The sequence below is a fragment of the Primulina eburnea genome, chromosome 16, assembly GCF_022965805.1.
Source record: "Primulina eburnea isolate SZY01 chromosome 16, ASM2296580v1, whole genome shotgun sequence".
NCBI lineage: Eukaryota > Viridiplantae > Streptophyta > Magnoliopsida > Lamiales > Gesneriaceae > Primulina > Primulina eburnea.
In genome coordinates, this window is record NC_133116.1 from 26,919,521 (window position 1) to 26,991,609 (window position 72,089).

Consider the following 72,089-nt stretch of genomic DNA (forward strand, 5'->3'; position numbering starts at 1 on the left):
AATTCTACCCTTATTACCTTGATTCCAAAAATTATAGGAGCCGTCTAGAAAATTTTAGCCCTCTTGTGCGGACCACTAAAAAATCATAAATAATTGGTCTTAAAAATATTTAATGTAAATAATAAACATAAATCGTAAGTGCGAAAAAGTAGAAGCGCTGGTCCTCGAGTTATGTGCACCTTCAGTCTAGTTAGGTCAACCATCAAGACCTCCTGTAACATTAACATCATAATCACCTAGATCGATCACACCTAGTGAGTCTAAAGACTGAACACACCATAATCTTGATAACAAATAATACATATATAGATCATATACAACAGTGAAAATACTTGTACTTAAAATATCGTTTTCATGAAAATGCATAAACTTAAAAAAAAAACCATTTTCGTAAACATTTCATGAGGCATAAACTTTAAATAAAACATTTTCATAAACTTTTCATAAACATTTTCATAAACATTTTCGTAAACATTTTCATATCCTCATAAACATATTCATATGAACATGCCAAACTTAAACCTCAACATTTTTCTTTTCCTCATTTCATAACATATATCTTTCATCATGAGCATATACATTTTTCCTTTTTATTGAATTCAGATCGTTAATTGTGAATTTCCTCATTCTCAAAAATTCGATGGATCCATCTACATGTAACCACAGTACTGGGCGGCGGGGACACTAGCAACACTCTCACCGGTCAACTGGGCCTTGGCCTATCCTCTTGGAATGGAAATACAATCGTCGACCTCCCTCTGGGGCCTTTTCCTCACGATATCCCCATTCTTGTCCTCATATCCTCAATAGTCACAATTACTTTACCTCCTCCAATGTTTCATATTTTCATTACTTTATAAAATCATGCATTTAATATCATTTTCCTTTTAAAAACAAGCATGCAACATATCTTTTAATGTTATCATTTATCATTAAAATCAATATTCGTTTAAAATAAACATTTTAACATATTAAAAATACATAAACATTTAAGATAACATTTTGACATATAAATCATAAACATTTAAAATGAACATTTTGACATAAAAATCCCTAAACATATAAAATTCCTTAAACATTTAAAATATTCACTTTAACATATAAAATTCAATAAACATCCATAACCATTGAAAATAATCATATTAGCACATAAAACAGCATTCAGGGCTGCCATGACGTTTACTAATTTCTAGGTGTAAAATTACTGTTTTACCCTGGACGTACAATTTCACGTTTTTGACATTTTCTTAATTCCATTGACTCTTACATATCCCAAATAATTATTTAAACTTACATGAATTTTATATTTTTTTTTATTTAGCTTAAATCGAGGAGTTTTAAATTAATCTTTAAATAAGACGTATTACTGTGTTTTACCCGAATTAGACCAAAGCTTAATACAGAATTCTCAAATTTTAAACTTAGACTTTTAATAATTATTTGAGTTTAAATATAATTTTCCATAATTTTGTAAATCTTAAAACTATACTTTTCAATTAATTTCTTAATTAACGTTTCGTGCGGCGATTAAATCCCGTATAAATCCAAACTCGTTATTTTGATCCCAAATTTTAAACATAGCATTTTAGTATTTATTCTATCCTTCCAAATCATGAGTCACACCCGTGGACCCATGGATTCAATTTATGATATTAAAATCTCGTTTTTGACACATTAACGAACACACTGAGCAATCTCCTAAAATACTCAAGCCACGCTGAGCCACCTCGAGCCAAACCCGAGCCAACCAATCTAGGAACCCTACTGACCAAGTCCAGCCCAAAGAACCAGCCCAACCCTAAAAATATCCATCAACCCTATCCTAATCATGGCAGCCCCTTTAGATCATATTAAACATGATTTTGGACGAAAATACAAGTTTTAAAATTGACATATGCCACAAAGACGGTATTGTTTCCTGATGCACTTGTTTTTCATGCAAAAACTCAATTAAATAAAATACTATGGTATGATAGATGTTTGAAGGAAATAATATAACATGCCTTTGCGTTTTAAACGCATGATTTTACGTTGACAAATCGAAGAACGATGGCACGAAGAACCCTTGAAAACCTTGAAGAACTTTGATGCTTTCCCTTGAAATTTGCTTGTGTGTGCGTGAGTTGTGTTGGGAGAAAAAAGTTTTTAATGATCAAGGGGTGTGGGCTTACTTTGGTGGGGTTTTGTGCTTAAAAAATAAATAAAATACTAACCAAACACTAATTGCTTACTTACGTCCATTAACCACATTAATTAGGCCCAATTAGCCCATTAGTGTTTAATTAAAATATTAAAAATTATTTTGTTAAATAAAATTTTTGAATTTATTAGTCGGGTTGCCAAAACGTTCATATTTTTGTTGAAAATCCAACACCTATAAAAATTTACGCCCCTGCATATAAAATCACCTCGAAACCCCTTATTTTCAAAAATATGAAAAAGCATTAACCATATTTTTAAATAATTAAAAACTAATTATTTAATAAAAACATTTTATATTTTTCAGCCCTTGGTCTTTGTCCCTCGATCGCAACTCGAATAACTTTTAAAAATACATTTTAATGCAACCATGTAGAAAAAAATATTTTAAACATATCAATATGCACCAGATAATTAATTTATTCAATTAAAACAATTAATTGAAATACACAAGGAATTTAATAATTGCATGCACGTGGTTCGCGTGGACCTTCGAATTTTTGGGGCGTTACATTAGGACTGTTCTTGCTCAAGTGATTGACCCATATCAGAGTGCCTTTATTTTGGGAAGATTAATATTTGGTAATGACATTGTGGGGATTGAGTGTATGCATTGGATAAGGAATATTAAGAAATCCAAATCAGGTTTTGCGGCGTTGTAGCTTGACACGAGCAAAGCTTATGATAGAGTGGAGTGGAGCTTTCTAAGGGCTATGGGTTTGTGGATAATCGGGTGAACCTAATTATGAGATGTGTCACTTCAGTTTCATATGTTTTCTGTTTGAACCACTCAATTGTTTGGATTATATGTTCATCTAGATGGCTCCGACAAGATGATCCTTTGTCACCCTATCTGTTTGTACTTTAAGAAAAAGGTTTGTCCTCTATTTTTACAAAGGCGAATGAACTTCGATTGTAAGGGGGTGAAGATAGCAGTATATTTTCAAGTCGTTTCACTTTTTTTTTTTGCAGATGGCAATCTTGTTTTCCTTATAGCAAAAGAAATAAGATTGTCTATAAGTGCAACAATGTTTACATCATTATGAAAAGGAGTCAGGGAAAATGGTGAATTAGGAAAAATCAGCGCTATCTTTAGCCCGAGTACCTCGGCTAGTGACATCGATGAAATTAAGAATGAGCTTTCTATCACGGTAGTGCAAGGCCACAAACTTTGTTCGGGCTATCGACTTTTTCATTGCATAACAAACGTTTCCAAGTTGCATATCTTCATGAGCACATTAGCAAGAAAATTTGTTGGAAACTAAATTCTGAAGTTTGACAAAATATGAACCAACTGAAAATACGAACTAACTGATCAAGCAAACTGAAATCAGCAACTGAACTCAGCAACTAAATCTACGCAACTGAAAATTCAGTTATTCTCCTCACCAGTAATTGAAACACGTCAACCGACAAAGAGACATAAAAGACTGCAACTGAATGTGGAACGACGCACTTCAATCAATACAACTTGGAACAACGCATTTCGGCTAAAGCAGTAAAAATGCCGCATTACAATAAATGAAGCAAATAAAGCCCAAGAAATAATGAAGTGGCAATCAACGGATACAAAGATTCAAATATATCTCAAGTTACCGTTGGAAGGGAAGCTTATAAATATGACTGAAGAGCAGCTGAAAAACGAGAAGATCACTCGATTCAAAGCTTGCTGTCATTCTGCCAAAATCTTAGCTCACTCTTACTTGATTTATTCGTAGCAGTCAAGGCTACAATTTGAGCTCATTAATACTTTGTATTAATCATGCTAAGATCAGTTACGCACTGAGAATTCTCTGTAATAATAAGAGTTTTAGTTTTTGCCAGTGAGAAGTTCAAACTAAAGTGGGTCGGTACAATTCTTGTATTTGATCAAAGTCTTTTAGTGGAAATCCTATCCTTGAGATAGAAGGGGTGACGTAGGAGTAATTTAAATCTCCGAAAATCCAGAAAAAATTCTTGCGTATTTTATTTTTTGTATTCTATCTTTCAGTCAGTTACTTTCCGCAACTAATTCAGTTTAACTGATTGTCATTGACCAACAAGATTCCGAGAATCAGTTTGTCACCAAACTGAACTCAAAATTCAAAAGACCAGTTTTAATTGTGAGTGTTTATTCAACCCCCTTTCTAAACACTCTTGATACGTTAATCGATCCTAAAAAGTGGTATCAGAGCGGTTGAATCTTGTTCTTGAATAATTTTGATCTATAAACTTGCTAGCATGACTTCATTCAACAAAATTCCTATGTTCTCCAGAGAAGAATTCGATGATTGGAAAATCAGAATGCAGGCTCATTTAGCTGCACAAGATGATGACATGTGGTATGTCATAACTGATGGACCCATGAAAATTCTAAAAACAAATACAACATTTGCTATAACAGAAGGGGCACCGCAAAGAATAGAAAAGCCCAGAGATGAATGGACAATTGAAGATAAAAGAAAATCAAATCTCGATAATGTGGCTAAAGACATTCTATACAAAACGCTGGACAAAGTAACCTTCAGCAAAATAAAGATGTGTAAGACAGCCAAAGAAATTTGGGAAAAGCTGATCCAGCTGTATGAAGGAATTGATCAAACTAACGAAAATAAATTTTCTGTTGCTGTTCAAATGTTTGGTAACATCAAAATGAAAGCAGGAGAATCAATGCACGAGTATGATGAAAGAGTAAGCAGTGTCATCAATGAGTTAAATGCACTTGGAAAAGTGTATACCAACAAAGAGATTGCACTAAAGATAATGAGAGGTCTTCCCAAGGAATGGGATGTCAAGACCATGGGAATGAGGGAGTCCAAAGATCTAAACCAGATTGAACGTCATGATTTTTTTGCTGATTTAAAGGCTTATGAGTTGGAGCTGCAAACCAGAGAAGGAGAACCATCTATCCCTGCAGCCACAACTCCTCTAGCTGCTATCAGAACAGAACCAATAAGTTCAGTCTAAGAATCTGCTGATCAATTGAGCATTGATGCTATGTCACTGTTCATCAAAAAATTTGGAAGGTTCATGAGAAAGAACCAAGGAAACTTCCAGAAGCCATACGAAAGGAACAGCTCCGGCAAATCAGGCCACTTTATTGCTGATTTTCCTAAACCGAAGAAGGATAGTCAAGGCTCAACTGATAGAAGAAAGAAATCATATGAGCACAAAAGAAGACCCAAAGAAGATAACAAGTCCTTCAGGAAGAAACATGAAGTACTCTTAGCTGAAGAAAACAAATCTAAATAGGTAAAAACTGACAGTGAGGAGTCAGAACCAGAAAGCTCATGCAGCTCCAGTGATGATGAGGAAGTCAAGTGTTTGATGGCTAATGATGCAGAAGAAGAGTCATCTAGCAAAAAGGTATTTGATTTCAGTTCAACTGAAAAACGAGAAGATCACTCGATTCAAAGCTTGCTGTCATTCTGCCAAAATCTTAGCTCATTCTTACTTGATTTATTCGTAGCAATCAAGGCTACAATTTGAGCTCACTAGTACTTTGTATTAATCGTGCTATGATCAGTTACGCACTAAGAATTCTCTGTAATACTAAGAGTTTCAGTTTTTGGTAGTGAGAAGTCCAAACTGAAGTGGGTCAGTATAATTCTTGTATTTGATCAAAGTCTTTTAGTGAAATCCTATCCTTGAGATAGAAGGGGTGACGTAAGAGTAATTTAAATCTCCGAACATCCAGAAACAATTCTTGCGTATTTTATTTTTTGTATTCTATCTTTCAGTCAGTTACTTTCCGCAACTAATTCAGTTTAACTGATTGTCATTGACCAACAAGATTCCGAGAATCAGTTTGTCACCAAACTAAACTCAAAATTCAAAAGATCAGTTTTAATTGTGAGTGTTTATTCAACCCCCCTTCTAAACACTCTTGATACGTTAATCGATCCTATTAAGTGGTATCAGAGCGGTTGAATCTTGTTCTTGAATACATTTGACCTATAAACTTGCTAGCATGACTTAATTCAACAAAATTTCTATGTTCTCCAGAGAAGAATTTGATGATTGGAAAATCAGAATGCAGGCTCATTTAGCTGTACAAGATGATGACATGTGGTATGTCATAACTGATGGACCCATGAAAATTCTAAAAACAAATACAGCACTTGCTATAACAGAAGGGGCGCCGCAAAGAATAGAAAAGCCTAGAGATGAATGGAAAACTGAAGATAAAAGAAAAGCAAATCTTGATAATGTGGCTAAAGACATTCTGTACAAAATGCTGGAGAAAGTAACCTTCAGCAAAATAAAGATGTGTAAGACAGCCAAAGAAATTTGGGAGAAGTTGATCCAGCTGTATGAAGGAAATGATCAAACCAAGGAAAATAAACTTTCTGTTGCTGTTCAAAAGTTTGATAACATCAAAATGAAAGCAGGAGAAATCAATGCACGAATATGATGAAAGAGTAAGCAGTGTCATCAATGAGTTAAATGCACTTGGAAAAGTGTATACCAACAAAGAGATTGCACTAAAGATTATGAGAGGTCTTCCCAAGGAATGGGATGTCAAGACCATGGCAACGAGGGAGTCCAAAGATCTAAACCAGATTGAACTTTATGATTTGTTTGCTGATTTAAAGGCTTATGAGTTCGAGCTGCAGACCAGAGAATGAGAACCATCTACCCCTGCAGCCACAACTGCTCTAGCTACTATCAGAACAGAACCAATCATTTCAGTCGAAAAATCTGCTGATCAATTGAGCAGGGATGCTATGTCACTGTTCATCAAAAAATTTGGAAGGTTCATGAGAAAGAACCAAGGAAACTTCCAGAAGCCATACCAAAGGAACAGCTCCAAGGATAAATCAAATGTCTGCTACAATTGTGGAAAATCAGGCCAATTTATTGCTGATTGTCCTAAACCGAAGAAGGATAGTCAAGGCTCAACTGATAGAAGAAAGAAATCATATGAGCACAAAAGAAGACCCAAAGAAGATAAGAAGTCCTTCAGGAAGAAACATGAAGTACTCTTAGCTGAAGAAAACAAATCTAAATGGGCAGAAACTGACAGTGAAGAGTCAGAACTAGAAAGCTCATGCAGCTCCAGTGATGATGAGGAAGTCAAGTGTTTGATGGCTAATGATGTAGAAGAAGAGTCATCTAGCCAAGAGGTATTTGATTTCAGTTCAACTGATTTTACACAAGAAGAACTCATTCTAACACTACATGACATGGTAAATGAGTATCAAAAGGTTGCATCATCATCTGAAAAAATCAAAGCAAAGCAAACTGATCTCACAGACAATAAAACCAAAAATGATGAATCGGTTGATGGGTTGAGTCTAAAAAGGAAGATTGCTGAGTTAAAAGCAGAGAGAAATAAAAATCAGTCATTAATCCAGAAGTTGATGCTTGAAAACTCAAAACAGACTGAGCTCATTCAGTCTTGGAACAAGTCATCAACTGCACTGAGTGAGATGCAGAATTCACAAAAATCAGTTTCTGATAAAACTGGTTTAGGGTTCAATACTCAAGGAGAAATGTATCCAAATGATACTGGACCAAAGCCAATAATAGACAAAGGAAAATACATTAACTTTGTCAAAGCAACAGTGGTTCAAGAACAAATTGTGCCCGGTAAACTGATTGAGCAACCTACTAAGAATATGAGTAAGGCTAGAAGATATGGGATTGGTTATAGCCAAAAATTTTCAACTGATTCACAAAGTCAGTCATCAAAGAGGTTTCACAAGAACTATTCGAATAGCTATTTCAATTACTATAACTGCAAGCCAGTTCAGAAGAGATATAGACTAAACAATCAGTTGAATAAAGCTAAATCATATATTGTATCATCTGTACACTACACACCAAGCACACAAAAGCCGAGAAAAACCATTTGGAATACAGCTACTGGAAATTCTGTTAGACTAATCCAAGTATGGGTTCCTAAGGGACTAATCAGTTCAGGACCCAAATAGATATGGGTACCAAGTAATATTATATGTGTGATTGCAGGTAACAAGTACAAAAAATAACTCAATATGGTATTTGGACAGTGGATGTTCGCGGCATATGACAGGAGATGCAAGTGTGCTATCTCAACTGATCAAATACAGTGGTCCAAACATCAGTTTCGGGGACAATTCCAAAGGTAGAACTGTGGGTAAGGGTAAGCTTATCCATGGTAACTTTACTTTTAAAGATATTCTATTAGTAGAAAACCTGAAGTATAACTTGATTAGCATCAGTCAGTTATGCGATAGTGGATTCTCAGTATAATTTGACAAAAATTCATGTTCAGTCAAAACTTCAACTGATAAAGTCATACTAACTGGCAAACGTTGTGGAAACACATATAAAGTCAGTTGGAATGATAAAACTTATGCACCTGTTTGTTTTATTGCTTCCAAATCATCTAAAAACTGGTTGTGGCACAAGAGACTAAGTCATTTAAACTTTAAATCCATTGCCTATCTGAGTAAACATGTACTTGTAGCTGGTTTGCCCAAAATAGACTTTTCAAAAAAAACTTTGCTCAGCATGTCAGTTTGGAAAACAAGTAAAATCTTCTTTTAAAAACAAGGGATGTACATCTTCATCCCGATGCTTAGAACTATTGCACATGGATCTCTTTGGTCCTATACCAATCATGAGTTTAAGGGGAATGAAATACACCTTGGTGATTGTTGATGATTTTTCAAGATTTACTTGGGTTATCTTCTCAAATCAAAAGACCAAACTACTACACAACTGTTCAAGCTCTTCAAAAGACTTTTAAATGAAAAATCAGTTGGAATTGATCGAATCAGATCTGATTGAGGAACTGAATTCATCAATCAAACTCTTTCAAATTTCCTAGAAAATGCTGAAATCAAGCATGAGCTCTCAGCAGCCAGAACTCCTCAGCAAAATGGTGAAGCTGAGAGAAGAAATCGGACCCTTAAAGAAGCTGCTAGAATGATGCTTGCTGAGTCTGGTATTTCTCAAAGATTTTGGGCAGAGTCAGTAAACATTGCGTGTACTCAGAACAGATCAATGATTAATAAAAATCATATGAAAACACCATTTGAGATCTGGCATGGAAGAAAAAGTATAATTACTTATTTCAAAATATTCAGCTGCAGATGCTTTATTCTTGATAATGGTAAAAATTATTTAAAACGTTTGATGCTAAATCTGCAGAAGGAATATTACTTGGATATTCATCAGTTAGTATAGCTTATAGAGTCTTCAAAAAAAACCTTAAATGTTGAAGAATCTGCTCATGTTGATTTCGATGAAACCGAACTAACTGATAAGCCAACTGATCAAGTTGAGCTAGTTGATCGATTTACAGATATCAGTTTGGAGGATGATGATGAAGAAGACAATCATATTAATCAAAACAATCTCCAAACACCCGAACCAGAAGTGTCAGATCAGTCATCTGAACCAGAAGCCATTCCTAATAATCAGTTGATAGAACAAACTGATGACATTCAGTTACCAACTGAAGAAATTGCTGATACAACAAATACTGAGTACAAATGGAGGAAATCACATCCACCTGAATTGGTAATAGGAAATCCATCAGATCCAGTAAGAACTCGCAATCAAATGCTAAATTTATTTACTATTCTGCTTTTATTTCACAATTAGAACCGAAGAAAACTGATGAAGCTCTTGTTGATCCTAACTGGAGGCATATTATTTTCAATATTCTGAGGAATATGCCTCAATCTACCAAACAGTCAAGATGCTTTGCTATTCCCATCAGTTATCTTCTGAAACTAAAAGGATTGGTAGCTGACATGCTGAAAAATCATCAAAGTTCAAGGTATTCAATGCAAAGAACATCTTGCCGCCAAAGACCAAACTGGACATTTCTCCCAAACAGTTTTTGAAAACCAAACAGGAAGTTGGAATGCAACCACTTGCTCCAATACCAATCAAGAAGACCAAAACTTTGGCCCAATTGAAGACTGCAAAACGAAAACTGATCATCAGTGAATCAGATTCGGAGAAAACTCCTTCTCCTAAGCTTGTCAAGAGACCAAGAACGCAAAGAACTAAACCAATAACAGCGGTGGAATTTATTCCACCTGCCCAACAGCCTATTCATGCTATCTCTTTGCAAGTTGTTTCACCTGATGATTCAGTTACTGAAGAAAAGGCACCTGCTAAAGCAAGAGCTCCCTTGACTCATGTAAATCTACCTACCATTTTAACTCTGGCCAGATCTAAAGGCGTTATATTGAGGGAACAAGTGGACACCACCCACTCTGGTTTGAATATCCCTCACATTCTTACTACTGATAAAGGAAAAGGCAAGCTAGTTGAAAAGCCAAGACCATCTAATGCCATCCAAACTCACATTGACCTGGTTTGGGAACAGGTAAATGCATTTGCTACATCGAAACTAAAATCTTTTGATAGTTGGAAGAGTTTTAGGACTGAAATTTTTGCCAAAGAGCTGAAGCACAAATCCCAACTGAAAAAGTTTATTAAACTTGAAGAGATTGTGTTAAATATAGTCAAAGCTGCTACTATTTCTCAGGCATTGGAAAGGCAAAAATATTTCTTTGATCAAATTCGAGTCAAAAAGCTGTCAAGAATGGTTGAAAAGCTGAAATCCAACTACAAGCCCATAGGTCCAACAGCATATCATGATAGAGCTGTGTTCACCCAACTGGAGTCAGATCTTATTGGCCTACAAAATGAAATCAGATTTTGGGAACAAGATCAGGAATTGGTTCTTCCTGAGAAATCCTCTTGTTCATAAACAAAAGAAGATACACTTTCCTCCTAGCAGAAAGAGCCATCTCCACAAACGATTGCTGAAGAACCTGTTCAGGACATGCCACAATCATCTGCTGAAAACCAAATGTATTCCGAGGCTGAATTAACTTTTGCCAATATTGATGAAATCATTCACACAGTAGCCCTGGAAACTCAGCAAGAAGCAAAAAATTCTGAATCAATTGCTCCTTCAACTGAGAAACCAGAACAAGAGGTTCAGATATCATCTAAAGAACCAGTTGAGTCTCTTGTTGCTAAAAATGAAGAACAATCTGAAGAACCCATCCAAACTTCAGAAAAAGAACTAACTGAATCGGAGAGAACTCAATTAATCATTGAGAATTTTCCACCTGAAGAGCAAGCCCCAGATTTGGAGCAAGAACAACAAGAGGTACAAACTCTTGTAGTTACAACTCAAACTGCAGAAGAAGTCATTGAATCAGAAGTCCCTGATCTTACAACTGCTGAAATTGGAGTCCAGAACATAAGTCTAGTAATTTCTGGTCAAGCCTCTAAAGATCAAACACAGGGAACATCTGATCAGTCACCTCTTCTTCAATCCACAGATATGGATCTTGTTCTTGAGAAAATATAGAATATGCAGCACAATATGCAGCAGATGCTCCCCGAAATCAAGAAAATTCAATCCACACAATTTTTTCATACTGTCAAAATTGGATTCCTCGATTGAATTTGATACAGCAAAACTTAAAGCCATCCAAGCCAACATGGAGTCTCTTACCCAAACTGTGGATGAGATGAAAAATAACAGAGGTCTATCTCAAAGTCTATTTACAACTCAAGATATAATCAGCAAACGAGTTGAGCGATTGGAAACTTCTGTTTCTAATAAAATGGAACTGCTGCAGACTTCCTTACAAATTGCTGTCTCAATTATCTCCTCAGATGTCAAAATTCTTTCCACTGACATTCGAAGATTATCTATGAAGATGGATGAGTTTGACAAAAAAAGGGAAGAAATCAAAGAGCATATTGAGAAACAGCTGAAGAAACCATCTTGTTAAAAAGCAGTTAATCAGATTATTAAATTCAGCTGTTATTAATTCAAGACTTCTATCAGTTCAAGAAATTCAATCTCTTATTTTATCTACAATGACTTCAAACGTTCAGTTATTATTTACTAAGTTTTGTCAAACACCATAAAGGGAGAAATTGTTGGAAACTAAATTCTGGAGTTTGACAAAATATGAACCGACTGAAAATACGAACCAACTGATCAAGCAAACTGAACTCAGCAACTGTCTCTACGCAACTGAAAATTCTGTTATTCTCCTCACCAGTAACTGAAACACGTCAACCGACAAAGAGACATAAAAGACTGCAACTGAATGTGGAAAGACGCACTTCAATCAATTTAGCTTGGAACAACACATTTCGGCTAAAGCAGTAAAAACGCCGCATTTCAATAAATGAAGCAAACAAAGCCCAAGAAATAATGAAGTGGCAATAAACGGATACAAAGATTCAAATATATCTCAAGTTACCGTTGGAAGTGAAGCTTATAAATATGACAGAAGAGCAGCTGAAAAACGATAAGATCACTCGATTCAAAGCTTGCTGTCATTCTACCAAAATCTTAGCTCACTCTTACTTGATTTATTCTTAGCAGTCAAGGCTACAATTTGAGCTCACTAGTAGTTTGTATTAATCGTGCTAAGATCAGTTACGCACTGAGAATTCTCTGTAATACTAAGAGTTTCAGTTTTTGGCAGTGAGAAGTCCAAACTGAAGTGGGTCAGTACAATTCTTGTATTTGATCAAAGTCTTTTAGTGGAAATCATATCCTTGAGATTGAAGGGGTGATGTAGGAGTAATTTAAATATCCGAACATCCAGAAACAATTCTTGCGTATTTTATTTTTTGTATTCTATCTTTCAGTCAGTTACTTTCCGCAACTAATTCAGTTTAACTGATTGTCATTGACCAACAAGATTGCGAGAATCAGTTTGTCACCAAACTGAACTCAAAATTCAAAAGATCAGTTTTAATTGTGAGTGTTTATTCAACCCTCCCTTCTAAACACTCTTGATACGTTAATCAATCCTATCAAAATTTAGGAAAGAAGTACTAATTTTTTTCTCAATTGGGGGTAAAGAAATACTCATCAAATCAGTACTGCAAGAAATCTCATCAAATGCTATGTCTTGATTCATGATACCAACTTCTATTTGACAGGGTATTGAAGAATTCTGTGAAAATTTTTGGTTCAATGATGCTAAAGATAAGAGAGGTATGCATCGGTTGAAGTGGGAGAAGTGTAAACCAAAGTTCCAGGGAGAAATAGGTTTCCGTAGATTGAGGGTTTTCAACAAAGCTCTAGTGGCTAAGAAAGTGTGGTGTATCATTTAGTCACCTAATTCTTTATTGGCCAGGGTTTCTGAAGCTAGATATTTCAAATATTCAAATATTATGGTGGCTGGCTTGGGGGCTAATCCATCTTTTTTTTGGCGCTCCCTATTTTGGGGGCATGATCCCATTAATAAAGGGCTTTGTGGGCGAGTTGGAGATGGGAAACATATAATAGCTCAGTCTGACTCGTGGATTCCGGGAATACCAAAATTCAGAAGTATTATGAAATATGATAGATTATTTGAATTTGAATGTGGCTGATCTTATCACTATTGTTGACTCTTGGAATGAAGATGTTGTGCAACATATCTTTCCGATACTTGAAGCTGGAGAGATTCCATACATTCTCTTCAATAGAGTGGGTTGTGGAGATTTGAGATTTTGGATGGGGAGCCAGAATGGTGTGTATACTGTTAAACTCAGAAAAATCTTAGAGTCGAAATGTTCAAAATCTCCTCATGCTAAATTATCTCACAATTTACAAGCATTGTGGAAACTGGTTTTGGCATCTCCATATTCCTCCTAAGGTTCGTATCTTTTTGCGAAGAGCTTCACGAGATTTGATACCAAACTCATGCAACCTACTATCCCATCACGTATCGAAATTAGGTTTTTGCTCTATTTGTAAGATTGTTTTTGATACAACTAGCCATAGCCTCTTGTTTTGTAAAGTGGTGTGAAAGAATTGGAAAAATTCAAATTTTCGGAACATTTTGTGTCAGTTTAAGATGGCCTCTTTTGTTGTTTGTTGTATATTGTGTTAGAGTAGATGTCTTATAAGTCAACGGTTGGCTAAAAAATATATCGACTCAGTTTTAATTAATAGCCTTTATTTTAATATAATTTACATTTCATTGTTCTGTTTTACCTTATCTGCATACCCATGCAATTGACATAGATAAAGAAATTGATTATACTTTAATAAAAATGAATCGTACTTCGATCTTGAAACTCATTTGTAAATACTGTATATTCTAAATTAGTTTCTATTCGATTCAACAGCCTAAAATAAGAATAAAAGTCGTTTGAGCTTGAGACTAGCATATGTGATGTTGTGTACTGAGTGTTATGGTAAGGCCATAGAGACGTTCAATCATGCAGATGGGTAATCCAAGTGGTTATCATTCATCGAGATGAAAAGTCTGTGGTTGTGATTGTACGTCATTAGTCCTTATGACCTGGGACAACACTTGGGCTCTACATACTAGGATTGTGTTTTGACTTGTTTACCGACTCCGCGAGGGTCACAAGGTGGCGAGGTTAAGTACAATTACGACAGGGGTAGGATCCAGTGCATTGTAGTCGTGGATTCGCCGCTCACCTACAGGTGTGGATATCCTATGTGATCTAACAAAATAGAAGTGTATGAAATCTCTGGCCAAAGTGTAAGATGTACATTAAAGGCAAATGTTCTCTAGTTGTACATGCGATGACACTATGAATATTTTATGATTGTATCACATAGCTATCGAATCTAATATGCAACCCTCGATGAACCAATTGTTGCAGATTTGATCGATATGAAATGAAGGGACCGTACGTATATTATAACCGATTGGTTCTTGCAGACACTATCAGTGATACCAAAGGAATCATTTGGCGATGCTACTAGACGCTCTTACCATGATTCAAAATATTTAATCAGAAAATGATTTCTGACATTCTCATGAACAAATGTTGATGCACGGAATGGGAAAATTAGGGTAAGACCGAATAAATGAAAATGTCTTGATCACAAAGAGTTGTGAACTCACGTCTAGCTGTTTCCCTGAACCATTGAGAGTCATACAAGCACTGGCTCATTTGTTCTTGTTGAGAAAATAAATTCAGGGAGTTGAATTTATATAAAATTTAGAGATAGTAAATTCAAGGAGTTGAATTTATGATAATTAAAATTTTTAGAGAATAAATTGAAGGAGTTGAATTTATAAAATTTGATAATTTAAATTATTAAACTCAAAGGTTGTGTTTATTAAATATTAAATTAAATGTATTGGAAAGTATGTTTAATGGGTATGTAGGAGTACAAGTCCAATATGCTAAATAATTAAAGTTCTTAATGGACTTTTATATAATTATTTAAACTAATTAGACTATTCCAATTAATTAATAAATTCAATTAAATTTAATTAAGGTACCCTTGACCCATAATTAAGATAATTTAGTCAAAGAGACACAATTAAGTAACGAGGATATTCAGCAGTGAGCAAAGCATACAGAGCTTATAACCAAAGAACTCTCACTGTTGAAAAATCCATACATATTGCATTTGATGAATCTTCTACATGTCATGACAATGGTAGTAGCAGTATACATGATTTAAAAAATATTTTTGATGCTAATAAACTTGAAACAAGCAGTGATGATGAGCTAGATCTGAGAAAAACAGGTGGAAACATTTCAAAAGAAAATCGAAACGTTCAAGAACAAAATCCACAGGTGAACGAACCGGAAGAAATCAACAAATGCAAAATATACAAATAGAAGAAGGAGCACTGGAACAAGAAGAAGAAATCATTCAACCAATCAAGCTAAATCCATTTGGACCATGTCTCCAGTGGAAAAAGGATCATCCACTCGAGCTAGTAATCGGTAACCCTACTGCTCCTCTTAAAACTAGAAATCAAATTATAAATGAATTTATGCATGATGTGTTTGTCTCTCAGATAGAACCTAAGAAAATCGATGATGCACTACTTGACACAAATTGGATAGAGGTCATGCAAGAGGAACTTAATTAGTTTGAAAGGAGTAAGGTCTGGCATCTAGTCCCTCGGCCTAATAATAATCATGTGATTGGAACTAGGTGGGTATTTAGGAACGAAATGGATGAAAACGGCTTGATTATAAGAAACAAGGCTAGACTTAGTAGCTCAAGGCTAGAGACAAGAGGAAGGTATAGATTTTGATGAATCATTTGCCCCAGTAGCCAGGTTAGAAGCCATTAGAATATTTTTGGCATTTGCAGCATTTAAAGATTTCAAATGGATGTTAAATCTGCATTTTTGAATGGATTGTTAAATGAGGAAGTTCATGTAGAACAACCACCCGGTTTTTTTAATCACACTTTCCCTGAGTATGTTTACAAACTTGACAAAGCTCTATGTGGACTAAAACAGGCCCCGAGAGCATGATATGACACTTTAACCAAATTCTTTCTTGAGCATGGTTTCTCAATCGGAACGGTCAATAAAACGTTGTTTAGATTCTCAAAAAATGATAATTCACTGTTTGTACAAATATATGTGGACGATATTATTTTCGGATCAACTAACCCTAAGCTATGTGAGAGATTTTCTAAGATGATGCAGGAACAATTTGAAATGAGCATGATGGGCGAATTAAATTACTTTTTAGGACTGCAAGTCAAGTAGTCCGAAATTGGTAGATTTATCAATCAAGCCAAATACACTCGAGATATGCTAAAGAAATTCGGCATGGAAAATTGCTCTCAAGCCTCCACCCCAATGAGTTCATCAATTAAACTGGATAAAGATGAAAGGACAATCTCTGTGGACACAAAAATGTATAGAGGGTTAATTGGTTCTTTGTTATGTTTGACTGCAATTCGACCGGATATTATGTTTGCGATTTTTTTATGCGCACGATTTCAAGCTAAACCTATGCAATCTCATTTTATTGCTTCTAAATGTATCCTTAAATATATTAAAGGTACTGCTAATGTGGGTCTTTGGTATCCCAAATATTCAAGTCTTAATCTTGTAGGGTACTCAGACGCAGATTATGCTGGATGCAAAGTCGACAGAAAAAGTACGAGCCGTTCATGTCAGTTCTTAGGCGAAAGACTAATATCATGGCTTACTAAGAAACAAACGTCAATTGCTACATAAACCGCTGAAGAAAAATACCTTGCGGATGGAAGTTATTGTGTTCAGATGCTATGGATACAACAACAATTAAAAGATTATGGAATCCAAGCTACTGAATCACCCATTTTTTGCGTCATTACCAGTGCAATAGCCATCACATACAACCCAGTTATGCACTCTCAGGAAAAACGTATTGACATCAAACACCGCTTCATCCAAGAACACGTCATGAAATAATAAATACGGCTTGAATATGTTCATACGGATCAACAAACAGCCGATATTTTCACAAAACCATTACCGGAGTCTAAGTTCTCACATTTCCCAAATATGCTTGGATTAATTGATTTATCTTGATATGATTAGTTCTTGCGTGTGTTCAGTTTGTAATGCAGGAATTAAAAAAAAGATAAAGAGACAATCAGTAATACAAAATAGGAATTTTACTAAAAAAAGCGGGCACGTACAACCATGATTTCATCATCAACCTCCTTTCTCCAGGTGGTCAGCCCTCCCGTGGAGGTACGTAAAAAGTCCTCTGAGAAGGCAATCCTTCTCAGAGTCCTCTGCTCCTTTAGGAGCATGAAAAGGTAGATGTCGTCATCAGAGAAGACGTCTGTACTATCAGTGATGTGGAGACGTCGTCGATATTTCTTCAGAGTTGCCACCCCCTTGGGGGTAGCAACTAGTCCTCCTCCAAGGGAGGACTGAAGCTCCTGGACTTTCGTCCAGGTTGACAGCGTCTTTTCCGAAACGCTGTTCTCCAGAGAAGTCTTGCGGGAAGCTACCACCGCCTCCATGAATGCTTCAGCCAAGTCTGGCTCACGAGAACTGCTTGCTTTCGCCATCCTGTTATCTGCCTTATGTTTCGAGTGATTGTAAAACTAATCTTTCTACCTGTATTTATAGATAAGAACCATATGAAGAGTCTCTCTTTCATGATGACTGCTACTAGGGTTTCAAGAAGCTTTCTGTCAGAGCTACCGCCGGTCCATCTCCCAAGAATAGCTTTAATCCACATGTTTATGGAGAAAATTGGTTAAGTCATTAATTAAATTGACTTCTCAACCGTCTCCTCCTAATCACATTATTCATCCGGTTCATTTTCCTTGGGCACGATACTTACACGTCATTTTCCTTGATGTTAAATATGCAGAGGGAATATTTTTGGTTATTCATCAGTTAGTAAATCTTACAGAGTATTTAAAAAATGCACTTTGAATGTCAAGAGTCAATTCATGTGGTATTTGATAAAACCGTACTAACTGATAAGCCAACTGATCCAGTTGAGTTAGTTGATTGGTTTAGAGATATAAGTTTGGAAAATGATAGTGAAGAATAAAATCACATCAATCAAAATATCCTTCAAACAACAGAACCAGAAGATGCCCAGATCAATCAGTTGAACAAGAAATGTTCCTGATAATCAGTTGATAGAGCAAAATGATAATATTTAAATACCAACTGAAGTAGAAGTAACTGAAAATGAAGAAAACATTCAGTTGCCAACTGAAACAGTTGCTGAGATCGACGCAACAAATACTGAATACAGATGGAAGAAATCTCATCCACTAGAATTGGTAATAGGTAACCCATCTGATCCGATAAGAACTAGAAATCAAATGATTAATCTATTTATTCACTCAACTTTTGTTTCACAACTGGAACCAAAGAAAACTGATGAATCCCTTGCTGATCCTAACTGGATAAATGCTATGCGAGAAGAGCTAAATCAGTTTATCCATAACAATGTCTGGAACTTAGTTCTAAGACCAGTTTCTAAAACTGTTATATGTACAAAATGGGTATACATAAACAAACTAAATGAAGATGGTTCAGTTGTGTGCAATAATGTGAGGCTTCTAGCACAATGACACAGGCAAGAAGATAAATAGATTACGACGAGACATATGCACCAGTTGCAAGACTAGAAGCATTTAGAATATTCCTTGCTTATGTGTGGGGACCCGAACGCTAACTCATTTTCTCGAATCATCATTGGGATTAAATAGATCAATTAAATACACTAGTTCGAAAATTTTTATTTATTTATTTTTTTAAAGCTGGGCTTCCCATAAACAGGTGTCCAAAATACTACAACAAGTTATGCTCTATTTTATTCAATTTACAAGATCAAGTGGAATAAATACAAGTGTTTATCAACCTAGTTCAACATAAAATCATAACAAACTAGTGTTTATCAACCACATATCAAGTGTTGAACAACCAGTTCTACATCTATGCCCGGATCACCACTCTAATCTCGATCTTTCATACTCTTCTCGACCCTGATCCTGTCCCACCTGTTGTCATGCATACATACAAACACAACAACTACCGGATAACTTCGGTAAGAAATATATTTCCCAGTATAAACAACTTATACATGCATTTCATACAAGTATATACAAAAGCATAAAACATTTGTCAAACAACATGTATCATAGTATAAGAAAACATAAATCGATACAAAGCTTTAAATCAAAGTCTTTAACTCTTAATCTTTGACTCGACTCTTAACCAGGGATCCCGTTTTGAATAAGAACGTAACAAGTCTCCCACCGACTTTCCCATTCGAGGTGGTGGTATGTCCCTATTCCCGGACTTCGGCACACTATATCGAGTGTCTACAATAAGAGTCGATCTTACTCCTAAGCAAATCGATATAAACCAAACGTCCAGTGACTTGGCACCTCTACCAAAGATTCATCCAAGATGTCTCTCTCATAATACATGATTTTCTATAACTCATTATACTAAGAATAATCTCAAAAATTTCGAACACATCAATGCAATAACAATTTAGTATGTGGTTTTGGGAACTCAAGTCATATCTTACTCGAGTTATCTATCCCGGTTTAACATTAATTTATACCTTTCTTTTCTCTGTTTTTGGTTTGACACAACCAATCTCAATCTTGCTTTGTTCGTTCTTCTACCGGTTTCGAAGTTGAATTCTCGAGTTCGAAGCCTTCAGTGCCAAATCTGGAATGACATTTTTGAGAGGCACAATATCAACTTACAACTCAAAGCAAGACATGGTATGATCAATCTCAATCTAATTACGTTTCGATGGCATAACGGCGCAATTTCGAGATACCCGGCAACTCAAAAAATAATAGATGAATATCACCCACTCATAACCATCAACAAATACAAACTACAAGTCTAAGATCTGTACAACTCCATGCAAACATAGGCTGGAAAATTGATAACAATTGTATATAGTGTCTGTTCTTCGATCCGGTTTCGATTATATGCTTATCATAATCTCAAGAACATATAACATCAATCAAATTATGATTTCTCCCAAACCTAAATGTCTAACCACACAGGAAAGTAATAATACTTGCATCCCTTCGAAGCTCTTGACGAGAGATACAAGGAATTATGCTCGGATCGAAAATTGGATGGCCGAATCTTGCACAATCAAAATTATAAGATATGAAGAAGCTTAAGGATTTCTAAGCATGGAGGTCTCGATTTTTGCTGCTCAAATTCTGAAGTGGATGGAGGGATGTTTACATGTTAATATGCATGGCAAGACATGTGTCACATTTTTCATTCAGCATTTCTCGCGCATATGCGCGTCCAATGTTCGCACATATGCGCGAGACTTTCTGTCTCGGCCTTAGAATTTCACCTGCTCCTCGCGCGCATATGCGCGAGACTTTCTGTCTCGGAATTTGGCAGCTCGCGCATATGCGCGCCTCGTCTCCGCGCATGTGCACGAGGTCTTCTGGTCTCAACACGTATCCCATGCTTTCCCATGTCTTACTCGGAGCTTGTCCTTCCGTGATCACATAAATTCGTCAATTAAATAATCTCGGACTACAATGATATAATCCCGGGCCTTACATATGTATCATTCAAAAACATTAAAGTCTACCAAATGGACGTGAAGAGTGCATTTTTGAATGGTCAGTTGCATGAAGAATTATATTTTGAAAAACCACCAGGTTTTTTTAATCACTCTCTTTCTAATCATGTTTATTATTTGAGCAAAGCCCTATATAGTCTTAAACAAGCTCCAAGAGCTTGGTATGAAACGCTTTCAAAATTTCTAACTGATTATGGCTTCACTGTTGGATCGTTCCATATGACTTTATTCAAATTTTCAAAGAATAATCATATTTTACTTGTAAAAATATATGATGATGATATTATTTTTGGTCAACTAACCCCAAATTATGCGAGAAATTTTCCAAGTTAATGTATGAAAAATTCGAGATGAGTATGATGGGTGAACTGACATTCTTTCTCGGTGTGCAAGTGAAACAACTGGACACTAGTATCTTTATCAGTCATAACAAATACACAAAGGAATTAATTAAGAAATTTGGCATGGAAACATGTTCAGCTGCAACTACTCCCATGAGCTTATCGATTAAATTAGATAATGATCAGGGGGAATATCAATTGAGATGACACTCTACAGAGGTTTAATAGATTCTTTATTGTACCTAACTGCTAGTCATCCTGATATTGTATTTTTTGTTTGTATGTGTGCTAGATTTAAGGTCAATCCTAAGGAATCACACTTTTTAGCTGCAAAACGTATATTGAAATATCTTAAAGGCACAAAAAATGTGGGCTTATGGTATGATAAGGACTCATCGTTCAATTTAGTTGGATACTCAGATGCAGATTATGCAGGGTGTAAGCTTGATTGTAAAAGCACCAATGAATCATGTCAGTTTCTAGTAGACAAACTGCTTTCATGGTTCAGAAAGAAGCAAACATTCATAGCAACTTCCACAACTGAAGCAGAATACCTTGCTGCTGAAAGCTGTTGCGCTCAACTGCTCTGGGTTCAGCAACAGCTGCAAGATTATGGAGTCATTGCAAAATAATCTCCGATCTTTTGTGATAATACAAGTACAATTGCGATTACATATAATCCAATTCTTCACTTAAAGACCAAGCACATCGATGTCAGACATCATTCATCAGAGATCATTCTCTAAAAAGACAATAAGACTAGAATACATACCAACTGATCAACAAGCAGCTGACATCTTCACCAAACCATTACCAGAAACTAAGTTTTCTCATTTTTTCAATATTCTTGGTTTAATTGATTTGTCTTAATTATATTTGTTTTAACGCTGATATGTAAGTTATTGCTAATTATCATTCAATTGATAAAATTGTCAGTTAGTTGATTATCAGTTAGTCAAATGTCAGTTAGTCAATTATTAGTTAGTCAACTAATATTAGTTAGCATGCAGAAAAGGAAACAAAGATGAATCGAAATAACAAGTTTATTGATAATATCTTTTACATATTACAAGATTCAGTTCTCTTTCTATAACATCTAGCCAAGGGGTCATCCAACTAGATAATTTTGCAATTTTTCTATAGAATTTTGAAAAGACAATCTTTTCCAGCTCTCTCTGCTCCTTCAGCAGCATCAATTCCAACAGACCTTCATCATTAGCAAGATCTGAAGTGTGGATCACATCAATACGTTGTTTATACTTGATCTCAGTTGCCCTCTATTTTTCAATAGCAACCAATCCTTCCCACAGAATAGTTTGGAAGTTTTGTACTTTAGTCCAGGTGGACATAACTTTCAATAGATAAGATATTATATAGCCTTCTTCAAACTCTCCAATCGCCGAAGTCTTGATGCAGGAAGAGGTTTGTTAGAACTGCTTTCTCTATCCATATGTGATTAATTGGTGTTGTTATTATCTAATGACAGTGATCTTATTTATAGACAGACTTTTATTGTAGAAATAGAAGAAGATGAAAAGACATCAGTTAACAAAATGCACTTAACTGATTCAGACTAAGTTTCCGCTATCCTTTTTATTTATATGCATATATTGAGGGTGAATATCGATTTAATTGGTTAACTGGTAAGACAATAGTTAGTTGGTCATCAACTAAACTAACTCAGTTTTAACTGATCACTTAGTTACTGGCCTAACTGATCTTATCCAATAAGATAATTGATTAATCGATAAATTTTCCATATTAAGTGATGTGACTGTTAAAATTACATCTTTGATGGCATTTATTGAATAATAATTTGAAACGTGGCCCCACGTGGTTCATTAAAACTTCTGTTCACGTTTTCATCGCATGTACACACAATTTTATCTTGGACTGACACGTTTCCAAAAATTTGAACAGTCACAAACATAAGAAATTGAACCCGCTTCATTTCAGTTTCTTTACGCGCATTACAACTCTCAGAGCAAATCCAATACACAAATACTTTTTCCCCCTGCAGATATTCCGAACATCAGCAATGGCAAATCAAGTTCCAGCTTACATCCTCAACACTATGGCTGTTGACTTTGACTCAGTTCTGTCTGTCAAAGATGAAGCTATCAAGGCTGTGTTTCTCAAGCTGGAAGCAGCTGAAATGAAGAACTTTCTGGGATTATCATATCAGGAAATCTATCCCAAAGAAATTCAGGATTTCTATGCTAATACATTCATTTATGCTGATGGCAAAATCACTACAACCGTCAACAGTCAACTACTGATCATTGATGAAGATTCTTTCAGCAACCTCTTCCAACTACCTTCTGATGGCCTGACTAATATTTTTGAGGTCAAAAAATCTGATGTGGAGGAGATGTAGACGTTGTTATCTACAGAAGGACGAAAGATCATGGTATTTGATCCGAAGAAAGAGCTGAAGCCTGAGATACAGCTGTTAGATGACATCGTGGCCAAGGGACTGCTCGATAAAGCAGGTTCATTTGATGTTCTCACCTTGGAAAAGTTCCAGGTGATGACTGCGATTATGGCTGGACACAGACTGAATTGTTCAACCATTATATTTTTCATTCTCAAGAACATGCTCCAATCATCCAAACAGTCCAAGGGATATGCTGTACCACTCAACTATCTGGTAAAGAACAACATTTTGGTGGATGAATCGTGTGAGAAGTCATCCAAATTCAAGATTTTCAATGCAAAAAGTGTTCAGCTGTCAAAGGTCAAGCTGGACATGTCACCGAACAGTTTATCAAAGTAAAGAAGGAGATTGGGACATAGGATGCTCCCAAATCAGTCAAGAAGACAACTCAGAAAAAGACAATCAAAAGAAACTGATTGTCACTTAGACTGATTCTGAGAAAATTCCTTCTCCCAAAATCCAGAAGAAGTCAAGAACTCACAAGACCAATAAAACAGCTGTTCTAAACACTATCCCAGCTGATCGGTTGAAACTTACTGGAGCTGAACAGCCTATCAGAGCCATACCTCTAAGGGCAGTTCTAGTTGAGTCTTCAATCGAGGGTCAGTTACCTCCACCAACTGATCCATCCAAGAAGATTATCACCAAGTCTGGTGATAAGCAAAAATCAGCAGGAATCCAAGCTCCAATGATCTCAATCAATGCTCCAACTACTCTCCCATTTGCTAGACCAAAAGGAGTGGTCATCAGGGAGAAAGTAGATGCAACTGCATCAGGATTGAGTATCTCTCATGTCACATAAAGATCGAGACTTCACTGACTGGGCTGACCTTTTAAGTCAATAGGGGTAGTTCATGCGGGGAAGGGAAGCACAACAATAACGCCTTTTTCTTTTTTTCCTCCCGATTAGACGGGGGCTATATCCGAAACATTTTTGAACTGCCGAATAGAATTTTATTTTATATAATTTATTATATTTAGATTTAGTTATTTAATTTAAGAAACACAGGAGCTTCTAGCGCATCAAGTTTGAGCTAAATGACCCAAAAGGGAAGGGCAAGTTGACTGTAGAGCCCCGACCAACAAACTATATTCAAACTCACATTGACCTAATTTGGAACGATTTCAATGAGTTTGCTGAATCAAAGTAGGAAACTTACAATGAGTGGGTCAAGTTTAGAACTGAAGTTTTTGCGAAGTAGTTACAAAAGAAATCTGTTCTGAAGATATTTATTTCTTTGGAAACTGTGATATCGAGGGTCGTCAATGCTGATTCTATTGTTCAAGCACTGGAAAGAAAGACTTACTTCTTTGATCTAGTGCATGTCAAGAAGCTTGCACAACTGATCACTCAGCTGCGCCAAAAATATGATCCAACCATCCCTACCGCTTTCAATGACAAAACAGTGCATGATCAACTGGATACAGATCTTCGATCACTGCAGATGAAGATAAAGAGTTGGGAAATCAATCAGGAGTTGATTATCCCAGCAAATGCTCAGAGTCCTTCATCTGAAGAGCAAGCTGAACAATCAGTTCTAGATTCAAAGCAATCCCAGGAACCAGTTGCTGAATCGAATGAACCAGCAACTGCTCCTCCCTCTAAGGATGCTCAATCATCACCTTCGGTTCCTCCATCCTCTACTACAGATCTTCAGCTCTACACTGATGCTACGAATATCGACGAAGTCATACAATCAGCTGCCACTGATATTAAGCTAAATATTTTATATACGGAAGCATCTGAAGAACCAAGAGTAACTAAACAACCAGCCACAGTGGCTGTTTTGCAACAAACTGAAGAATCAGTTCAGTCGGCTGCCATGACTGAAAAAAAAGTTCTAGCTGAGACTGACATGGCTCGAATGCACATGGAACAATCTGAAGAAGTGCAAACTGAACAGCCACCTACAGTTGTTCGACCAACTGAAGAACCAGCTACAATCTCAACTGAAAATGGAGCTGACGATCCCTCCAACTCAACTGATCCTCCGACTCTCTTCCTTCCTCCAGAACTTCACCAGGAAGCTATACTAGAAGAAGTTTCAGAAATGGTCACTGTTGCGACTTAATCAAATGATACAACCTTGGTAATTTTTTATCAAGATGACAAGGAGCAGGAACCTGAATCCTCTGTAGCTTTGTCTCCTAATATACCAACGTAGACTGAATCCATGATCGAAGAAATTCAGTCCAACCTTCATGATGTGATCTCCTCCATCTCTAATATCAAGTGGACTCAACTACTGTACACCTTCCAAATTGATTCTATAAAGGAAAAGACCCTCAATGGTTTACAACAAGTCACGAAGTACATCACTTCATTATTTCTCTAGATAGATCAGTTGAAGAATGACCGAGTGACGATTCAAGTTCATTTCCAAACTCGATACGTGTTCAAAAACATTGTATTTCCTCTAGAACGTAGTCACGTAAAGAATGGATTTGTTGCAAGAACACATAGTACATGCCTTATCGAATGTCACTTCGTAAGTTCGCGCTTTATCCAGCAGAGCTGAAAAGTTTCACAAAAAGGGGGAAGAGGAAAAAGAAGAAGATCAGTAGAAGAAATCAAAGAAGAGACCTAGTCAACTGAATGATCAAGGACCATCTGATCAAAGAACGAAGAAATAAAGAGATTCAGATCAGTTAGAAGATAGTCTTTATATTTCTTATTCAATTGAAGAGTTTGGAAAATTCTGTAGAATTTTCAGTCAGCAGATGATTATTTTATTTTTTCATTCCTTGTATGAATCTGTACATTGAAATATTTGATAATAAAATATTATTTTATCTACAAGATTCTCAGCTTGATCAATTCTGATTTATTTTATCTACAAGAGATTCAGCTTGATCAGTTCTCATTTTCTATGTTTTGTCAAACACCAAAAAGGGGGAAATTGTTGGTAACTTAATTTCGGAAGTTTGAAAAACAGAGCGATTAAAGATTGAACTAACTAATCGAGAAGACTGAATAGAACTGATCAAAAATATATGCAAAATATTGTAGTTGCCTAACTGAAGATTAGTGCGCAGACAAGGCAACTGAACTAAGCTAGCTGAAATGTGTAGTCGACTGGATGATCAGTTGGAACTGATCAGTATTACTGCAATCATTTGTGAGCTATCAGCTAGTTCCATCGGCTGTGTCAAACTGATAGTTTGAAATGTCATCGGTTAAGGAATGTAACTATCAACTGACAACTGTACAAAAGCAGATTTTAACATGTAGTGGGAACGCCGCATATCAGCAATGCTGCAGTGTACGACTGTAAAAAGGATATTGACGTGGCAAACAACGGATAGAAAGTTTCAAACACATTCATTGTTACCATGCAAAGACTATAAATAGCCGTGAATAGCAGATGAGAAAACATGTGACACACAGAACCAAGTTGCTATTCTGTTGAAATTCTCACTAAGCTTTCTATTCATACTAAAAGATTTCAAAAGCTCATACTTAGCGTATATATTTATAGCATTCCAAGGCTATACATTGGGCTTACAAGCACAAACATATATCGTTGTATTATTCGATCTTAAAGTGATCAGTTGTGCTAAGCAGTTTTAGATCAGCTTAGAACTAATAAACATTATTGAAACTAAGAGTTTCAGTTTGACATTGTTATGTCCAAAACTTAAGGGAGTCCGTACTAGTTTTGTATTGATCAAAGTATTTTAGTGAATATCTTATCTTATAGATAGAAGGGATGACATAGGAGTGATTGAAATCTCCGAACATCCATAAATCTTGAGTCTCTAAATTTCAGTTATATTCTATCTGCCAGTCAGTTTATTTTCGCACTTTCATAAGTTAATTGATTGATATTGACATAACAAGATTCCTGAGTTTGTTTATCACTAAACTGACACATCATTCGAAAATTTGCTATAATTGTCAAGTGTTTATTCAACCTCCCCCTTCTAAACACACTTTCACCTACCAACCGATCCTATCACATCACTTAATTATAGATCATGCATTGAAGAAAGACATAAGGCAAGAATTTGTCTCAACTGATCAACAAGTAGCGGATATTTTCACCAATCCACTACCAGAGGCTAAGTTTTATTACTTTAAAACTATCTTAAGGCTTATTGATTTATCTTAATACTTAATTTAAGGAGAATATTTAGTTTTAAGAAAATCAACTAATAAGACGTAGGTCAATTTATCTTAAGCTCAACTGAATGTCAGTTTAGTTTCCTAAACTGATCCTTTTTATTTATTACAAATTGACCTTATCATTTAGTCGATTGATTCCTAACTCATTTCAGTTTCATATCACATTAAAGTGACGCTTTAATGTTCAGTTTTCCTCAAAATCAGTTTATCAATATTTCACAAATATTGTGTTCCAATGATATAATATCACGTCTCTTATCAAAGAAAATTCAAAAAATCACCTTACATAAATACCTCAGTTTAGTTAACTCAAAACATTTTCTGCAAACTGTTTGTGATTTTGTCCTCTGCTTTTCATCGCAATAACTCTTTTCTTTCAAAATTTACTGGATTTATTATGGAAATGGCATCATATTCACCATCATGTATCTTGAACACTATTGCGTTAGATTTTGATTCGATTTTTGGCATGGAAGATGAAGTAATCTTAGCAGTCTTCCGTCTAATAGAGTCATATAGACTCAGAGATTTTTTTCAACTTCTTCCCTGAATATATTTGTGAGAAAGTTGTTGAGTGTTTACGAGAAGAGCTCAGTCAATGATGAAATTAACATTATCTTGAACATCAACAGACATACACTACTGATGACTTGGCAAAAATGCAAATGAAGTTCTCTGCGTCTAGAAAGGTTGCTAAACTCTCGGACGCCAAGAACTCAAACTGAAATATCAATTGTTGGCATATGTTGTAGCCAAGGGTTTAATAGCTAATGCAATATCTTTCATTGCCCTAACAGTTGAAAAATTTCTTGTGATGGCAGCCATAGAAAAAGGAATAAAGATCAACTGGTCCTTCATGCTGTTCAAAACTATGGATAGTATGGTGTAGCACACCAAGCAATCCTTCGATTTTATAATTCAGTTGAAGAAGTTCGAAAATTTTGGCATTCCACTTAATGAAGCAACGACTCTCCACAAGCTCAAGTTGTTTATTGCATCTAGCATTTCGGCATTGAAGCCAAATGTTCAAGCCTAAACCATCTCACCTACTGTTCTATTGAAGATAAAGAAGGAAATAGAAGAAGAGGTGGCTCCAACGATGAAGTCTAAGGTTGTAACAAGAAAAATAAGTCTAGTTCTCAAGCCAAAAGGCAAGAGAAAGTTAATCACGTCTGAAAGTGATTCTGACTTGGTACCTCCTTCACCTATAAAAAACAGAACAACAATGAAGAAACAAGTTTCATCCCAAGAAATATAGCACGTCTACCTGCTAAAAATTAAAAAGAGAATAAGGAAAGCAGCACAATCGTTAAAGTAATTATCTAAACTTCTGAGATCATATTGTGTTGCTGTTTCGTTATCTCTTCACAAGCTTTTCACCTTACTACATCTTATTGAGAAGAGTCTGTAATCTGAAAAAGAGTCTTTTCCAGAAATTTGTTGTGTTCCTTCTATTGTGTTGTGAAACTAAGAGTTTCACAGTAGGCTAAGGTTAAGTCCTACTGAAGTGGGTGTGTACAAGATTTGTACTGTAGTAACCAAATTATTTTAGTAATACCTTCTGGAAACAGAAGAAGGGGAAACGTTGAAGGTTTCATCTTCAAACTTCCAGAAACAACCACCATCTACTGCCTACTGTTTTATTTTTTTCACCCTCATACCATCATATCGTTTCCGCACTTTTTATTGTGATATGCTGGATATTTATTTTAACAAGATAAGCTATAATCTATAACAGGATTCAACCCCCCCTCTAAACTCTATATCTATCCCCAACAAGTGGTATCAGAGCAGGCTATTCTTATTCTAAAAATTTACAACATATATGGCACATTTCAGCAAAGTCCCTATGTTCTCAGAAGACTATTTCGATGACTGAAATATCAGAATGAAAGCTCATCTTGAACCTCAAGACGATGACATGTGGTTTGTCATCAAAGATGGTCCATTGAAAATTCTTAGCCTAATACTGCTATTGCTATTATTGATGGTTCACCACAAATGTTCGAAAAGCCAAGAAGTGAATGGAAAAGCAAGGACAAGAAAAAAGCAAACTTAGACAATGTTACGAAGGATATTATCTACAAAACACTTGACAAAAACACCTTCAGCAAAATCAAGATGTGTCCTACAGCCAAAGAGATCTGGGATAAAAATTTATCCAGATTTGTGAATGAAATGAACAGACAAAAGAAAGTAAGCCGTCTGTGGCAATGCAAAAAATTTGAAAACCTCAAAATGAAACTGGAGAAACTCTAAATGAGTTTGATGAACGTTTCAGCAGCTTGGTAAATGAGCTAGCAGCTCTGGGAAAGGAACATGGCAATAGAGAAGTAGCACTCAAAGTGATGAGAGCTTTACCCAAGAAATGGGACTTCAAGAAAATCGCGATGAGAGTCTCAAAAGATCTAAACAATTTGGAGCTACATGACTCGTTTTCGGATTTTAAAGCTTATGAGTTTGAACTGGAAGTAAGAAATGGAGAAGATCCCTTGTCGAATCCACATATCAAGGCTCTTGCAGCTACAGCTACTGCTATTAATGCAATTGTTTCAAATGTTTCATCTGCTGCTATTGAAAGCACATCTGACAAGACTGCTGAACAAATCAGCAATGATGCTATGTCACTCTTTGTGAACAAATTTTCCAGATTCATGAAGAAGAATACCCGAGCATACCAAAGCCCAAACCGGAACTTCAAGAAAGAATCTCCACCTGGTGATGTGGCTTGTTTCAACTGTGGAAAAATTGGATATTTTATTGCTGATTGCCCGAAACATAAGAAGGATAACCAGAAGAAGAAGGAGTACAAGCGAATGATAGGAAATCCAGAAGGGAATGCAAAGCAATGATTGCTGAAAAACATAAATCAAAGTGGGCGGATTCTAGTTCCGAGTCTTCTGACTCAGATATCCATTCCAGTGATAGTGATGAAGAAGAAGTTAAATGCCTCATGGCGAACACTGAATCAGCCTCGACATCTGGAGAGGTATTTGATTTTGACTCTGATGATTTTACACGAAATGATTTATTTAAAGCATTACATGACATGGTAGAAGAGTACACAAGACTTTCTCAGTCATTCGAGGAAGTTAAAATTGTAATCAAAACTTGAAAGATCAAATCAGTAAGTTTCCTTGCTTGCAAGAAAACCGCTGCAGAGATCTAGAGGTTGAGATAAGTAAATTGAGAAATAAGAATGACAGAGTAAATGCAGATTGACAGACGATAAGGTCTGCAAATCAGAAGATGTCGTTTCTAATAAATGCATGGAACAAGTCTTCTATTTCATTAGAGATTATGCAAGAATTACTGAAGCAATCAGGAGACAGGAGTGGTCTCGGATTCAATAATAATGAAAGCACTTCTGAAACAAGTACAAAGACAAAAGTGGATATGAGCAAAGGCAAATACATTAACTTTGTTAAATCCGGTGTGGTACATGAACCAGTAGTACCAACTGTTCATGCTGAAAAGTTTGTAGATTAGACAAACATAATTAAGCATTATGGTCTGGGTTATGTTGAACCTAAGATAAAAGTCCATCAGAGTACTGGATCCAGTTGAGGATTCAACTCAGGAGGACAACCCTCTGTGAAGGTTAGAAACTACCAGTACTATAATTTCATACCAGTTCAGAAGAGATACAAGCCAGACGATAAAAACAGAAGGGAAGAACAACATCCTAAAATGCATTCTGTTAGAAACAACAGACCTTCTGTTTCACACACCTCTGGAGATACCCGAAGTACAAGATCACATATAATTGTACAAATGTGGGTTCCTAAAGGACTGATAAGGCTTGGACCAAAATAGATTGGGTATTAGTTACTAAAATTTGTGCTTGCAGGAACAGGAAAGGAAATCCAAGATAAGCAGCTCTACATGGTATATGGACAGTGGATGTTCCAGACATATGACTAGACAAAAGAATCTAGTTTCACAAATAATGAATTGTACTGGACCAAAGATAACTTTTGGGGACAACTCAAAAGGTAAAACCGTGGGTAAGTGTAAGATTATCCATGGTAATATCACTATAAATGATGTGCTCTTGGTTGAAAATATTTGTTACAATTTAATCGGTATTAGTCAATTGTGTGACAATGGATAATCAGTAGATTTTCAGAAGCACACCTGCATAGTTAAAGATTCCAATGATTCTATAGTCTTAACTGGAAAAAAAGAAGGCAAAACTTACAAAGTATCATGGAACAAAGATCATGTTAATGCTCCTACATGTTTAGTTGCCTCTTTTAGTGATAAACATTGGCTATGGCACAAGTGATTGAATCACCTTAACTTCAAGTCAATCAATAATCTCAAAAAGCTAAACATAGTTGATGGTTTTACCTGATATCAGTTTCGTTAAGAATAATGTTTGTTCTGCATGTTAACTTGGCAAACAAGTAAGATATAGCTTTAAGAATAAAGGTAGTAAACCAACATCAAGATGTTTGGAATTATTGCATATGGACTTGTTTGGTCTAATCCCTATCATGAGCTTAGGAGGAATGAAATATACTCTTTTTGTTGTTGATGACTTTTCTAGATTTACTTGGGTAATGTTTCTTGCTGGAAAAGATCAAACCAGTAGCCTCCTGATAAAGCTTCTGAAAAAGATTCAAAATGAAAAATCGGTTTCTGTCATTAAAATCAGAAGTCATCAGGACACCGAATTTACTAACATAATTCTTGAGTTATATTTGGACAAACAAGGAATTCATCATGAATATTCAGCTGCAAGAACGCCTCAACAAAATGGAGTAGCTGAGAGGAGAAACAGAACTCTTAAAGAAGCTGTTAGAACAATGCTAGCAGATGCAGACATCTCTCAGTGTTTCTGGGCAGAAGCAATCAACATAGCGTGTTATACACAAAACAAAATCATGATCAACAAGAGGAATAATCAGACTCCATATGAGATATGGAAAGGGAGTAAGCCTAATGTATCATATTTTCATGTGTTTGGATGAAAATGTTTTGTGCATAATAATGATAAAAATTATTTGTTTGCATTTTATTCAAAATCAGATGCTGGAATATTTCTTGGATATTCAGCAGTAAACAAAGCATATAGAATTTTCAATAATAGAACTCTTAATGTTGAAGAATCTACTCATGTTGTCTTTGATGAAGATAGCAGTGCTCCTGGAATTTCTAACATATCAAATCTAGGTAACAGATTAGACAGAATTCATCTAGAACTGGATAGTGAAGATGATGCAGAACCAAGTGTCAAATATTCTCAAAATCAAGAACCAAACATTCCTCTTGTAGAACCAGTTGTTCAGACACAGGATGTACCAGAACTAGCAGCTGACATTCCAGAACCTGCTACTGCTTTAGCTGAGCATCATATGAATCTATTGAATCAGAAAAAATCCTTCTAAACCCTTTTGTTTGGAGAAAATCTAACCCTCCATCTTTGGTTATTAGAAATCCAGCAGCCATTAAGAACCAGAAGGCAAATGATAAATGAATATATGCATGCTGCTTTTATCTCTCGGGATGAATCAAAGAAGATTGAAGAAGCTCTTCTGGATATTAGTTGGATTGAAGCTATGCAAGAAGAGCTGAATCAATTTAAAATAAATGAAATGTGGTTTCTTGTACCTAGACCATCTCATCAAGCAGCTATTGGAACTCGATGGATATTTAGAAACAAGCTAAATGAAGAACGTATTGTGGTTAGAAATAAAGCAAGACCGATGGCTGAAGGTTTCATACAAGAAGAAAGAATAGACAATGATGAGACCTATGCTCCAGTAGCAAGGCTTAAAGCAATCAGAATATTCTTAGCCTTTGCTGCTTTCAAGAACTTCAAAGTTTATCAGATGGATATGAAAAGTGTCTTCCTAAATGGTCTACTTCAAGAAAAAGTCCACGTTGAACAACCCCCAGGTTCTATTGATCATTTCTTATCGCATCATGTTTTTAAATTACACAAAGCCTTGTATGCTTTGAAACAGGCACCTAGGGCTTGGTACGACACTCTCTCACAATTTCTTGCAAATCATGATTTTACCATCGACGTAGTAGAAAAGACTTTATTCACATTAGTTAAAAATAAGCACATTATGTTAGTACTGATTTATGTTGATGACATTATCTTTGGGTCAAATAACCCCAAATTGTGTGAAAAGTTTGCTAAGATAATTCAGGAAAAATTAGAAATGAGCATGATGGGAGAATTGACATTCTTCCTAGGACTGCAGATTAATCATCTCCATAAAAGAATCTTCATAAATAAGGCTAAGTACACAAAGGAACTACTGAAAACGTTTATCATGGAAACATGCTCTGCTGCTTCTACTCCAATGAGTTCATCCACTAAGCTTGACAAAGATGAAAATGAAATTTCAGTAGAGGTAACTCATAATCGTGGTGTTATTGGCTCATTGTTATATCTTACTGTCAGTAGACCTGATATTATATTTGATGTTTGTATTTTTGCGAGATTTCAGTCTAACCCTAAGAAATAGCATTATATTGCTGCTAAACGAATTCTGGAATATTTAAAGGGTACTCAAAATGTCGGCCTATGGTATCCCAATGATTCTTCTTTCAATCATATTGGATATTCAGATGCTGAATATGCAGGTTGAAAACTGGATAGAAAAAGCACCAGTGGTTTTAGTCAATTTCTTGGTGATAGGTTGATCTTCTGGTTTAGTAAAAAGCAGACTTCCATAGCCATGTCTACTGCAGAAGCAGAATATCTCGCTGCTGGAAGTTACTGATCTCAATTACTTTGGATGCAACAAAAACTTAAGGACTATGGAGCTCAAGCCTCTGAATCACCTATATTATATGACAATACCAGCGCTATAGCAATTACACACAATCCAGTGCTTCATTCCAGAACGAAGCACATTGACATCAGACATCATTTTATTAGAGATCATTTGCAGAAGAAGGACATTCGTCTGGAATATGTCCCTACTGATCAACAAGCAGCATATATTTTTACAAAACCTCTGCCTGAGAATAATTTTTCTTATTTTCTTAATATTCTTGGTTTATTTGAGTTATCATAACTAATGATTACTCTCTTCTGTTTTCTTTATGCATTTAGTAAGAACAGTAGACAACAAGAAGTATGAAAAAATAAGCCTTTTGATTCATAAAATCATGTGTTACAATAGATAAGCAGTTACGTTTGTTGATATCAGCAGTACTGAGATTTACAGCAGAAACCCTAACTATGACCTGTTGGAATCACCCCACTCTCTTTGCATGATCGTGGTTTGTGAATGGGATGATTCCGCAGCTTAACATAATAATTTAGAATAATCTAACTGATTATTCAACCTACAGATCCAGAAGATGGCTCCAGGTCTTCATCGTTTTGAGAACGATGCCTTCAAACATCTTCTTACGAGACGCTGGAAATTGCCTTTGAAACTCCCCTGCTGTAACCGACTTCGGAGAAGGATCAGATGTATCGCCTGGACTATCCATTTTTTAAGTGACTAAAATGATTTCATTTGTGTGTTTGCAGGTATTTATATTTATCCTCGGGGAAGTTGAAGAGTCAAGTGACTGTTCACGTCCTGCACGTATATCAAGAGTCATCTGTCATTCCCTCAGATCTTAAATCTTCGCATTTAATATTTGTTTATTTGCATTAATTTAGGGGGAATATTGTTTTATTATGCCTGATATTTCTGTGCTATGTCAAAAACAGAAGCAGATGTGTCTTTTCGATAAAACAATGTGTCTACTGGTTTTTATCAACGTGTTGGATATATTTCAGTACTTTATGACCTCTGGTAGATATTATCATAAAACGACAAATCCTCTTCTGATTATTATTTTTAGTAACCGCTTTGGACAACCCGCTTTTTCATTGTTTTTCAAAATTTTTAAGATCATTGGCTTACGTACTCACTGTTTAACTTTTCAGAAACTCAACCGTAAACATATTGACACATGTCCCTATGTTTACACTGACGGCTGTACATTTTGAATATTTACCGCCTCTTCTCTCTCTTTTAAATTTTACGATTTCAGACTATTGAATACCTGCTACTGCTTTCTCTCAAACTTCCTCCTACTACAGAATCTACTTTGAATCACTCCTATTTGCAGAAATGGCTGGATCTTATACACTCCACGCCTACCAAGTCAAATATACATAAATACTAACCATCAAGTATGAAAATCTTGTCAAAATGCTCAAGGCCATTGAGAAATATGGTCTTAGAATATTTTTGGAAGCACTGGCGATCATCTACAAGACTACCCTCTTGGACTTCTATGCCAAAGCAGCCGTTGAGGATGGAAAGATCAAATACTATCACGGAGATACATCTATCACCATTGATGCTGCAATTCTGGGATCAACTTTCTTTCTTCCAATCTCAGGTAATTTTTAATGTTCGGTTGTTTCTAAAGAGGAGATTTTTTCTGCTCTTATCTCTTTCTCAGCTTTTGGAGAGGAACTCTCTCCCTTTTGCTTCAAGAAGCTTCTGAAGATGGAGTACCAAGTGCTTGCCGATATTGTGGCAAAGGTACTTCTGGTTAAGGCTGGTACTTTTGATAAGCTAACCAATGAAAAAGTTCAAGTGATGATAGCCATCACTTCTGAAGTTAAAATGGATTGGAGTCGTTTCCTGTTCAAAATCTTGAAGGATATGATTTTGAGGAAACGTACTGGTTTTGATGTTTAGATCAGCAAAATGTTGAAGGATGTTGGTTTTCCACTGACTTCTGAACAAGATGGTTCATATGTCACAATGGTCGATGCTGATAACGTATTTGCTTTAAGACCAAAGCCAATTGTGGCTGAATTTTTTGCTCCCAAGAAAGACATTGGCGATGATCAAACTGAGGCTCAAGCCCCTCAGAAAAAGGTCAAAAGGAAGAGAGTGATTGTCATGACTGATTCAGATACAGATTCAGATAAGACTGTATCTGAAGAATCTGCTGCTCCGACCAAAGCCTCACTTCCAACCACCCCAAGCAAAAAGAAACCCAGAACCACCATTCGTCTCAAGAAGAAAGCAACCCTTGTTGATCTTGAAACTGCCCCTCTGAGACAAGTTTTTCCAGAAGTCACCTCATCAAAACCAGAGTCTCCCTCCTCCTCAAAACCAGCAGCCATCCCTACTGAAACGACTTCCACTTCTTTTCAGACTTTCAGACCCTCTTCTGGAGTTGTTTTTAGAGAACCTCTAGCAGGGTTTTCTACTTTTAGACAGATGCTGCCTGCATCCTCAACAGAGAAAGAAAAAGGAAAACTTATTGAAGAAGCACAAATTCATGGCACCAAGTCATCTATTCAAACTGCTATTGATCTTCACATGGATGAAATTGATAAATCTGTCAGTGAAGACATGATTCTCTTTGATGATTGGCTAAAGGTTAGAGTTCTCCACCGAATAACATACTTAAGAACACCAAGTGTTGATGCCAAAATGGTGAAAAATGAGAAACAGGTATTTTCCTCCGCTAAGAAAAAAAAAAGTGATTGAGGCTATTAAAAGAAGAAGCTACATTTTTTAGCAGCTCAAATGTCAGAAGCTGGATTTAGTTTTGAAGACTTTAAAGTCCAACTTTGATTATGTGAATCCTACTGCTGTCCAAGACCAGAATGTGATTCAAATTTTGACTGATCAATTGAGATTGATGAACGAGCAACTTCTTGCTCAAGAACAGGATTTTGTGCAGCCTTTGCAGTACCATGTAGGTCTTGTCCAGACAATCTTCAAATTAAGCCAGTTGAGGAAAGGTCCACATCCCCTTCAAAAGCTAAGGTTTCTAGTACTCCTGCATCCCCGAAATTACCTACTAAATCCTCATCACTCATCTCTGTTCATGAGTTGGCCTCAGTTGATGAAGTAATTCAATCAATTGTTCTCTCTGCTACTGCACCAGAATCATCGCAGGTTGTTGATGTAATACTTCTAGAAGCTCAATCAATGGAAGGATCAGATGTTGCTCCATCCCAATCACTGCCAAACTTGGAGAAATTTTCGGCTGACCACCAAGCAGAAATGGAAGCTCTTTTGAATGATCCATCTGAATCTATTCCAGATGTTGAGCCACTGGAAGCCATTGAAACATCCCAACCAGAAGACTTAGCAGAACTGGAACAAAAAACTGCTGCTGAAGTAATTTCTGCACTGAAGGAACTTCTGCAGAACTATCTACTGCTCCATCTACTGCTCCACCAGAAACTGTCACTTATACTGCTTTGATTATCCCTCCTATTTATTTACCTACTTGCATCGCTCATATTACAGAATATCTCCTTCCCCAGAAGACCAGTTTGATCTTGAATTTCGAATAGATATTCTGCAAAGAACTCTGAACAGTCTTTCAGAGATAGTTAAACAGATCTCTTTTGAACATGCTGGTGAAGTTAGTGCCACAAAATTCTTTCGTGACCGCATCTCTAAAGAGGTCACTCGCACGGCAAAATCGTTGGCCAAGCTGCATGTTGAAACCAGTGTATTCAGGCAAACTGTTCTCTCAAGCCAAGGTAACATCTTGATCGGTCAAGCTGATATTATTAAAACTGTCTCTGATCATGATTTGTCTATTGGCTCAGTCTCCAACAAAGTTGAAGGTATGTGTAATGACCCGATTTAATTATATGTTATTTGGCGATAATTAAGAGTAATTATTTTAAATTGAGGAATTTAAAATAATTAAGCCAAAAATTAAATAGTGTGTTTAAAAATATGTATTAGAAAATATCGGTTTATAGACGATATTAAAATGCATATTGGAATTTAATATCACACGAGAGCAAAATAAATACAGACCGAGATAAATGGGCTTGAGTTATAAATATACATATACATACACACATATCGCATAAAAAGAGAAAAGAAGTGAGAGAAGGAAGAAAAGGGAAAAAGAAAGAAGAAACCCAATTCCCGCAACCCTTGGAGCAGCTGCGGGAAAGTTGCGATATCTGCTTCGTCCGATGTCCAAATCTTGATTGGTCTGAAGGGGTGTCTTTCTAACATCCTAGGCTTCGATTCAAGTCAGAAATCACGAATTTTGATCAAGGGAGCAAGCAGATCGAAGCACCATTTCGTGAGCCCTGTTCTGTGCAGAATTTTGGTGAGTTCAGTTTTTGTGCTTATGAAATTTGAAGTTTTGTGTATTGTGCGTTAAGAATCTCGACTTGTGGTTCAAAACGAATTGTTAGCTCTGTTTGTTAGCTTTCTATAGCCACTAGAATCATCGAATTTGGATAAGAAACGGATTTGATATGATTTTTCTACCATAATGTGTCAAAAACCGAACTCTGTACTGATGCGTGCAAAAGACATTCTGTAATTCGAGTTTGTGACCTGTTTTCACTCGGATTCTGGACTTGTGATCTAAATGAAAGTTGTAGAGCTATGTCTTGTCTGCGAAACGATAATTGACCCGTTAAATTCCATTAGGAATTGAGGGAGTTATGGTCATTTTACCGAAACTGCTCAGTCTGGGAATTCAGTCCGCGAGTTTGGGAGTAACAGCATGTTCTTGCTTAATTCTGGCATTATCTACTAAGATTTTGGGAATGATTTCTTCTAGGAAAACTTAGATATTTGAGTTGTCTTTCATCTCCAATTGGCGGATATTGATTTGAGTCAATGATGAGTTAGATATGAATTTTATACTCCTAAATGTTGAAACTAAATCTGTCACAGACCTTTCATCTCATGGTTGCTGGTTTTGGACGTTTTTCAGTGTCGAGATGATTGAATTTCATTTTGATTTCATCTGATGAAATATGGAATTTTGCGTTAGGATTCCAACCATGTATGATAAGTATGCTTTGGTTAAGTTTTGGTTGAGTTATGGCCTTACAACCGAGCTTAGGTCCAAGCTGGAATTAGTAAATTGTTTTTGGCTAAGAGTTGAATATTTATTTGATAGAAATAAATTAATTGCCACAGGTTTTGATAACCAGGAAGTGTCGAGGTCTTCGTAATTATTGTGGTAATTTAATTTGAAGGTTAAGGTACGGATTGATCGATTTCTTACAGCGTCTATGTCGACGTGTAATTTAATTGATGTGAGTTAATTGATTTTATGTGAATTATATGATTATGTGCTCTTTGTGGAATTTGGATGCAAATTTAAGATTATTCCTCATTTTCTTAAAATAAAACATGATTTTCAAATATATTGGAATAATCTATGGATTGATATACATTGTTGAGCACACATTCATATTGAGCCCTTCAGTTATTGATACCCGTTGATATTCGATTGAGATCTGTATATGATATTATATTGTGTCTTGTGGATTTTGGGCACCTTGACTCGGTCCGGCTTAGGTAGTTGCTGGCATCAAGTGTGAAGCCATATCCCCAGACACTGTCCGCTGAGTCGTGGACAGGTCCGCTGAGTCGTGGACCAGCTCGAGCATATTATGATTGTTGATATCGATCCTTTGACTCCTGATATCCATACATCTTGCACCCGTACATGCATTGTATTGATTTCATTACATGTCATTTATATATGCTGTAATTTATTTGATCTTCGTACTAGGGTTTGACCCCTGTCCTTTGGGACTGCTGTGGTTTGTTCTGTGTTTCCATAGCAGGTCATGCAGGTGGTTCGTCTTCGGCTGCTCAGGATGAAGCACCGAGGGGCGCTAGAGCTCTTTGAGTTTTGAGCTCAAGCTTTCATTGTTTTTCTCTGTGAGTTTAGTCATCGAGTCCCCAGATATTATATTTATGTATTATGGAGTCTATGTATTACCGGGGTATGCCCCGAGTAGTTGTATATTGTGTTTGTGGAGGATCGTTGTTGTGATTGTGCCTGGTTGGCATTGTTTCGTATTGGATGTTTTTTGAGGGTTTTGATTTAGTCGTTTTGGTTATTTTATATTTTTTCCGGTATGTCCTATTTACGGGGAGGTCATGCCGAAATTTCTATTGGGCCAAAAAGCAACATTTTAACTCGTTTTCGCTGTTTATAATAATTAATCCTGATTGTGTGTTAATAAAATATTAATCAGGTATGTCCTATTTACTGGAAGGATTGGGTTCTCATTTATATTCCTTGGTTCTGGCTAGTAATCCTGTTAGCTATGCCGATGCAGTCAACAAGGCAATAAGTCTAGAAGCAGGATTTCAAAGAGATAATCAGCAGCAGACTTTACAGATACCCAGTGGAGGTATGCAATTACCAATGGGTACATCATCTTATGTACCTCAGCAGCCTTTTCAGCAGCAGCAGTTCTTCCAACACCAAAAACCTCAAAGGTTTAAGCCCAGAGGAAAGAACTTCAAGAAGAAAGGTCAGTCGAGTTCATCTAGCTCAAGTGGATCTAAAAGTGTATCGGGGACGCCGTTTTCAGGGAATCAGTATTCAGTGGTGTATTGTGAGCGTTGTGGAGGTAGACATCATACATCTCAGTGTGGTGGTGTACGTGGGACATGTCATAATTGCGGTCAGACAGGACACTTTGCTAGAGCTTGTCCAAACCGTACTCAAGGGCAGATGAGACCACAACAGTTTTCTCAGAACAGAGGTGGTTTTTCGGGTGGTTCGTCTCAGAGACCCTTTACTCCTGCGCAATCTTTTCAGCAGTCCAATTATCCACAGGTTCGGGGTAATGCACCTCAATCATTCCCAGGTCCACAACAGGCTAGAGTGTATGCTTTGACAGAGGATCAAGCCAGAGAGGCTCCAGGTGGTGTAATCGCAGGTACTTGTTTAATTAATGGTTACACTGCACGAGTTTTATTTGATACAGGAGCATCTCACTCTTTCCTTGCATCCAATTTTGTTGATGAATATGACTTTGTGACTACATCATTGCATGAGTTTGCATCTGTGTCCACTCCAGCCGGTAAAGTGATTTTATCAGGCAGATTGTGTTGAACTGTGTATTTAATTTCGGTGACAGTATTATGATTACTAATTTGATTGTGTTACCGATGTATGACTTTGATTGTATCATTGGTATGGATACCTTGACAAATTATCGAGCTACTGTAGACTGTTTTCATGGTGTAGTACGTTTTCGACCTCATCTTGATGACAAATGGAATTTTTATGGTCGAGGATCGCAAGCTAAAATACCTTTAGTTTCAGCGATGGAAATGTTTAAGCTATTATCCTTAGGAAATGAGGGATGTATGATTTATGCTGTGGATGCTTTAAAGGAAGAGCCGAGATTGTCTGATATACCGGTGGTGAAAGAATTTTCTGATGTTTTTCTGGAGGAGATACCATGTTTTTCACCGCAGAGAGAGCTTGATTTTAGCATCGAATTGATGCCAGGAACTGCTCCAATTTCAAAAGCTCCGTATAGAATGGCACCTGCAGAACTTAAAGAGTTGAAAGAGCAATTGCAGGATTTACTGAAAAAGGGTACATACGACCTAGTATGTCACCTTGGGGAGCCCCTGTTTTGTTTGTTAAAAAGAAAGATGGTTCCATGAGAATGTGCATTGATTATAGGCAATTGAATCGGGTCACCGTCAAGAATAAATACCCTTTGCCTAGAATCGATAATTTGTTTGATCAACTACAGGGAACTTCAGTATATTCGAAAATTGATCTTAGATCAGGATACCATCAACTTCGAGTTAGAGAGAAAGATGTTCCTAAGACAGCTTTTAGAACCAGATACGGGCAGTATGAATTTTTGGTGATGCCATTTGGGTTGGCTAATGCACCGGCAGTATTTATGGATTTAATGAACCGAGTGTTCAGGAATTTTCTGGACAAGTTTGTTATTGTTTTTATTGATGATATACTGGTGTATTCAAAGTCAAGAAAGGAACATAGAGAGCATTTGAGATTAGTTCTTCAAACACTTCGTGATGCTCAGTTGTATGCTAAATTGTCAAAGTGTGAATTCTGGTTGGATCAAACCATATTTTTGGGTCATGTGATATCAGCCAAAGGAATATCCGTCGATCCAAGTAAAATTGAAGTGGTCTTGAATTGAACTAGACCAACCAATGTACCAGAGGTTCGAAGTTTTATGGGATTGGCCGGGTATTACAGACGATTCATTGAAGGGTTTTCTCAGATTTCCCGACCTATCACCCAACTGACCAAGAAGGATGCAAGATTTATTTGGTCAGAAGAGTGTGAGCAGAGTTTTCTGAAACTGAAAGAGAAATTGACGACAGCACCAGTGTTGGCGTTGCCGTCTGGATCAGGTGGATTTGTGGTTTGTACAGATGCATCAGCTAAAGGATTGGGATGTGTATTGATGCAACATAGAAAGGTTATTGCCTATGCTTCGAGGCAACTAAAGATACATGAATCCCGATATCCAGTTCATGATCTTGAACTTGCAGCCATTGTTTTTGCCTTGAAAATTTGGCGACACTATCTATATGGTGAACAGTTTATTATTTACTCAGATCATAAAAGTTTGAAATATTTGTTTACTCAGTCAGAGCTGAATATGAGGCAGAGACGTTGGTTAGATCTATTAAAGGATTTTGACTGTGAAATACAGTATCAACCAGGGAAGATGAATCAGGTTGCAGATGCATTAAGCCGGAAATATCAGGATGGCATGTTAGCATCCATTCATATTTAGCAGAATCATGATGAATTGTGTACTTCTGGATGGAATTTTCAGCAACAAGATAATTATTTTATTGTTTCTGCATTGCAGTTTGAGCCACAGATTATTGCTGAAATTAAAAAGGCTCAAAAGATAGATCCAAAGGTTCAGAAATCAAAAGAGTTGGTTTTGTCTGGTAATCCAAATAAGTATAATGTCTCATCAGATGGCTGTTTGCGAATGAATGACAGATTAGTGGTACCAAATGTTGCAGAATTGAGAGAAGCGTTGCTTCAAGAGGCGCATTGTAGTCGCCATAGTGTTCATCCTGGTAATCGTAGGATGTACCAGATATTGAAACCTTATTTCTGGTGGGATGCGATGAAGAAAGACATTTCTGAATTTGTAGCAAGATGTTTGACATGCCAACAGGTGAAAGCTGAGAGAATGAAACCTGAAGGTATGTTACAGAGTTTAGAAATACCACAATGGAACTGGGAACATATTGCAATGGACTTTGTAACTCACTTACCCAGGTCTATCAGAGGTTGTGATGCTATCTGGGTTATAGTTGATAGATTGTCCAAGTCAGCACATTTCATTCCATATGATCGTACCTATCCTTAGAAGAAAATGGCAAGGTTATATTTGGATAATGTGGTTCGGTTGCATGGAGTTCCAGTGTCTATTGTGTCTGATAGAGATCCAAGATTTGCATCTAAGTTTTGGAGCAGTCTTCAGAATGCTTTGGGAACTAAGTTGGATATGAGCACAGCTTATCATCTCCAAACTGATGGTCAGACAGAAAGAACCATTCAGACTTTGGAAGATATGCTTCGGTCAGTAGTTATGGATTTCAGAGGTAATTGGCAAGAATCTCTATCATTGGTAGAATTCTCATACAACAACAGTTTCCAAACGACTATTGGAATAGCACTATTTGAAGCTTTGTATGGTAGAAGGTGTCGATCGCCGATATGTTGGAATGAGATTGGAGAAAAACCATTGGCACAACCTGAATTTGTTGAAGAGATGAATGAAAAGATTGATTTGATCAGAAAAAGAATGAAAGCATCTCAGGATCGTCAAGCTAGCTATGCAAATAAAAGGCGTAGACCTTTGGAATTTCAAGTCGGTGATCAAGTTTTCCTTAAGGTGTCACCATTTCGTGGCACAATGAGATTTGGGAAAAAGGGAAAGTTAGCTCCACGTTATATTGGACCGTATACTATTGTTGAAAGGATTGGCTTATTGGCTTATAGATTGAACTTGCCGCAGAGTTTGTCTGCTATACATGATGTGTTTTGAAACGTCCTCATCTTTTATTGCTTTAAAGGTACTAGAAATTTTTTTTTTTTTTTAAATCTCTCACATTTTCGGTCATTGCATGTACATGAGCATAAAAATAATCTTGCACCATTTTAAAGTAAATCATCCAACTAGTATTTGAAAATTGAAAGGAATAGTCAAACCAGAAATCGTAAAACGTTTTACCAAACCTAAAAAGCAATAATTTGAAAAGTAAAGCCCATACTAAACCTCTCAAAAATCTCTCAAAAAGCTTAAGTAAATAATCTTATAAATCTTTAACATAATTCATAAGTCATAATCGTAAATACGGAAAAGTAGAAGCGCTGGTCCTCGGGTTGTGTGCAGCTTCAGTCCAGTAGTATCACCCGTCAAGTCCTCCCTCAGAACCACCTACATCCATCACACCTAGTGAGTCTAAAGACTCAACACACCATAATCTTTATAACGAGTAATACGTAATACAGTCAACATATAACGGTGAAAAATATTTGTACTTAAAATATCGTTTTCATGAAGATGCATAAACATAAACATTTTCGTAAACATTTTCATGATGCATAAAACTTTAAACATAAACATTTTCATGACATGCATAAATAAACCTTAATCTTTTCCTTTTTCCTCAACATGACATAACATTTAAACATGATCATAAACATTTTCCTTTTCCTTTTCCTTTTCCTTTGTTGAATTCAGATCGTTAATTGTGACTTTCCTCTCATGACATGACCTCTCGATGGATCCATCAGAAATATAACCACAGTACTGGGCGGCGGGGGACACCAGCAACACTCTCACCGGTCAACTGGGCCCTGGCCTAACATGAATCGAATAGAAATACGATCGTCGGGGCTCCCAATGGGCTTTCCCCTCACGACATTCCTATCCTAACCTCAAACCTCATAACCTCTTAACCTCTTGTTCGCAATAATGGAAACACGATCGTCGGGCTCCCACTGGGACCATCACCCTCACGATATCGCCACCATTAACGAACTAGTCACAATCACTTCACATCCTTCAACACTTTTCATTCACATCACTTTATAAAAACGTGCATAACATAACATTTTCATTTTCTTTGAAACCAAGCATGCAACATGTATTTTAAATGTCTTCTTCAATCATAAACGTTCTTTAGACATTTAAAAATCAGCATTTAATCATGCGAAATTCATAAACATTTCAAAATCATCATAATAACATAAAACATTTCGGGCACTGCCATGACCATTACTAATTTCCCGGTGTAAAATGACCGTTTTACCCCTGGCTTCGACATTTTACGTTTTCGATTATTTTCTTGATTTCATGACTCCAACATGTCCCAAATAATTATTTAAGCTTACGTGAATTTTTTTCGTAATTTTATTTGGCTTAATGTTAGACCTTTTCAATTATCTTTTCTTAATTATTTTAACGGTGTTTTAATCCCGAAAAATACCAAACTTTAATATAAAATTCCTAAATTCCAAATTTAGTCTTTTTATATTATTTTAGCCCTTATGGATCACGACTCGACCCCCGTGAGCCGTTTTCCAAATTTTCTTTGTTTTGAAACTCAATTTGACACCTAAAATTCGACCCCGAGCCATCTCTTAATTTTATCGAGTTACCCCCGAGCCATATCGAACCAAAACTTAGCCAACACCTTAAATTAGCCCACTGGACCCTTGAATCACTAAAAACCCAAGCCCAACCATAAAATCGAACCCTCCTAAGAGACCCCTATCCTGGCCGAGAAGTCCTATAATAATTAGGACTCTAGTTCACTGCCCTAGGACTCTACCCACGCCTCCAGACCCTGAACCAACGTGACATGCACTTATAAGGACCCTAAGGACACGACGCCACCCTACCCTGGCCCCCTGGACCAAGCCCCTACCTTAACCTGAACGCGCGAAGTCTGCACCTCAGGGTGCAGCTTCTCGGGTGGAGTCCTTGCTTGCAAGGACTCCTCCCTGCCCTTCCCAGACCGAGTCCTAGCATGGCTAGGACTCCCCCCCTTGACACCAACAGACCCTAGGCTAGCCATGCGCCCCAGCCCAGGCCGGCCCTCCAATCAATCCATGACATCGAAACCCCTACAGCTTTTGACAGCAAAAACAACGACTCTTGTGTGCAGCTTGTGGTTCAGTGCTTTTCGTGAGTTTAGGACCCTTTAAATCCATGCAAAAACATCCCTAGATCATGTCCTAACATCATGGCAGCCCCTTACATGCCTAAAACAATTTATGGGATTCAAAATCATGAGTTCAACACACAAACATGCAAAAATCCGAAAATTTCAGAGATAAGTTCATGCTCTTCATGCATATGATAATTAAAACAATATTATGATATGATGGATGAGCAACGGAGATTAGGGTGTGCCTTTGCGTATTTTACGCTCGGATTATCGTTGACGACGAAGAACGGGGAGAACCGGAGCTTGGAACTCTTAAAACTTTGAAGGAGAAAAGTTGCTCTCCTCACGGCTGAAGCCTCCTGCCGAGGAGAGATTTATTTTTTTTTAATCTCTTGTGCGGCGTCTGAGTGTGTGTGAGGCGTGAAAAGTGAGTGCTTAGCATAGGGTTTAATTGATTTTATATGCTAACCAATTATTAATTAGGCTTAAGGCCTATTAAGCCATAAATTAAAGCCCAATTAATTAAATTAGGATTTAATTAAAAAGATAGTAAAGTTTTCTTTTAATAAAAATTTGAATTTACTAGCCGGATTGCTAAAAGACTCGATTTTTGTTTGAAAAACCAACACCGATAAAATCCACGTCCCGGCGTATAAAATCATCTCAAGACCACTTATTTTTTCAAAAATGCTTAAAAATATCGACCATCTTTTAACTAATTAAAAATAATCATTTAATAAAAATATTTTACATTTTCTTCAGCCCTCGGTCCCCGTTCCACGATCGTCACTTGAATATCCTTTAAATATCATTTTATGCATGATGACAATTAAATCTCATTTAGCAAGTAAACAAGTAAGTCACATAATTAATTAGCAATTAAAATAAGTTAATTACTCATTTTTCGTATTCCCTAGATTTGCATGCAGTTGGATTACGTTGTCTTATTTTTGGACCTTACAATTCCTCCCCCCTTAAATAAAATTTCGTCCTCGAAATTAGAACTTACCGAATAAATCTGGATAGCGACCCTTCAAGTCCCTCTCGGTTTCCCAAGTAGCTTCCTCTTCCGAGTGATTCAGCCACTTGACCTTGACCATTGAAATGACTTTGTTTCGCAATCGTCTTTCTTGTCTAGCCAGAATCTGGACAGGTCTTTCCTCATAAGTCATATTTGGAGTTAGTTGGAGAGGTTCATAATTAAGCGCATGCGACGGATTCGACATGTACTTCTGCAGCATCGAAATGTGGAACACATTGTGAACTCCAGAAAGTGCGGGTGGCAGTGCCACTCTATAAGCTAGTGACCCAATCCTCTCCAAAATCTCGAACGGACCAATAAATCTCGGACTAAGCTTGCCTTTCTTGCCAAAGCGCATAACACCCTTCATGGGTGCTATTTTCACAAATACGTGGTCGCCCACTGCAAACTCTAAGTCCCTACGCCTCTTGTCCGCATAACTCTTTTGTCGGCTTTGTGCAGTCTTCATTCTATCACGAATTTTGACTACTAGCTCAGCCGTCTCTTCAATCACATCTGGACCAATATCTCTTCTTTCCCCAACCTCATCCCAATGAATAGGAGATCTACATTTTCTTCCATAGAGTGCCTCAAAAGGAGCCATCCCAATTGATGATTGGAAACTGTTATTGTAGGTGAACTCCACTAGGGGTAACTTTGTTTCCCAACTGCCTTGGAAATCAATAACGCATGCTCGCAGTAGATCTTCCAAAATCTGTATAACTCTCTCTGACTGGCCATCGGTCTGAGGATGGAATGCTGTACTGAATAGTAACTTGGTCCCCATCGCTGCATGTAGACTCTTCCAAAAAGATGACGTGAATCTCGGATCTCTGTCAGAAACAATGGATACCGGAATCCCATGCAGCCGAACTATCTCTCGAACATACAAGTCGGCATACTGAACCATGGTGAATGTCGTCTTAATAGGTAGAAAATGCGCTGATTTCGTAAGACGATCAACTATCACCCAAATGGCATTAAATCCCTTAACAGTCTTAGGCAATCCTACAACAAAGTCCATGGTGATATTTTCCCATTTCCACTCGGGAATAGGGAGTGGCTTCAATTTTCCCGCTGGTCTCTGATGCTCTGCCTTGACTTGCTGACAAGTCAAGCACTCGGATACATACCTCAAGATGTCTCTCTTCATGCCTGGCCACCAATACAACAACTGCAAATCCCTATACATCTTTGTACTGCCTGGATGAATGGAATATGGTGTGTCATGGGCTTCCTTCATAATGAGGTGTCTCAAAGAATCGTCACTAGGAACCCATAGACGGTCTCGATAACGGACTAAACCATCCACCACTGAATATAAATTCCGGCCCTTGGCTTCATCTCTAGCTCTCCACTTTTGCAACTGCTCATCAGTGGACTGCCCATCACGGATTTTATCTCTCAATGACGACTGGACTGATAATGTGGCAAGATTAGGGGCCTCGCCCCTAGCATACACTGTAAGCTCAAACCGCTGTATCTCGGACTGCAACGGTCTTTGGAGCGATAATTGAGTGATAACTGCTGCTTTTCTACTCAATGCGTCTGCCACTACATTAGCTTTCCCCGGATGGTAGCTAATGTCACAATCATAGTCCTTTACCAATTCGAGCCATCTGCGCTGTCTCATATTCAACTCTCTTTGGGTGAAGAAGTATTTCAAACTTTTGTGATCGGTGAATATCTTGCACTTCTCCCCATAAAGGTAGTGTCTCCAAATTTTCAGTGCAAAGACTACTGCTGCAAGCTCAAGATCATGAGTAGGGTAGTTCTTTTCATGAATTTTCAATTGTCTTGACGCATAGGCGATAACTCGGTCATTTTGCATAAGAACTGCGCCCAAACCAATCTTAGAAGCGTCGGTATAAAGAACATAATCCCCTTGCCCTGATGGCATAGATAGCACTGGCGCTGAAATCAAGGCTTGCTTCAACTTGTCAAAACTGTCTTGGCACTCGGGTCCCCAAACAAATTTTGCATTTTTCTTTGTCAAGGCGGTCATGGGCACCGCTATAGATGAGAACCCCTGAATAAACTTGCGATAGTAGCCAGCTAGTCCCAAGAAACTGCGAATCTCGGTGACGCTCTTCGGTACTGGCCACTCCCTCACTGCTTCCACTTTACTTGGATCTACCTCCACTCCACTACTAGAGATGATGTGGCCTAAAAACGCCACTCTATAAAGCCAAAACTCGCACTTACTGAATTTTGCGTAAATCTTTCTATCTTGCAGTACTTGCAGTGCGGTTTTCAAATGACGGCTATGCTCCTCTCTGCTCTTGGAATAGATCAAAATGTCATCAATGAAGACAATAATAAACTGATCCAGAAACGGCTGAAAGACGCGATTCATGAGATCCATGAAGATCGCTGGCGCATTGGTCAACCCGAATGGCATGACCATAAACTCATAGTGCCCATATCTTGTGCGAAACGCCGTCTTGTGAACATCAGACTCCTTAACTTTCAATTGATGGTATCCCGATCGCAGATCAATTTTTGAAAATATCGAAGCTCCTTGCAATTGGTCGAATAAATCCTCAATTCTTGGCAGTGGATACTTATTTTTGATGGTGACCCTGTTGAGCTCCCGATAATCAATGCAAAGACGCATGCTACCATCTTTCTTTTTCACAAATAGCACTGGAGCGCCCCATGGAGAGTAACTAGGGCGAATGAAACCCTTGTCTAGCAGTTCTTGAATTTGATCTTTCAATTCTTTCATTTCAGCGGGTGCTAGACGATACGGTGCTTTAGATATAGGAACAGTGCCCGGCATAAGATCAATAGAGAACTCCACCTCACGATCGGGTGGAATGCCAGAAACGTCTTCGGGAAAGACGCTAGGAAAATATCTCACAACATCAACATCCTCTAACTTCTGGCTGATAGACTCATGCGCAGTAGTAACACAAGCTAGATAAGCTGGACATCCACGCTTAATAAGCTTCCTTGCACATAGACAAGAGATAATGTGCGGCATTTGCTTGTTCCTTGCTGCCTCAAAAACAAAGGATTCACCACTGGGTGGTCTAATAGATACTGAACGCTGACCAAAATCAATCGAAGCTCCATTCGCTGATAGCCAATCCATCCCAAGTATAATATCGAATTCGGGCATCGGAAGCACAATAAGATCTGCCCGAACAACATTTCTGAATAGACGAAGCTCCAGATTCTTAACAATCTTAGATGTGAGCATCTGATCACCGGATGGAATCGAAACCTTGAAACCCAACCCATATCTTGAGGAGTAATATTCAGTCTTTTGATGAAGGTTTCTGATATGAAAGAGTGCGTAGCTCCGGAATCTAGCAAAGCATAGGTAGCTACACCTAGAATGATAATCCTCCCTGCGGTGAAAACGTCTTTTAAATCTTTTCGTGTTGAAACTTTAGAATCTACTATCATTAATTCCCAAGGTTGGACGAAGATTTCGTGTTGAACTTAAACATTTCTAGGAAGATTTGCACTTTAGTCCCTTAACTTTTGGAATTTTGTAGGATTGACCCAATATTTCGAATTATTGCAATTAAGTCCTTATATTATTCGAAGTTCTGATTTAATCCTTGATGTTCGAGAATTGCATTTTGATCCTTAAGAATTCAGAAGTTTTCATTTAGGTCCATTAATTTCGAATATTTGCAATCAAGTCCCTTAAGTTTCGAAAATTGCATATTGGCCCCCCACTAAATTCAAAAAAAAACCCCGTATTGATTTTCTTTAATTTTTTGGCCCTAAGACTTTTTATTTGGAATCATAACATCCTTCACATAAAGTAAGGCACAAAATTCAAATCATTTCTCTATGGTCTCTAGAATCATTGCTTAAGTCCAACTAAGTAGAACATGCAACCTAATTTATTCTAGGTTGAAACTTGATCACAATTCAATCTTAATAACCAATTTAACATTTCATGCATTAATAAGCAATGTAAAAATGTTAAATGACTAGGTTACCCGTGATGAGTGTAATGTCTGCCTCTTCCTCAGCTTCCTCGGCATTCATAACATAAGCTCGGGCCGTAGTAGCTGCTAACCTCTTTGGGCAATCATTGGCTATGTGTCCATCCTCTTTGCAGAAGAAACATTTACGAGATCCCCATTCGCATTTGCCAAGGTGAAAACGGTTGCACTGCTTGCAAGGTTGTCTCTCATTAGGCTTTGGTGCTCCCGGATTCTGTGGCTTCGGCGGCACTGGCTTCTTAACTTGACCTTGGGGCTTTTGAGGCCCTTGAGGTCTAGGAGGTCCCGTATACGGCTTCTTGGCAGGCTGATTATTATTCTGATGCTGTTGCCTCTTCCGCTGTAGCTCAAAGTCAATATCCCTCAAGGATTGCTCAGCCCGATAAGCACATGTAACTGCCGTAGCGTAGTTCCCCGGATTCATCATCATGACTTTATCCCTAACAGTAGGTCGTAGGCCATCCATGAAATGCCTAAGCTTCTCCTCCGCATCTCCCGCAATAAGGGGCACAAAGTGGCAACCCCTATCGAACTTCTTCACAAAGTCAGCAACAGGTACGTCTCCCTGACGGAGAGTCATGAATTCCCTCTTTATCCGACTCCGGACATCAGCAGTAAAGTATTTCTCATAAAATTTTGTCTTGAACTGTGCCCATGTGAGTGTAGCAAGGTCAACACCATGCTCAGCTCCTTCCCACCATAAAGAAGCATCATCCCTGAGTAGATAAGTAGTGCATCTCACACGGTCGGCGTCTCCCATGTCTAGATAGCGAAAATGCACTTCAAGCGAACGGATCCAACTCTCAGCAGCAAATGGATCGGTGGTGCCTGAGAATTCCTTTGGCCCTAGCCTCCGGAACTGCTCATAAATATCTTGCGGTGGCCTAGGTGGCGGCTGCTGCTGCTGCATCTGCTGTAACTGCAGTTGTAACTGCTGCTGTTGCAACTGTTGCTGCTGTATCTGTTGCTCAAAGAGACGAGTCATGCCTTCTAAGGCACGAGTAGCAGGATCCCCCGATGGGGGTGGTGGTGGTGGTGCATTTCTTTGACTGTTCCCTCTTCGGTTAACACTGTTCTCGGCTTGGTTCTCGTGAGCGTGAGCACGTCTAAGAGGCATTATATCTGAATGTTTTCCAAATTCTAACGTAACCAACATGCGTTTAAATCTAAGTTCTCTAATCATGCGACAAATCCTAACTCAATTAGCAAATTAATCATGCAAGCATAAATACTCAAAAAGCTAATAAACATGCATCGTAAACATAATATTCATAACTTCATGCAGGTTAAGTCATAAAATCACATAAAGCATGTAAAACTTACAACTTGGAGGTTTGACGACTTATCTTCCCGGCGCTGATGGTGGCACAACCCTTTACAGGAACCACTGCTCTGATACCAACTGAAACGTCCTCATCTTTTATTGCTTTAAAGGTACTAGAAATTTTTTTTTTTTTTTTAATCTCTCACATTTTCGGTCATTGCATGTACATGCGCATAAAAATAATCTTGCACCATTTTAAAGTAAATCATCCAACTAGTATTTGAAAATTGAAAGGAATAGTCAAACCAGAAATCGTAAAACGTTTTACCAAACCTAAAAAGCAATAATTTGAAAAGTAAAGCCCATACTAAACCTCTCAAAAATCTCTCAAAAAGCTTAAGTAAATAATCTTATAAATCTTTAACATAATTCATAAGTCATAATCGTAAATGCGGAAAAGTAGAAGCGCTGGTCCTCGGGTTGTGTGCACCTTCAGTCCAGTAGTATCACCCGTCAAGTCCTTCCTCAGAACCACCTACATCCATCACACCTAGTGAGTCTAAAGACTCAACACACCATAATCTTTATAACGAGTAATACGTAATACAGTCAACATATAACGGTGAAAAATATTTGTATTTAAAATATCGTTTTCATGAAGATGCATAAACATAAACATTTTCGTAAACATTTTCATGATGCATAAAACTTTAAACATAAACATTTTCATGACATGCATAAATAAACCTTAATCTTTTCCTTTTTCCTCAACATGACATAACATTTAAACATGATCATAAACATTTTCCTTTTCCTTTTCCTTTTCCTTTGTTGAATTCAGATCGTTAATTGTGGCTTTCCTCTCATGACATGACCTCTCGATGGATCCATCAGAAATATAACCACAGTACTGGGCGGCGGGGGACACCAGCAACACTCTCACCGGTCAACTGGGCCCTGGCCTAACATGAATCGAATAGAAATACGATCGTCGGGGCTCCCAATGGGCTTTCCCCTCACGACATTCCTATCCTAACCTCAAACCTCATAACCTCTTAACCTCTTGTTCGCAATAATGGAAACACGATCGTCGGGCTCCCACTGGGACCATCACCCTCACGATATCGCCACCATTAACGAACTAGTCACAATCACTTCACATCCTTCAACACTTTTCATTCACATCACTTTATAAAAACGTGCAAAACATAACATTTTCATTTTCTTTGAAACCAAGCATGCAACATGTATTTTAAATGTCTTCTTCAATCATAAACGTTCTTTAGACATTTAAAAATCAGCATTTAATCATGCGAAATTCATAAACATTTCAAAATCATCATAATAACATAAAACATTTCGGGCACTGCCATGACCATTACTAATTTCCCGGTGTAAAATGACCGTTTTACCCCTGGCTTCGACATTTTACGTTTTCGATTATTTTCTTGATTTCATGACTCTAACATGTCCCAAATAATTATTTAAGCTTACGTGAATTTTTTTCGTAATTTTATTTGGCTTAATGTTAGACCTTTTCAATTATCTTTTCTTAATTATTTTAACGGTGTTTTAATCCCGAAAAATACCAAACTTTAATATAAAATTCCTAAATTCCAAATTTAGTCTTTTTATATTATTTTAGCCCTTATGGATCACGACTCGACCCCCGTGAGCCGTTTTCCAAATTTTCTTTGTTTTGAAACTCAATTTGACACCTAAACTTCGACCCCGAGCCATCTCTTAATTTTATCGAGTTACCCCCGAGCCATATCGAACCAAAACTTAGCCAACACCTTAAATTAGCCCACTGGACCCTTGAATCACTAAAAACCCATGCCCAACCATAAAATCGAACCCTCCTAAGAGACCCCTATCCTGGCCGAGAAGTCCTATAATAATTAGGACTCTAGTTCACTGCCCTAGGACTCTACCCACGCCTCCAGACCCTGAACCAACGTGACATGCACTTACTAAGGACCCTAAGGAAACGACGCCACCCTGCCCTGGCCCCCTGGACCAAGCCCCTACCTTAACCTGAACGCGCGAAGTCTGCACCTCAGGGTGCAGCTTCTCGGGTGGAGTCCTTGCTTGCAAGGACTCCTCCCTGCCCTTCCCAGACCGAGTCCTAGCATGGCTAGGACTCCCCCCCCCCTTGACACCAACAGACCCTAGGCTAGCCATGCGCCCCAGCCCAGGCCGGCCCTCCTATCAATCCATGACACCGAAACCCCTACAGCTTTTGACAGCAAAAACAACGACTCTTGTGTGCAGCTTGTGGTGCAGTGCTTTTCGTGAGTTTAGGACCCTTTAAATCCATGCAAAAACATCCCTAGATCATGTCCTAACATCATGGCAGCCCCTTACATGCCTAAAACAATTTATGGGATTCAAAATCATGAGTTCAACACACAAACATGCAAAAATCCGAAAATTTCAGAGATAAGTTCATGCTCTTCATGCATATGATAATTAAAACAATATTATGATATGATGGATGAGCAAAGGAGATTAGGGTGTGCCTTTGCATATTTTACGCTCGGATTATCGTTGACGACGAGGAACGGAGAGAACCGGAGCTTGGAACTCTTAAAACTTTGAAGGAGAAAAGTTGCTCTCCTCACGGCTGAAGCCTCCTGCCGAGGAGAGATTTATTTTTTTTAATCTCTTGTGCGGCGTCTGAGTGTGTGTGAGGCGTGAAAAGTGAGTGCTTAGCATAGGGTTTAATTGATTTTATATGCTAACCAATTATTAATTAGGCTTAAGGCCTATTAAGCCATAAATTAAAGCCCAATTAATTAAATTAGGATTTAATTAAAAAGATAGTAAAGTTTTCTTTTAATAAAAATTTGAATTTACTAGCCGGATTGCTAAAAAGCTCGATTTTTGTTTGAAAAACCAACACCGATAAAATCCACGTCCCGGCGTATAAAATCATCTCAAGACCACTTATTTTTTCAAAAATGCTTAAAAATATCGACCATCTTTTAACTAATTAAAAATAATCATTTAATAAAAATATTTTACATTTTCTTCAACCCTCGGTCTCCGTTCCTCGATCGTCACTTGAATATCCTTTAAATATCATTTTATGCATGATGACAATTAAATCTCATTTAGCAAGTAAACAAGTAAGTCACATAATTAATTAACAATTAAAATAAGTTAATTACTCATTTTTCGTATTCCCTAGATTTGCATGCAGTTGGATTACGTCGTCTTATTTTTGGACCTTACATGTTTCATGTATCTATGCTGCGGAAGTATGAGCCGGATCCATCTCATGTTCTGAGACCCGAGGATGTGGAGTTAGACAGTTCTCTTAGCTACGTTGAGTATCCTATACAAATTCTTAATCAGAAGGATAAGCAACTTCGAAATAAGACAATTCCACTGGTTATGGTACAGTGGAGTAGACATGGGACTGAAGAGGCTACATGGGAGCTGGAGGCTAAAATGCGGCAAGAATGGCCTCACTTGTTTGAAACTGTTATAGATTATTCCATGTACTCTGACTTTCCTATGTACTATCAGTGGTAGATGTTTGACTATGTTGTATATAAGGTGTGTGTTGTGTGTTTTGATTTCGAGGACGAAATCTTTTGTTAGAGGGGGAGAAATGTAATGACCCGATTTAAATTATATGTTATTTGGCGATAATTAAGAGTAATTATTTTAAATTGAGGAATTTAAAATAATTAAGCCAAAAATTAAATAGTGTGTTTAAAAATATGTATTAGAAAATATCGGTTTATAGACGATATTAAAATGCATATTGGAATTTAATAACACACGAGAGCAAAATAAATACAGACCGAGATAAATGGGCTTGAGTTATAAATATACATATACATACACACATATCGCATAAAAAGAGAAAAGAAGTGAGAGAAGGAAGAAAAGGGAAAAAGAAAGAAGAAACCCAATTCCCGCAACCCTTGGAGCAGCTGCGGGAAAGTTGCGATATCTCCTTCGTCCGGTGTCCAAATCTTGATCGGTCTGAAGGGATGTCTTTCTAACATCCTAGGCTTCGATTCAAGTCAGAAATCACGAATTTTGATCAAGGGAGCAAGCAGATCGAAGCACCATTTCGTGAGCCCTGTTCTGTGCAGAATTTTGGTGAGTTCAGTTTTTGTGCTTCTGAAATTTGAAGTTTTGTGTATTGTGCGTCAAGAATCTCGACTTGTGGTTCAAAACGAATTGGTAGCTCTGTTTGTTAGCTTTCTATAGCAACTAGAATCATCGAATTTGGATAAGAAACGGATTTGATATGATTTTTCTACCATAATGTGTCAAAAACCGAACTCTGTACTGATGCGTGCAAAAGACATTCTGTAATTCGAGTTTGTGACCTGTTTTCACTCGGATTCTGGACTTGTGATCTAAATGAAAGTTGTAGAGCTATGTCTTGTCTTCGAAACAATAATTGACCCCTTAAATTCCATTAAGAATTGAGGGAGTTATGCTCATTTTACCGAAACTGCTCAGTCTGGGAATTCAGTCCGCGAGTTTGGGAGTAACAGCATGTTCTTGCTTAATTCTGGAATTATCTACTAAGATTTTGGGAATAATTTCTTCTAGGAAAACTTAGATATTTGAGTTGTCTTTCATCTCCAATTGGCGGATATTGATTTGAGTCAATGATGAGTTAGATATGAATTTTATACTCCTAAGTGTTGAAACTAAATCTGTCACAGACCTTTCATCTCATGGTTGCTGGTTTTGGACGTTTTTCAGTGTCGAGATGATTGAATTTCATTTTGATTTCTTCTGATGAAATATGGAATTTTGCGTTAGGATTCCAACCATGTTTGATAAGTATGCTTTGGTTAAGTTTTGGTTGAGTTATGGCCTTACAACCGAGCTTAGGTCCAAGCTGGAATTAGTAAATTGTTTTTGGCTAAGAGTTGAATATTTATTTGATAGAAATAAATTAATTGCCACAGGTTTTGATAACCAGGAAGCGCCGAGGTCTTCGTAATTATTGTGGTAATTTAATTTGAAGGTTAAGGTACGGATTGATCGATTTCTTACAGCGTCTATGTCGACGTGTAATTTAATTGATGTGAGTTAATTGATTTTATGTGAATTATGTGATTATGTGCTCTTTGTGGAATTTGGATGCAAATTTAAGATTATTCCTCATTTTCTTAAAATAAAACATGATTTTCAAATATATTGGAATAATCTATGGATTGTTATACATTGTTGAGCACACATTCATATTGAGCCCTTCAGTTATTGATACCCGTTGATATTCGATTGAGATCTGTATATGATATTATATTGTGTCTTGTGGATTTTGGGCACCTTGACTCGGTCCGGCTTAGGTAGTTGCTGGCATCAAGTGTGAAGCCATATCCCCAGACATTGTCCGCTGAGTCGTGGACAGGTCCGCTGAGTCGTGGACCAGCTCGAGCATATTATGATTGTTGATATCGATCCTTTGACTCCTGATATCCATACATCTTGCACCCGTACATGCATTGCATTGATTTCATTACATGCCATTTATATATGCTGTAATTTATTTGATCTTCGTACTGGGGTTTGACCCCTGTCCTTTGGGACTGCTGTGGTTTGTTCTGTGTTTCCATAGCAGGTCATGCAGGTGGTTCGTCTTCGGCTGCTCAGGATGAAGCACCGAGGGGCGCTAGAGCTCTTTGAGTTTTGAGCTCAAGCTTTCATTGTTTTTCTCTGTGAGTTCAGTCATCGAGTCCCCAGATATTATATTTATGTATTATGGAGTCTATGTATTACCGGGGTATGCCCTGAGTAGTTGTATATTGTGTTTGTGGAGGATCGTTGTTGTGATTGTGCCTGGTTGGCATTGTTTCGTATTGGATGTTTGTTGAGGGTTTTGATTTAGTCGTTTTGGTTATTTTATATTTTTTCCGGTATGTCCTATTTACGGGGAGGTCATGCCGAAATTTCTATTGGGCCAAAAAGCAAAATTTTAACTCGTTTTCGCTGTTTATAATAATTAATCCTGATTGTGTGTTAATAAAATATTAATCAGGAACAAGGCTCTCACAGTATGGATTCGAAACTTGAACTTATTGATACCAAGATTGAGTCACAATCTCAGTCTATTCAAACTCTTAATGAACGAGTTTCGAATCAAGCACAATATCTGGAGATGCTGAATCATGGAATTATCACCCTTACTGGTCGAGTCGATGACTTACTCAATCAATCTCAGGATAATGATGCCAAAAAAGGGGAAGCAGAAGGCAGATCTGGAGAAGGCGGAACTGCTGATGACATACATCACGTAGAATCTTCCTTCAGAAATCAAGATCCTCGGGATGAGGAAACAATGTTGATGGATATTGGCACTGATGATTAAACTCTTTTAACTTCTTTTGTTTATTTACTTATCAAGTATCTTGTTATAATTTATCTCTTCTTTATATCATAACTGTTGTTCTTCATCGTTACTAACATCTAGGTTTTGGCATCACCACAAAGAGGGAATTTGTTAGACTTAAATTAATTGTGGTGATGAGATTCAAAATCAGTAGGTCGTGATAGCTAAATCGGAAGACAGTATAATAAGAAAAAGCTCTCGTATCTCTTAAACAAAAGCAATTCTTTTCGAGTACTTAACGTCTTATATAAAGAAGAATCAGAAATTAGAAAAGCAGAAGCATAATTTAGCTTAAACAAGAAGAACTTATCGTCTTTCGTTTGATAGTTAAAACTCTTAAATGTTACCGTTACTTTACCTAGTACTAGTATTAATTTCATCATTAATGCTATACAAAGACATTAACGCTTCTTACTAATTTTGGTATGAAACAAAGACTGATTATTCTGAAGTTTTCTGCAGGACTCTTTTTAGGTGATAAAGATGATTTGCTCAGATTCAAAGAAGTCGTTTTGTTTATAGACGTTGGATTAAAGGTTTCTATATATAAGGATCAATCCTATATAAAAACAACGCTTATCATTCTGAAAGAACATATTCGATATCCAACATTGTTTTGAGCAATACAAGAACTACTTTATATCTTCAAGCTCAACATACGAAAAAGCAGCACACTCGTTATAGTAATTATCTGATCTTCTGAGATCATATTGTGCTGCTGTTTCGTTATCTCTTCACAAGCTTTTCACCTTGCTATATCTTATTGAGAAGAGTCTGTAATATGAAAAAAAATCTTTTCCAGAACTTATTGTTCTTCTATTGTGTTGTGAAACTAAGAGTTTCAAAGTAGGCTAAGGTTAAGTCCTACTGAAGTGGGTGTGTACAAGAGTTGTACTGTATTAACCAAAGTCTTTTAGTAATACCTTCTGGAAACAGAAGAATGGGAGACGTAGAAGAGTTCATATTCGAACTTCCAGAAACAACCATCATCTAGTGCCTACTGTTTTATTGTTTTCACCCTCATACCATCATATCGTTTCCGCACTTTTTATTGTGATCTGCTGGATATTTATTTGAATAAGATAGGCTATAATCTCTAACAAGATTCTAGCACCCTTTACAAAATCATCCAACGAAGGAACGAGTTTATTCACCCCCACCCACCGCTAGCCCTAGCCCTAAACTTTATATTGATCCCCAATAGTGTCCTCTGATGGTTGTCTTCATTATGGACCAAGATACATCCATAGGTTTTAATCAACATGTCCTTTCAGATTAACAACATTAAATGATCAATCAAATATTATTTAAATCAATTATTTTTTTTAAAATTTTGAACGCAATTGCATTTCATCTTGCTTACATTCTTCCCTCTTCAGAAAGCAAGATCGTTTATACCATTTACTTGTTATTGAAATTATGATTTATAATGTTATGATCATAAGTTGAAGTTGTATTTTTGAGATGATTGTCATTTTTTCCCGAAATCACTAATAGCGGTATCAAATCTTGTTAAGGACATAGTATTCAATACTAGCCCTAACTCAATATTTCATTACCGTCTTCTGAATTTCCATTCGCAGCATCGTCACAAAAAGTTATTTAGTTTTTGGTTGTATGTAGCTAGGATATTCTTAAGTATTCGGGAAATAACTAAATGTTGGGCTAAAATTATTGGTTGTATCTATGATTTTTTTAAAAATAAAAAAGAGATAATATAATTTCATTTCAATCGTGCGTCGGCTTGGAATGAAAGGAAACCAAGCAAGGCTTAGACGTTTTCTTGTGCATGTTTCCAAATTAACTGTCCATATTGCGTGTCACTAATTATAACAATTCACTTACGGACAAAAAATTACATAATTTTAAAACTGGGAACTTCACATGTTAGATGTGCACCTATAGAGAGATCAAATCAATTGTGAATTGATCAAAAATGACATTTTGATTTATACTCTTCGATCATTCAATCACGGAAATAATTGTCTTTTAACGAAATTAAGCTCATACGTGGTCGTCCAGATTTTTTGAAGGCTAACGAGTCAGTCTATGTTACGCGTATATCGTAGTAACAATCCCTTATATATATTTTTAATATAATATGTTCTTTAATTTATTATCTGAATTTAAAAAAAAAAGTGTATTATACGCTCATGATCAATTGAACATATTATATTAAAATATAAAGAGTGTACTAAACTAGGTATAACACATAGACAACTAGGGGCCAATTCCTTCAATTCCTCAACTAATTCCAAGTAGTTTAGAAAAACACACCAAGTAAATTTAAGCTTGTCAATTAAAAATGGAGGTTTTATTAGTTTTACTTGAAACTTTGACTTATTACAAAGGGCAAGTGCAGTAGCCCAAATTTTAGGACAAATATTTTTGGGAATGGTTTGAAAATTAAAATGTATTTTGATTTGGTAGATAACAATTCATGTAAAAAAAAGTTGGATAAAATTAATTCACAATTCTAAATATAATATGATATATATTAACAAAAACTTGTGTGAGACGGTCTCACGGGTCATATTTGTGAGACGGATCTCTTATTTGGGTCATCTATGAAAAAGTATTATTTTTTATGCTAAGAGTATTACTTTTTATTGTTAATATGGGTAGGGTTGACCCGTCTCACGGATTAAGACCCGTGAGACGGTCTCACATGAGACCAACTCTATATATTATTAATGGGATATATATGATGAAATTTCTCTTTCAAATATGATTAGACCTGGAAAGGTGGGTTATTTTTGGAATCGGACAAGAATGAAGGGTCAAAACAGGATCAGGTTTCAAGCTGCTTTCAGGAAACTGAGTAGAGCCAGGTAGAAGTTAACTAGCTAGGGTTCATCTTCCCTGCCAGGGTTTAGGCCACTCGAGCTCATCCTAACTAACTAGACCAAGCTCATTCCGTCAAAAATCTTAACAGGGAAATAATGCATATGATAGATTGTCAATAAAACTCACCTAATCTACCCAGACATCATCAATTATAAATTTCAAATTCAAAAAATTCTAATATTTATTTTTTGCTATTTGAAATTGTTTACATGTCTAGTTTGGTGTAGATTAACAGGATTGAGCTTCATATAGTAAACAAGATCACTATCTTATAAAATTCACTAGTTATTGAGCCTTACTAAAACCCAATTAATGTTCAGAAAGCATTATATTATGCCTACGACATCGTCTTCCCCCACAATCCAGGAGGCCGAAACGAGGTTTCTTCTATAAATTAGGGGCTGACGGGTAAAGATTTGTTGGATAGAAGTTTTTCATACCCGACCCTAACCCAATTGTTAAGACTACCCGAACTAGTCGGGTACCCTATAGATTCCTGTTCGTGTCTGGTCTGGTTCAGGTTTTGTAACTAATACTCTAGTTGCAAATTGAAGAAGAAGAAACCATGTTGAGTGGAAAATGGGCAGCGGGTAGGGATGGCAATTTCTTCCAAACTCGTTGGAGGATCCGATATTCGACCCGAATAGAAGAGGATATGGAGGGATTTTTAGACCCGATTAAATAATTGGGTAATCGGATATGGGGATTTTCGGGTTTGGGTATGGAGGCGGGTTTGATATAATCCGACTTACACCCGACCCGAATAATCGTTTAAATTAAATATAAATATATATATATATATATATATATATATATATATATATAGTAATTATATGTATTTATATTAAAGAATCATCTTCTCAAATTCAAATAAATCGAACTTTTTCTTTTCACTTCCCTTTCGCTTTCACTTTTACGTTTCAAGATTTTACCGCTCTTTTATTTTTCATTCAATTTTTCATCTTCTTCATTGGTAAGTTTATTCGATGTTTGACTTCAAAAATTGAAAAATATTTTATTTTTGTTGAATTGCGTACTTTTATTCAACTAATATAAACTATTTTTAATATTTTGTTGTTTTTTCTATAAAGTTTATTTTGTAAATTTTTATCATTAATATTTTTCATATTGTTCATTTAAATAATTTTTTAAATATTCATAACTTCATTGAAACAATTTAAATTTGAAAAAAATTCAATTGTATATGATAATAAGGTATTTGGGTAGGGTATGAGTATCCGATAATCCGATGGATATGAGGATGAGTATGAAGATTAATTTAATAAATGAGTATGGAGATAGATGTATGAAATTCGACCCATACTCTATCCATTGTCATCCTAGCAGGGGACTCTTCAAGCTCAATATTGAGTTATTGGCTTTTTTCTACGAATAAAATAAAAAAGATATATATATATATATATATATATATATATATATATATATATATACAAAAACTTGTGTGAGACGGTCTCACGGGTCGTATTTGTGAGACGGATCTCTTATTTGGGTCACCCATGAAAAAGTATTACTTTTTATGCTAAGAGTATTACTTTTTATTGTGAATATGGGTAGGGTTGACCCGTCTCACGGATTATGACCCGTGAGACGGTCTCACATGAAACTCACTCATATATATATATATATATATATATATATATATATGAAAATGGGCAGGGGACTCTTCAAGCCCAATATTGAGTTATTGGCTTTTTTCTTCTAAGGATATTATAAAAAATATGAAAATGGGCCAGGGGACTCTTCAAGCCCAATATTGGGTTATTGGCTTTTTTCTAAGAATATTATAAAAAAGAAATATATATATATATATATATATATATATATATATATATATATTTATCTATTATTGAAATAATTTTATTTTCGATTATTGTTTTGATTTTTTTTAATATTGTAATATATAATTTAGAACTATGGAGAAAATTGTTTAACATTTCTTCAAGCAATAAACGGCTTTTAAATTCTCACTGTTTCATATTTCTTTCCCTTCTTGGTTTGTTTTTTTTCTAATTTACTGTAAAGTAGTTATTATATTTTTTTGAATATTGAAATTATTTTGTTTTTATAATATTTTTCATTTATTTAAGTTTTTAATAATTTTCGTTGGTTTTATCATAAATTTCATACGACCACTTTCGAAAAGGTAATTTCAGTAATTATTTTTTTAATTGTATATTTTAAATAATAATAATAATAATAATAATAATAATAAATATAGTTATATAAATAAGAGTTGTATTAATATAATTATAATGTTGTTGGATTGAATTAAACTAATAATTATAATTTTTTAAATATTATATTTTTAATAATAATCATGATATAACAATAATAATAGCAATAAAAATAAGAGAACAAATAATAAACAGAAGTTTGTGATTTTTATATGTTTTTCGGTTTTAGTATTTAAATATAAATATATTTTTTAATATAAAAAATTGTATTTAATATGACAGATTAGTTAATATTAGTGTTTTTAATATATATGAAATATTAAAATAATCACTTTTGTAAAAAAAATTATAAGTGTTTAGTATGGAATAACTTACGATTACGCTATAAATTTTGTAAATTTAATATAACCTATAATCTTCAAAATATATTTATGTTCATGCAAAATAATATAAAGAAAATAAAAATGCAAATTCATATATTTTTTATGCAAGGATATGTTTGGAATTTAACATACTTGAAGGCTAATTTAATTAATTATATTATTTTTTAAGATCAAATTTGATTATGGGGTTCTATAGAATGCTATTTTAAAAAATATCTTTTTATGTCATGTCCCGAGACCGTGGTTAGTCGACATCGACGTTGTTTTACAACCATACAATTGAAAACAACAAGACTCGTAGTACAATATAAATAAAAAACCAGTTTATTACTCATAATCAATCATAAAACATAACCGTCTTTATAACATAAACTTTGAAAATGATAAAAATTTGTGGAAGCGTTTATAACTTGAAGAATTCGAAAACCAGACAAGAATCATGCAAATGACAATTCGAAAACGTACCCGCACTTAGGCAAAAAAAAAATTAGTCGTCTTGCATAATTCTTTACGAATTATTGCACTGTTAGATCGGGTTTATACTTTTAAACTATGTTCAAAATTACGTCATATAAATTATGAATAGTGAATATCGGGTTTGGAAGTCGTTTTGACCTGTTTATGGACGCAAAACCACAGGTATATTATGCTCGCCTAGAATTTGAGCAGGTTTTTTGCAAAGACTATATATAAAAAATAACATTTGGATTTGGTTGAATTTATGTGATTTTCATGACATATGATAGTATATTTTGAATGGTGGAGATTTGATTTGAGTGGAATCTTTGCCTGCACCTAATACTTGAAAAATAAAAAGAACTTCGCTTTACAAAATATTCGAAAATGTTGCATTCGAAAATGTTGCAGCACTTAGAAGAGGATTTTCGAAACAAAATGAATTTGAAAGTGTAATTTTTGAGAATTTAGTGAAGGTATTTATAGGCGGTGAGATAAACATCTTACTATAATTTGATATTCTTTCATAATTTTGAAATAATTTTTCCATACATATTACCTTACCAAACTTTGTAACTTAGTCCGCAAGTATATAAATTTTTTGAAATTTATACTAGACTACTTGGTTGAATATATACTGCTTTCTTGTATAGATTCATGACTTATCTTGACTTCGTTAAATTTATTAGCTTCCTTGTGAGAAAAAATTTCCTTGCATGTAATATTTTTTTCCAAATTTGATTGTTATCATATACTTAAATTTCAAAATTATTGAATATATTGTATTAGATTTTTGAATTTCACGTATTTTTTGAAAATTCGAATATTGTATATTATTTAATATTTTGAATTTATTATTTTTACAATAATACTATAATTCAAAAATAAATTATTATATATGTCTATAATTAAATAATTATTTACTTGCCAAAAATCGTGGTCCTCATATTCCTTTCTCCTTATTAAAACTTTCGTACTTGAAACCCGAGTTAGCTTGATTTCCGAAAATGTAGAGATATTGCTTGTGCATTATCTTTCAAGCTCCCAAGTAGCTTTTCGTTCTGTGTGGTCGGACTATTGTACCTTTACATAGAAATGGTACATCGTCTCATTACTTGGTCCTTGCTGAACAAAATATGAATAGAGACCTTTTCAAATTTCAGCTCTTCATGCAATTTACCTTTGATTGTGAGCGGTTCAATCTTCAAAACATCGCTTGAGTTCGGAAAGTATTTTCTTAGCTGGGACACATGAAATATGAAACGTCCACTACTCATTTTCTTAAAAAGTACTAGAATTTTTTTTTACACTCTATTAATTTCGGCCGAGTACTTAAACATATATATAAAATATATTCGACACCATTTTAAAAATAAAACATCCAACAATATTTGGAAATCAAAGGAAATAGTTTCAAACATAAATTCGTTAAACGTTTGCATATCCTAACTTAGCAAAATTGCTAAAACTAACAACCTCTAAAAAACTATTCAAAAGCAATATCAAAGTCGTAAAAATATCTTTAACATCAAATTAATACCATAATTCATAAACATAAGTCTAGTGCGAAAAACTACCTGGTCCTCGGATTATATGCACCTCCAGTCCAGTCAGATCAACCATCAAGACCTCCATTATCATTAGAGTGGGTCTCATGTGAGACCGTCTCACGGATCCTAATCTGTGAGACAGATCAACCTTACCCATATTCACAATAAAAAGTAATACCCTTAGCATAAAAAATAATATTTTTTCATGGATGACCCAAATAAGATATCTGTCTCACAAATACGACCCGTGAGACCGTCTCACACAAGTTTTTTGCCTTATCATTATTATCATATTCACCGGCAACAATCACACCTAGTGAGTCTAAAGACTCAGCAAACCATATTCTTGATAGCAAATAATACGTATACAGATCACATGCAATAGTGAAAATACTTTTACTTAAAATAACGACGAATGATTTGACTGGGCTGAAGGTGCACACAACCCGAGGACCAGCTTCTAATTTTTCCTCAATTATGATTTATGATTCATGATTTACGTTAAAGATTTTAAAACTATTTATTTATGCTTTATGAGAGATTTTTGAGAGGTTTAGTATGGGCTATACTTTTCAAACTTATTGTTTTTTTGATTGGTAAAACAGTTGACGATTTCATTTTAGGAATAGTGCACTTGATTTTAAAAATGTTAGATGGATGATGTTTTATTTCAAAGGGGTAAAATATTTTATATTTTCATGAGGTAAAGGTACATGGCCGAAAAATTGAGTATTTATTTATAAAAAAAAAATTAGTACTTTTAAAGCAATAAAAAGGGAAGAAGTTTCAGTTGGTATCACATCAATGGTTCTGTAAAGGGTTGTGCCACCATCAGCGCCGGAAAAATCAGTCGTCAAGCCTCAAAGTTGTAAGTTTTTACATGCTTTATATGATTTTATGATGTTACCTGCATAAGTACATGAATTATATGTTCATGTCACATGTTTAGTAAATTTATGAAAATATATGTTCTATATGCTTTAGAATTTTATATGTGGTACGATATGAATTAAGAAATTATTTGATTTCAACGCATGTTGGCTTCATGGTGGAATTGGTCGATATTGATTTTTGGGTTTAGTATTGACGTTTTACCTTTGGGCTATAAGTTAATCATGAATATTATGAATACTTTGGAACACGAAGATTTTCTAAGAAAATATTTATGATTCATGGTTATTAGTCGAATTAATTTTTGGAAATTAGACGTAAGGAATAATGATTTAAGAATTTGCAACGACTTGACAGTAAGAAAATGTATAAATTGGGATTTTAAGTTTTGATGAAAGGTAAGATTGATTATGAGAATTGATTTTGGGTTAATAACCGTACTTTTTACTACTAAAATTTGCGGAAGAATTAAAAATTTTCTTAAATAAAAACGTGAGCATTCAAAATTCGATAAAATAAACTGTACGTCTCAACAAAGATCTAAAATAGAGTTTGACAAAAGTATTTGAACATTTTCATAAAGACTTAAAAACGTGGCGGTCCTCGGGTTTAGCCTCCCTCTCAGTCCAAGCCTGCTCCTTGGTCCCCACCTCCTGTCTCCTATTAAACATCCACACCTGCATCGATCGAGTCTAGTGAGTCTAAAGATTCAACACGTATAAACTGAAAGTAACAAGTACTATATAATAAGATCACATGCAACTTGAAAATAGGACATACATACTTTAAACTTGAACTTGCAAGATAAAACTTGAACATACGTACACACATACTTAGACGTACCATAAACTTTTCTTAAACATTCTTGCATACTTAAACATACATAGCTTCATCATTTTGCGTAGAGGCATGTTTCAAAGCAAGTGACCCACAACATAATCGCCTGATCAGACTAAACCACAGTACTGGGATGACATGGACGTATCCACTGCCATATACACGAGATCCACGTTCATAATTTAACGGGTCGATTGGTCCATGTTCATGATTTAACGCTTTCCAATCCTATACATAATTTGGTCACAAGACATTTAACATACCTCAAAAACTTAAAATATTTTCTTGCACGTCAACATACTAACTTGGCGTTGAGGGATTCGTTGGATTTCATTTGGGGCCGCTGCTGCACATACTAACATGAATTTCAACACTTAACTTGCATACTTAGACGTAGGTATTCTTGCTCACCACCAAATTAAATAGATAGCTTATGACATTCTAGATCACTCGGGACCGGACCTCGTTAAATCGCCGTACTAACCCATGATATCGAACCCCGAACAATCTCTAAAATGACGTGTGAACATTTCCCAACCATAAAAGACATGAACTCACCATTTGAATTTGAAAAGAAGGGGATACCAAATTTTTGGACAGAAGGAGTGGCGCTCGGGTGGTAAAACATTACCGCTCGGGCGCCGAGCTTAAAAATAAAAACTCTCGACAGAATTTGTGGCGCTCGGGCGGTAAGAAATTACCGCTCGGGTGCCGAGGGTACTGAACTTCGTGACTCTGAAACTTAAACTCTCCAATTTCATTACACCGACAGTGACAACACCTCGAGACTCACCCTAGGACACTATGGCACTGACTCGACTCCACAAACGTCCCAAACGACGACGTACGCCAAACAAGCAACCAAATTCGTAAACTCAAATTTTGACCCCAATTGATTCCTACAATTTCTAATGCAACCAACGACTATCGACACGGAATGAAGCATCAAAACTCACCCCAAACTCATACTCCATATTCCTAAACACAGCAGCGATCACCCGTCGATCCCCAACGAAGCCTGCAATAATAAAACTTCAAGAACGCATCAATAACACATTTTTAGAAAACGCAGTCTGAGCAGTCCCACGAAAATCACCATAACTCACTCAATGTTTATCCAAATACTTCGAATTTTATATCAAATCGAAGGTATCAAAAATTTCTACAATTTTTGTGTTGAAACTTTTCTCAGAATCATGACCGAAAAATCACAGTTTTTAAAAGAGACAGCAAAAACGAGTTTTTAGATCTATAACTTATCTCAAAACTTATCCAAACCATTTTCCGCTCAAACGACGAACGTCACACATAAATTTTTATGCATAAAAATAACACGACACATAATATGACGAGATCGATGCAGAAATAACAGATTCTACGTGCCTTTTTATGATAAACTTTACCGAAACGGCGATACCGATGCGGGAACGGAGCGAGGCTTGATCCGGGACGATCGCGGCGCTAAAATCTTGCCATATAACTCACGAAAATTGCTGGGAGATTCAAAGAGAAGGGAACGCCTGCTGAATGCTATGGAACCCTAGGTTTCTCTCTTCCAAAAATATAAAATTCTGAATTGAAACTAGTGTGTGTGTGTGTGTGTTAAACAGTTTCGGTGTGTGTAAAAACATGTAAGTGTGTGTGAGTGTATAAAACGTGTGTGTGTTTTTTAATTAGGAGAAATTATTGCTAAATCAACTAATTAAAAATGATAATAAAAGGTTAACCCACACTAATTTTAAACAAAATCCTAAATTAAAATAACACCCACAAAACGCAAATTTTAAAAGTTCTAAACTCTTAAATCACTAAATACATAAATAAGGCTTTAAAATGCTAAACTAAATAAATTATTTAAAATGCCCCTTCCTAGCTTTTAAAATAAAATACCGCATTTTAAATTGCCAAGAATCATCCCCGGTCTTTTCCTTGATCCCGCCTCGAATAAGCGCCTGAAACATGAAACTCGAAAAACATTTTAAAGTGCATCACATAAACATAATTAATTTAAAATAATGCATTTAAATAAATCATGTACTACTAAGACTTGTTTTAAAATTAAATAAATGCTTAATAATTAAATAAATGCATGTGTTATACGTGTACTGAATTTGGGCACTACAGTTCCTTTGCCACTTATAAAAATTTCGTCCTCGAAATTAAATCTTACCGAACAACTCCGGGTAGCGAAATCTCATATCTGCCTCTGACTCCCAAGTGGCCTCTTCCATTGATTGGTTTAGCCACCGGACTTTGACTAGCTTAGTCACCTTGTTCCGAAGTCTACGCTCCTGTCTATCTAGGATTTGGACGGGTCTTTCCTCATATGACAGGTCTGGAGCCAACTGCAACGGCTCGTAGCTCAGAACATGCGAAGGATTTGCTAGATACTTCCTTAACATCGAGACGTGGAACACATTGTGTACCCCGGACAGATTCGGCAGAAAGGCAACACGATAAGCTAGTGTCCCAACTCTGTCCAGAATCTCGAACGACCCAATAAACCTCGGACTGAGCTTGCCTCTCTTCCCGAATCTCATGACACCTTTCATAGGTGCTATCTTGACAAAAACGTGATCACCTACGGCAAAATCGAGGTCTCTTCTCCTCTTATCAGCATAGCTCTTTTGGCGACTCTAGGCGGTCTTCATTCTGTCTCGAATCTTGACCACCACATCTGCAGTCTGCTGAACTATCTCCGAACCAAGTTCTGCTCTTTCACCAACCTCATCCCAATGAACTGGTGATCTGCACTTCCTTCCGTACAACGCCTAGTAGGGATCCATACTCATAGATTCTTGGAAACTGTTGTTATAGGTAAACTCCACTAGAGGTAAATTTGATTCCCAAGTCCCTTAGAAATCGATCATACAGGCCCACAATAAATCCTCCAAAATCTAAATCACTCGCTCAGACTGGCCATCTTTCTGCGGGTAAAAAGCTGTGCTGAAAAGCAATTTCGTCCCCATGGCTTCATGTAAGCTCTTCCAAAAGGACGATGTAAACCTCGGGTCCCTGTCGGACACAATAAAAAACTGGGATTCCATCAACCGAACTATCTCCTTGATATAGAGCTCAGCATACTGCGTCACGGAGAAAGTCGTCTTCACTGGCAAGAAATGTGCCGACTTAGTGAGTCGATCCACTATAACCCAAATAGAATTTGATCCCCTGACTGACCTTGTCAAACCAACCACAAAGTCCATTGTAACATTCTCCCATTTCCACTCTGGGATGGGGAGTGGCTTAACCAATCCTGCTTAGGGGTGGGAAAAATACCGAAATTACCGAAAAATAATCATACCGTACCGACATTTTTTTAGGTATACCATATTTTTTCGGTATATCGAATTTTTTTCGGTATCATTATGGTATTGGTGTGAATTTTTTCCATAGAAAAATTTCGGAATTTCGGTATCGGTACCGGTATGAATTTTTTGATATCGATATTTTTGCCACGGTATACCGAAAATC

General features: G+C 36.4%; 1 protein-coding gene across 1 annotated transcript; it reads left to right on the forward strand.

The window, feature by feature from the left end:
• Window positions 1–40,879: 40,879 nt before the first annotated feature.
• Window positions 40,880–58,954, forward strand: LOC140816141 (uncharacterized). The gene is made up of 2 exons (XM_073175213.1): window positions 40,880–41,570; window positions 58,689–58,954. Exons 1-2 carry the CDS (start codon window positions 40,880–40,882, stop codon window positions 58,751–58,753), a joined length of 756 nt encoding a protein of 251 aa, XP_073031314.1. The 3' UTR covers window positions 58,754–58,954.
• The last annotated feature ends 13,135 nt before the right edge of the window (window positions 58,955–72,089 follow it).

What these genes read in the sequence shown, in the direction of transcription:
- LOC140816141 (XM_073175213.1), top strand. Translation starts at nt 40,880, where the DNA reads ATGTCCTATTTACTGGAAGGATTGGGTTCTCATTTATATTCCTTGGTT. An exon ending in TCCAGGTGGTGTAATCGCAG is followed by an intron (nt 41,571 to 58,688) that starts GTACTTGTTTAA and finishes TTTCCATAGCAG; the next exon opens with GTCATGCAGGTGGTTCGTCT.